The 66,596-nt window shown below is 38.7% G+C and overlaps 3 protein-coding genes across 3 annotated transcripts in view; all 3 read left to right on the plus strand.

The window, feature by feature from the left end:
- Nucleotides 1-8,219, plus strand: part of ZFAND1 (zinc finger AN1-type containing 1) — a 19,178-nt gene extending 10,959 nt beyond the window's left edge. Inside the window, exons 7-8 of the mRNA XM_004090747.3 lie at nucleotides 6,754-6,909; nucleotides 7,007-8,219. Coding sequence (XP_004090795.2) covers nucleotides 6,754-6,909; nucleotides 7,007-7,177 — 327 coding nt within the window. The 3' untranslated portion in view covers nucleotides 7,178-8,219. The remainder of the gene's footprint in view (nucleotides 1-6,753; nucleotides 6,910-7,006) is intronic.
- Nucleotides 8,220-14,842: 6,623 nt separating this feature from the next.
- Nucleotides 14,843-16,282, plus strand: LOC100590538 (sodium/bile acid cotransporter 5). The gene has a single exon (XM_003269500.4). The coding sequence runs from the start codon at nucleotides 14,923-14,925 to the stop codon at nucleotides 16,237-16,239; it is 1,317 nt and encodes a 438-aa protein (XP_003269548.2). The 5' UTR covers nucleotides 14,843-14,922; the 3' UTR covers nucleotides 16,240-16,282.
- Nucleotides 16,283-23,742: 7,460 nt separating this feature from the next.
- LOC100588080 (inositol monophosphatase 1) lies at nucleotides 23,743-51,320 on the plus strand. The gene is made up of 9 exons (XM_003269492.4): nucleotides 23,743-23,845; nucleotides 27,958-28,044; nucleotides 28,750-28,883; nucleotides 30,296-30,400; nucleotides 33,259-33,304; nucleotides 35,585-35,693; nucleotides 38,462-38,570; nucleotides 48,596-48,747; nucleotides 49,804-51,320. Exons 2-9 carry the CDS (start codon nucleotides 27,982-27,984, stop codon nucleotides 49,917-49,919), a joined length of 834 nt encoding a protein of 277 aa, XP_003269540.2. The 5' UTR covers nucleotides 23,743-23,845; nucleotides 27,958-27,981; the 3' UTR covers nucleotides 49,920-51,320.
- Nucleotides 51,321-66,596: the final 15,276 nt, after the last annotated feature.

The following is a 66,596-nucleotide window of genomic DNA, read 5'->3' on the forward strand; positions in this document are numbered from 1 at the left end:
TATTAACTCTTACCCAAAAAGAGTAACATTCTATTAACATAGCTAGTAAGTGGAGAACTACGAATTGAAACTAGGCAGTCTGGTTTCACAAACCATCTCCTTCACACACTTAACAATATATCATAAAGCATTCTATAAGTTTGTAGATAAAAGTTTTTCTCTTTATTATTAATGTTTGTGTGTGTATATAGATATACTAGAGATATATGTGGGTGTCTGTGTTTATATATGCTTACATGTATAATATATACATGTGTATTGTATCCATGTATATACATATATGTGTAAGTGTATTATATGCGTGTGTATATCATTTTACATAAATGAAAATGTATTCTACTTGTGTATGTGTGCAAAGGCATAAAGAGTATTTTTCTGTCATTATTTTATAAAAATGGTATCATTCATTTAGTCGACACGCTTAAAAAAAAATACTTTCTATATACCAAGCCCTGAAAATACAATAGTGAATAAAACAGAATCCCTTCTGCCCTTATGAACCCAGAGTTCCTGGAGTTTATATGCCACTTGGCTGAGACAGATAATAAATATATAATAGTTTGTGTAGTGATTAGTGCTATAAATAAAACTAAAGCAGGTTTGGGGTAGATTATGTATCCTTCTCTCATTAATGCCTAGTAGAAATTCCCTCAAGTGAGTTGGTGTGGCCCTAAATCATTTTCTTTGCAAACTGCATTCTCTTCTGTGGTGTGGGTGTACTGTGGCTTATTTTGTCATTTTTCAATTAATGAGCATTCACTTTGTTTCCAGTTTGGCTGCTGTGCTAAGTAGCCTGTGTGGTACTTTTCTTTCTGTGAGATAAATTCCGAAGAGTGTGTTTGCTGTGTCAAATGGTACACGTATTTTAAATTTTAATAAAAATTGTCAAACAACTTTACAAAGAAATTACAATTCACATTTCTAATCAAACTTCATTGACGGATTGCATATACTAAGCATGGTTTTGTGGCTCTCGTTTTTTAATCACCTTTAGTACTTACAACTCTTCTGAGATATATTTTTATCCTAATTTCACAGATGAGTAATCCGGAGTTAAGTATTTTTAAGAGCACTAACTTGGTAAGAGCCTGCCCTTCTAACCAGTTCCGTATACTGCTTCTTGTGGCCAAACATGAGAGTACCCTTTTTCTCCATGGTGTCCAGTAGCTATTAGCATTCTTTTTAATATTTTACAGTCTGGTGGCTATAAAAAGATATTTCATGATTGCTTTAATTTGTATTTTCCTGACTACTATTCAGTTTGGACAACTTTCAATATGTTTTTTAGGCATTTGGATTTGCCCTTCTCTGAATTGTTAGTGAGTATCCTTTGATCATTTTTCTTTTGGGATATTTTTCTTTTTATTTTGTTTAGTCACCTTATAGGAGCTCTTAGACTATAAAAGATGTTAATCCTTTGTCTATAATCATTATTTGTAAATTGTTTTTCTAATCTATCAGTGTATTGATATTACTTATATTTCTAATTGACATAGCAATATTTTACATTTACATTTTCCAAGTTCTGTCTTTTCTTTCATTCCTGTTGTGGTTTTCCTTTGGGTTTTGTGGGTATGTTTGTTCTGTTTTGCATTAGCCTCCTTTTTTTTTTTTTTTTTTTTTTTTTTTTTTTTTTGACGGAGCTTTGCTGTTGTTGCCCAGTCTGGAGCGCAATGATGCAGTCTCAGCCCACTGCAATCTCTGCCTCCCAAGTTCAAGCAATTCTCCTGCCTCAGCCTCCTGAGTAGCTGGGATTACAGGCATGTGCCCATGTGCCACCATGCCCGGCTAATTTTTGTATTTTTAGTAAAGACAGGGTTTCACCATTTTGGTCAGGCTGGTCTCGAACTCCTGACTTCAGGTGATCCACCTGCCTCAGCCTCCCAAGGTGCTGGGATTATAGGCGTGAGCCACTGTGCCCGGCTTGTTTTGGATTAATCTTTAATCCACCTGTTTTTTTTGTTAGCATATGATGTGAGCTAAGGGCTTAATTTTATTTTCTTCCAGTTGTTTAGGTAGTTTTGCCACCACTGATTATTTAATAAGTTATCTATGTTTTATTGGATTGAAATACCAAAATACCACCTTCATGAAAAGTTGAACATTTTATTTCTGTATATGGATTTATTTCTTAATTTTCTATTGCAGTCTCATTTATTTTTTACTCATAAGTTAATACCAAATTGATTTGGTGCAATAGCTTTATAGAATGTTCTATATCTGATCATGCAAGTCCCATCCATATTTTTCCATTTTTTTCTTAGTATTTTTATTAGCATTTATTTATCCATCTGAATGTTACGATTATTATATCCAGATTTTTAAAAATACCACTCTTAGGATTTATAGGTTATCATAATGGGGCAAGGTTGTGAATAACAGACTTCAACATAGCCTGTTAAAGAAGCTAGACTCTTTAAAAGCAAAATGTGGAAACTGAGAGTATGATTATAAAAAGCAACAGATAGCACAGCATAGTCTTAGACAGAAATGTGGCTTCCTACATCCCCTCATGTTTCCCACAAGGATGTGATGAGTGAATATTGCCTGGAGGAAGTGAGGATTTGACCATTTATTTGAAGGCCCCTTTGCCATTCTCCTGGAGGCTTTATACCATCTTGCCCTCCTTTTTTATGTCCTGAGGATTCCAGCCCCTTTCCTGCTCCTAAGCTTCCAGTAATTCATGCAAAACATCTTTAATGAATACCTGAGTGGGTTCTATGAAGTTAGGTGAAGTACAGTTCGAATTCGCAGCAGTATCTACTAGCAAGTCTAGGCTTTTGGCCTGACTCAGAACCATTCCTGAAGGATTCACATTGGATTTGCTTTATATGCTATACATTAATTTTGGAAGAAATGACATTTTTATGACATTGTCTTTCTGTAAGGACCTTATATGTCTTTATTTATTCAGATGTTTTATTCCCTTCTGTAACATTTCATATTTTTCTTCTTTTATGTTGTATTCCTTATTTTCATTGCTATTTTATGGTTTTTGTTTAGGTTGAGAACAGAATATTTTCCCCACTTCTATTGCCAAGTACTTATTGCTAATAAAGAGAAAAAAAATCTTCGGTTCTGTATACTCATATTATTCAGCTACATCACCAAAATCTTTTATTATTTTTAGAAGTTTTTTCTACTAGTGTTTTTTAATTTTCTAGTTAAAAATTATACCTCATTAACAAATAAGAATAGCTTTAATTTTTTTCAATAATTATACTCATTATTTCGTTTTTCATACTACATTATCTATAATCTCCAATATAATTTCCTAAAATGATAATGGTGATAACAGCTATGTGCTTACATTCTTAATATATATAATTAAATATCAACTTTTTTCTCAAAGCCTGAAGTTAGTTGGTATTATATCCTCCTGAATACGAGCTTGAAATGCTTTATCCAGTTGACTATCTCCTATCCCATCATCTTTTTTTAACATAAAAATTAATTTTAAGTTAATAGCTATTAAAATTTACCAACACTTCTTTTTTGTTTGTTTGTTTCTCCTTCCTTAGGGCTCACTTTTATTTTTGCTAAAGTACATTCTTTAGCAGTTCATTTAATAAAGGTCTCTGGTAATAAACTCTATCAGTCTTTTTTTGTTTGAACATGCCCTTATTTTGCCCTTACTTTTAGCTGGATTGTCTATTAAACTTTCTCAACACTTTTAATATACTTTGTCATCTATTATTGGAGGAACATCTGTGTCAGTCTTACTCTATGAGTAATCTATCTTTTTTGGTAGCTTTTAAGATTTCTTGTGATATTTTCCAATTTCTGTGGAATGTTTCTACATGTGGATTTATTTTAATTATTCAGTTTGACACATTGTAAGTTTTGACTTTTTGGAAAATTGTACTCATTGTCTCTCTAAATAGTGCTACTTCACCATTTCTTCTTTTCTGAATCTCTTGTCGACATATTTTGGGGATCTATAATTGTTTTTGTTTTTGTTTTGAGACAGAGTCTCACTCTGTCACCCAGGCTGGAGTGCAGTGGCACAGTCTTGGCTCACTGCAGCCTCTGCTTCCCCGGTTCAAGCAATTCTCGTGCCTCAGCCTCCTGAGTAGCTGGGACTACAGGTGCATGCCCCCACACCTGGCTAATTTTTGTATTTTTAAGAGATGAGGTTTTGCCATGTTGGCGAGGCTGGCCTCGAACTCCTGACCTCAAGTGATCTGCCCACCTCAGCCTCCCAAAGTGCTGGGATTACAAGTGTAAGCCACCATGCCCAGCCTATAATTGTTTCTATCTTGTGTCTCTTTATGCGGTATTCTGGATGAATTCCTCGTATCCATCTTATAATAAATTAGGCCTTTTTATTGAGGATTCTAGAAACTTATCTATAATAAATTTTGAGTGTTTTACTCCAGAAACTATTTTTTAATTTTCATTTTTTGACTTGGATCTTCATGTCTTTTATGTTTTATTTGTGCCTATTTTGGTTTCATAACTTCTTGTTTCCTTCTTTATCTAATTGTGCATCCTAGCTACCTTTTTTTAATGTCTTTTTAAAGTTCAGCTGTCTTCATTTGCCCATAATTAGTTAATCTTCAGTTTGTTTTGAAATTTCAGTTACTGAATTTAACATGTTCATGTTGAATAGGAGGTTCTTCCCATATCTCTCCTTCTCTCACTCACAGATCCCTGTCTAGCAATTTTATACTTAAGTCAGCATTCAGCAGTAACTTTAGCTGCCCTTCCTAGAGCAGAGGTCCCACACACTCCTCTGCTTCCGAGCAGGGAGCCTGACCCAGGAGCTTTATAGTTATCTGCCTGTGGTGCTGTTATTTCCCACTTACCTATAAGCTGACCTCCTCCTCTTCTGGATCCCTGAAAGCCTGTGGCTTAGCCAGCCTCTCACTTTTCATTTCTGTTTCATTTTTGATCCTCATACATAATTTATCTTTTTTTTTTAAAAAAAAGATAAAGCTATATCTTACTAACTTTCTCTTTCTATATTTATCTTCTTGCTACTTTCTTTTTGGAGCAAGTAATATTTGATTATAGAGGTGGCTCACAGTTTGAATTTCCAGTGATTTCTTGTTTTTTCTTTTAATACTTGTTACCTTTAATAACACACCCCACTGGTCTTCAACAAATCTAAATTCCTTAGTGCTGAGATGGGAATTGTGTTGAATTTATTATTTCTCAGAATAATTGTGGTCTTTCCCCCACAAGTTACAGATGCTCCAGTTATGCCAAAATTTTTGTTTTAGCAAGAATTGACCTGTAAAGCCAGCACTTTTAAAAAGCAGTTTTTAGGAATCAGTGAAGATCAAAGGCCAAGCCTTTTGCTCCTACTCATTCTTTCCTGCTTTTTTTTTTTTTTTTTTTTGAAATAGGGTCTTACTCTGTTGCCCTGGCTGGAGTACAGTGGCATGTTCACCACTCATTGCAGCCTTGACCTTCTTGGGCTCAAGTAATCCTCCCACCTCAGCCTCCAAAGTAGCTGGGACTACCAGCACACACCACTATACCCAGCTATTTTCTGTGCTTATTGTAGAGATGGAGTTTTACCATGTTGCCCAGGCTGGTCTTGAACTCTTGGGCTGAAGCAATTTGCCTGCCTCGACCTCCCAAAGTGCTGGGATTATAGGCATGAGCCATCATGCTCAGCCATCCATTTGTTAATTAGGCAAGAAAATACAATATAAGGAGAGGACAGATAAGATATAAAATACTAGAGAAATCCTTTCCACGTCCTTTCTTTTGTTGATAAGGTACTTGGGGTTTGGAGGTGTTTTTCTATCTTTTTTTTTTTTTTTAATGTTTCCTTGTTCCAAAAAGTCCTTCTGTCTAAATACATAGTGAGGTCTTTCACACAGAAAGAAATGTTATATGTGTCAGAAATCTTTGAATTGCAAGTGACAGAAACTTGATTCCAACTAGGAAAATCAAAACAAACTTTTTTCCTCATATAATGGGGAATAATGAATTGATCTGGTCTTAGGGGATGAATTCAGGAACTCAGATTATGTTGAAAGAGCTCATCTGTTTTCTTATTATTTCTCTTTCTACATTGACCTCATTTTTTCCCATTTGAGGAAACTTTTTCCATATTGGTTCAGGAATAGCTGTTAGGTGATTGGGTTCGCTGTAGGCAACTCCAGGTTTAATTTGATAAAACTTAAGAAAAAATAAGGAGAGGCCGGGTGTGGTGGCTCACTCCTGTAATCCCAGCACTCTGAGAGGCCGAGGCGGGTGGATCACCTGAGGTCAGGAGTTCAAGACCAGCTAGAACAACATGGTGAAACCCCATCTCTAGTAAAAGTACAAAAATTAGCCGGGCATGGTGGCACGTGCCTGTAATTCCAGCTACTCAGAGGCTGAGGCATGAGAATCACTTGAACCCTGGAGGCGGAGGTTGCAGTGAGCCAAGATCGCGCCATTGCACTCTAGCCTTGGCAACAAGAGCGAAACTCCCTCTCATAAATAAATAAATAAATAAGGAGAGTGCTCTTTGTCTCCTAAGCTGTTGAACGTAAAATCCCAGGAACAGACCGTGACTGGCCTAACTTAGGCCACATGCCTGTCTTTGCACAGATCACCCTGGCCAGGGTCTTGGTCCTATGCCCATGCATTTATGTGTATTTTTAGCTACTGTGATTGGTATTCCAAATAGCAGATACCTTGTTAGAAGGTAATTCTGCTCTGACCAGAAGAAGAGAGGAAGGATTGGCACCAGACAAAAACTGATGTCTATTTTGTCTATGTAATGGTTGTTTTAACTTTTTCTTTTTACAGACAGAAAGAATTTACCTTCAGGTTTTCTTACCTAAAGGGAGCAAAGAGAAGAGGAAAGCAATGTTCTTTTGCCACCGATGGAGCATTGGAAAGGCCATAGACTTTGCCGCTTCTCTAGCCAGGCTTAAAAATGACAATAACAAATTAACAGCTAAGGTAACATCTCATTATAATAATATTTCTATAAAGGTTTTATGATGCTCCTTTCAAGCATGCTTATTTATTACAGTATGACTTACTTCTCCCTTCACAGAAATTAAGGCTGTGTCACATTACTTCAGGAGAAGCCTTACCCTTGGATCATACTTTGGAAACCTGGATTGCTAAGGAGGATTGTCCTTTATATAATGGTGGAAATATAATCTTGGAATATCTTAATGATGAAGAACAATTCTGTAAAAATGTTGAATCTTACTTGGAATAGTCATTCAAAGATTCAAGTCAGAAATCACAGGGAAAATTCTATTACATGTTTAAGTCCATTTCTTTTACTACAAATACTATTTTTGTAATTTTTAAAAGTTGCTTTTTAACTTATTTCCCCTTATGTCACATTTTAAATTATGAGTTTTCTATTAGAGTTTTTTTATTTTAAGTTTAACTGTGTACGGATCCTCAATTATTAGCAAATTCTTATATTTAATTAGCTTTCATTAGTTTATGCTGTAGTGACAACAACAAAGATGTATTTTCTGGTGGGGGATGTCAGCTGTTGATTGGCTGTGACACTGCTTTGTGTCATCTTCTCACCATGATCAAAGGCGAGGGAAGGGATCTCTTTTGGGACATTGTCATTGTTTTAGCAGAGACAGAAAGAGATGAAATACACCTCAGTTTTCTCTTAAAAGATGCATGTATCATACTTGCTTTAAGCAAGTCATGTGGCCAAGCCTGGCATCATGGAGCCAGAAAGTATAGCCTTGCTGTCTGTCTACATCATGATGTATTAATTGATATATCTATATGAATTATAGAAACTTAGAGGTCATCTTTATTCAGTCTTATAATTTTTACATGAAGAATCTTAGGCCTAGGAGGAGAAAATGATTTTCTTTCTATTACCTAACTAGATTGGGGCATATTTCTGATAAAGACCCACCTCTAGTGAGATTCATCTTTTTTGTTTCTGTGACTGTATTCCACATGAGAAGAAAGATGGGATAGCTCAACTTCATTATATACCAAGGCAAAACACATGCCAAATGATGACTACATTTTACCAACAAATTTAGACGAGTATTCTCGACTAGTGTTTACTATCTGTATCCCCAAAACTACTACTATATAGACAGAATAGAAAGTATTTCTGTTTGTCCTTTTTTTGTTTTCTGTTCTAATTGTCAGGGACATAGGTAGTGGCTATAGGTTTACTTAAAAGGAATAAACTTGGAATGCTCATTTGGTTTATTTCCTTTCTAATTCTTCATATTATTTTTATGTGAGGAATGGAGATAATTTCCGACTTTTATTATGTTCTCATACTTTCATTCATTAGCATAGTTATTTGAGTTCCCACTAAATGTAGGGATTTGTCTCTAATTGCCATGATTAATACAATGATGATGTGTATACATACAGGTACACCTTGTAAATATTGTGGGTTCAGTTTCAGACTACCACACAAAGCAAATATTGGAGTATATTGAGCCAGACAAATTTTTTTTGTTTCCCAGGGCATATAAAAATTATGTTTACACTATACTATAGTCTATTTAATGTGCAATAGCATTATGTCTAAAAAATGTACATAGCTTAAATAAAAAATGCTTTATTGCTAAAAAATGCTAATAATCATCTGAGCCTTCAACAACTCGTAATGTTTTTGCTGATGGAGGGTCTTGCCTAATTTCAATAGCTGCTGACTGATTGGGGCGGTAGTTACAGAAGGTTGGGGTGGCTGTGACAACTTCTTAAAATAAGACCACAATGAAGTTTGCCACATTGATTGACTCTTCTTTTCATGAAAGATTTCTGTGTAGCATGCAATGCTTTTGATAGCATTTTTTCCTGAGTAGAACTTCTTTCAAAATTGAAGTCAATCCTCTTAAACCCTAGCTTTATCAACTAAGGTTATGGAATATCTAAACTTTTTGTTATCATTTCAACAATGTTCATAGCATCTTCACTAGGAGGAGATTCCCTCTTATTTTATTTAGTTATTTATTTTTTTTTTCTGAGATGGAGTTTCACTCTTGTTGCCCAGGTTGGAGTGCAATGGCATGATCTTGGCTCACTGCAACCTCCGCTTCCCAGGTTCAAGTGATTCTCCTGCCTCAGCCTCCTGAGTAGCTGGATTACAGGCATGCGCCACCATGCCTGGCTAATTTTGAATTTTTAGTAGAGACGGAGTTTCTCCACGTTGGTCAGGCTGGTCTCAAACTCCCGACGCCAGGTGATCTGCCCACCTCAGCCTCCCAAAGTGCTGGGATTACAGGCGTGAGCCACCATGTCCGGCCAAGATTCCCTCTTAAGAAACCACTCTTTGCTCATCCGTAAGAAGCAACACCTCATCCATTCAGCTTTTGTTAAGAGATTGCAGCAGTTCAATCACATCATCAAACTCTACTTCTACTTCTTGTTTTCTTGCCATTTCCACCACATCTACAAGTATAAGATCACTAATTGCAGATCACAATAACAGATGTAATAATAACGAAAAAGTTTGAAATATTGAGAGAATCACCAGACTGTGACACAGATACACAAAGTAAATGCATGCTATTAGAAAAATGGCTCTGGTAGGTCGGGTGTGGTGGCTCACACCTATAATCCCAGCACTTTGGGAGGCCAAGGCGGGTGGATCGCTTCAGGTCAGGAGTTCAAGACCAGCCTGGCCAACATAGTGAAACCCCATCTCTACTAAAAATACAAAAATTAGCTGGGTGTGGTGGTGGGTGCCTGTAATCGCAGCTACTGGGGAGGATGAGGCAGGAGAATCACTTGAACCTGGGAGGCAGAGGTTGCAGTGAGCCGAGATCGTGCCACTGCACTCCAGCCTGGTGACAAAGCAAAAAAGACTGCATTTGATTTAATCTGATGCAACATAAAATGGAGCGCCATAACGTGCTATGTTTGCACTTACATACAAAGTAGTGTAGCGGATGCTAATTTAGTAGATAATCAGTATGGCTATGTTCCAATAACTCTTTTATCAGAAAGTATAACACTTAAATATATCCTCAGATACCAATAAGTTTTAGTGACAACTAATACTGTAATGTTTAGCACAATTACCTGCACATACGAGAAGATCAACACATGGTCATGCAGTCGACTAAAACTATGCCAGAAAAATAATAACAAGGTTGAGAAGTGGGGAAGTAACGCTGACAGGAATTGAGTTAAACCTAAGGAGAATGAAGGTGTCCTATCAATGATTAGATAGAAAAGAGACAAGGCAGTCTGGATGGAAGGACTTATATTATTAATATTAGCAGGCTTACTGGTGGTAAATTAGGTGTGGCCCCAGATAGTGGAGCAAACTAGTCTGGTGGAGACAGGAGCTAGCATCCTTAGTACTGGGGACTGGTGGCTGCAGCAGGAGCTGTCTCCTAAAGAGAACAAGGTGTGGGAGAAAGAGAAAAGACTCAGTTTCCAGCTCTCTATTTCTAAATTACTCAGAAAGCAGACAACTCTCTCAGGCTTTCTATTAGGGTTTTCAGTTGAGTATGCTTAGAAAAATTTTAAAGATTCACTCTCCCCACTCCACTCTAGCATCTTTCCACCTGCTTGCGGACAAATTTTAAGTAGGAAATCCACAAAGAGAATAAAAATGTTTTAAATTTACATAAGTAGTGGAAATAACAATATAATAAAAATGAGATCTAGTTTAAAAAATCAGGCAGCAAATGCTAGGGAACTTCAAAAAGTTCATGGAAAAACAAAGATAAAATAGGCCAGGGCTGGGCACAGTGGCTCAAGCCTGTAATCCCAGCACTTTGGGAGACTGAGGTGGGTGGATCACTTGAGGTCAGGAGTTCAAGACCAGCCTGGCCAACATGGTGAAACACCATCTCTACTAAAAATACAAAAAACTAGCCAGGCATGGTGGTGCATGCCTGTTATTCCAGCTACCTGGGAGGCTGAGACAGGAAAATCACATGAACCCAGGAGGGGGAGGTTGCAGTGAGCCAAGATTATACCATTGCACCCCAGCCTGGGTGACAGAGCAAGACTTCGTCTCAAGAAAAAAAAAAAAAAAGGCCAGGTGTGGTGGCTCACACCTGTAATCCTGATACTTTGGGAGGCCGAGGCAGGATTACTGGAGCCCAGGAGGTTGAGGCTGCAGTGAGCCATGATCTTGCCACTATACTCCAGTCTGGGCAACAAAGCGAGACCCTTTCTCAAAAAAGAAAACAGATAAAAATATAAAACATAAACTTTATTTTTCAACATAAGCTCTATCAAGTTTAAGACACTTTTGTAAGCAATGACACCAGCCACTTAGTCATCCCAAAATAAATGATGGTCCTGGATATTTAATCATGTTAATGCAGTCTGTTTATTAACTAAAGAAAAATGGGTGCCCTTTAAAGTTATTTTTTTTAAAGATTAGGAAACAAGAAGTCAGAAGGAGCCAAATTAGAACTCTAAGGTGGATGCCTAATGATTTACCATCAAAATTCAAAATTGTCCTTGTTTGATGAGAGGAATGAGCAGGAGCATTGTCCTAGTTGAGAAGCAATCTCTGGTGAAGCTTACCTGGGCATTTTTCTGCTAAAACTTTGGCTGTCTCTAAACACTCTCATATTTTTTTTTTCTTTTTGTAGAGATAGGTCTTGCTATGTTGCCCAGACTGGTCTTGAACTCTTGGCCTCAATAGATCCTCCTGCCTTGCCCTCCAAAAGTGCTGAGACTACAGGCATAAGCCACTGTACCCAGCCTCAAAACGCCTTTATAATAAGCAGACGTTATTGTTCTTTGGCTCACCAGAAAGTCAACAAGAAAAATGCTTTGGACATCCCAAAAAATAGTTGCCATGACCTTTGCTTTTGACTAGTCCACTTTTATTTTGACTGGACCACTTCCACCTCTTGGTAGCTATTGCTCTGTTTGTGCTTTGTCTTCAGGATTATTCTGGTAAAGCCATGTTTCATCTCCTGTTACAATTCTTGGAAGAAATGCTTCAGGATCTTGATCCCACTTGTTTAAAATTTTTATTGAAAGACAACTGAAATTTTAAGTAGAAAACCTACCGAGAGAAGAAAAGTGCTCTTGTCTGTAGCTGATCTGGGTGCAATAGTTTCGGTACCCATCAAGTGGAAAGTTTGCTCAAGTTTAATTTTTCTGTCAGCATTGTGTAAGCTGAACCAACTGAGACATCTATGATGTTGGATATTGTATTAGTCCATTCTCGCACTGCTATAAAGAACTACATGAGGTCGGGCGAGGTAACACCTGTAATCCCAGCACTTTGGGAGGCCAAGGCAGGTGGATCACCTGAGATCAGGAGTTCGAGACAAACCTGGCCAACATGGTGAAACCCCGTATCTACTAAAAATACAAAAATTTGCTGGGCATGGTAGCAAATGCCTGTAATCCCAGCTACTCATGAGGCTGAGGCAGGAGAATCACTGGAACCTGGGAGGCAGAGCTTGCAGTGAACTGAGGTAGCACCACTGCACTCCAGTCTGCGTGACAAGAGTGGAACTCTGTCCTCCCCAAAAAAGAATTACCTGAGAGTGGGTATTGTATAAAGAAAAGAAGCTTGACTCACAGTTCCACAGGCTGTACAGGAAGCATGGCTGGGAGCCTCAGGAAACTTGAAATCATGGCAGAAGGGGAAGAAAGCACATATTCACATGGCCATCAGGAAACAGCAAGCAAAGAGGGAGGTGCTACACGCTTTCAAACAACCAGATCTCGTGAGAACTCTATCATGGGACAGCACCAGGGCAATGGTGCTAAACCATCAGAAACCATGCACATGATCCAATCACCTCCCTCCATGTCCCTCCTCCAACACTTCCTCTCATTACACTTCTGCATGAGATTTGGGTGGGGACACAGAGCCAAACCATATCAGATATTGTCTGTGCTATAATCGCTGGTTCTCTTCAATGAAGGCACAAACAAGATTTTTTCTTCACAAATTGCTGTGAATGGTCTGCTGCTGCGGGCTTCATCTTCAACATTGTCTCATCTCTTAAAATGAGTTATCCATTTGTAAACTGCAGATCTCCTTGGGCTATTGTCCCCATAACCTTTATGTGAAGCATCAATGATTTCACCATTCTTCCACCCAAACCTCACCATAAATTTGATGTGTGTTCTTGCTTCAATTTTAGCAGAATTTATGTTTCTCTGATAAAAGAGCTCTTTTCTAAATGTCTTATCTTAGTTAGTGTCCCTCACTAGATCCTGTTCAGACATGTTATAAAAAGTTAGTTTATTCTGGTGCAAAAAAAATTTGAAATTCGTACACACTTTTTTATAATACATATTTTCCATGAAAATTTAGAAGAACCCTTATATAGATGAATGATAGATTATCAGAGTTTTCCTGGATTTGTCAGGCTTTATTCTTCACAGTTTTCAAATGAAAGGGCCTGGAGAAACTGAAGAATTAAAAGGGTTGCAGAAAGAGTCCTGAGGGGAAAGAAAAATTGATACACTCACATCTTCGACCTGGGCAACAAAAGTTAGGAGTCAAGATATTTGGTCACATAACTAAAGATAACTTAGGTTTTATGACATTTTTGTTTTTTGTTTTGTTTTTGTCATTTAAAATAGGGAATTTTTAACTGAAATATCAATGAACAGTCCCATTCCCTATCCTCACCATTGGTACAGTGGATCTTGTTTTTCTTAATGTGGTACATATTGATAAAATTTATGAGACCTAAGGTCTATTGCATTTGAAAGATTAACCAACATAAATGGTATACTTTTAAAAAACTCGTTAAAATAAAAATGGTTTCACATTTTTGAGGAACAAATGATCTAAAATACTTAATACAAATTGGCATTACCTTGAGCACATTGCGTCATGATTACGTGAAAGAGCTGCTGAAATGGTCATGTGTTTAGAGACTACTACATCTGTAGGCTTAATAGTAAACGTTTTGTTGGTTGGTTGGTTAGTTGGTTTGCTGCTTAGCATCAGGACACCCACCCCTTGTGTGGAAAATATACAATTGTGTGAGTCTATGGGTTGAAACCCAAAAAGCCTGATGCTTTTTCTCATTCCTGGCAACCGAGGGATATAACCAAATTGGGTCAATTGAATGCCCTTGCCCCTAACTGTGAACAGAGAGTAGTGTTACAAATAAGGAATAAGAGATTAGAATCAGTGCCAGTGTGTTTCCATTGCCCCATTGTGTCAGGGTCCGAGTGTCCAGTAGCTGTGGTCCCTTAATCAGCCTATACCTTTGGCTGTGGCACCAGCTACCTACTTTCCTATGTTCCCAAGTTATCTGGTAACCATTCAGGAAATTATTTTCCTACTTAGGTATACAAAAAACAGTGTCAGTTTTTGCTTGACAGATTCAATCATCCTTCAGAGACGTAGGAAAACTATTAGTAGCCAAGGGATGCTGCCAAGGCTGGTGTCTGGGCTCTGCAGTTTTCTAACTTGTGATATTGGGTCACCACACTAAGCTCCAGGAGGGCAGTGACTGCATCTGGCTTAATCATTATGGGATGGCCAGCTCCCAACTCCATGCCCTAGGCAAAGAGACATTCAGTGAATATTTATTTGACTTTGACTCGATTGAACAAAATAGTAACACTGAACTCTAGGTTTCCTCAGTATCTGTTACAGATATCTTGATCCTGACTGCTTTTAATTTTTTTTTTTTTAGCAAGAAAGAACTAACGAATGATGACACTAAACTTTAAATTCAAGTAAATAGGAGGCTGTTTTTTTTGTTTTTGCATAAGCAGAAATGAGGAAATTAAGAGGAAGAGATTAGATTTCTGTTGTGATAAATCGAATCTGCTAAATGCCATGACTTTTTAATTGTCTTAATCACAAGTTAAACCGGTTGTGTTGCTGCCTAGATGGCTATATATTTGTTTAAAAGTACAGCAGTCCCTCCTACTGGACTTTGATCCTACAAAAACAACTGTTAAACTCACCCTCAGACTGTCACTGGAACACCTGCATGAAGAATGTTCTTTCATTTTTTAAAAACGATTTTGCATATATGATTTATTTCAGCTTTCAAAATGATTAGAAAACTTTTTATTGTTCTACTTTTGTTGCTTGTGACTATAGATGAAGCAAGGATGTCATCGCTCAGTTTTCTGAATATAGAGAAGACTGAAATACTATTTTTCACAAAGACTGAAGAAACCATCATTGTAAGTTCAAGCTACGAAAATAAACGGTCTAATTCCAGCCACCTCTTTGTGAAAATAGAAGATCCTAAAATACTACAAATGGTGAATGTGGCCAAGAAGATCTCATCAGATGCTACAAACTTTACCATAAATCTGGTGACTGATGAAGAAGGAGAAACAAATGTGACTATTCAACTCTGGGATTCTGAAGGTAGGCAAGAAAGACTCATTGAAGAAATCAAGAATGTGAAAGTCAAAGTACTCAAACAAAAAGACAGTCTTCTCCAGGCACCAATGCATATTGATAGAAATATCCTAATGCTTATTTTACCACTAATACTATTGAATAAGTGTGCATTTGGTTGCAAGATTGAATTACAGGTGTTTCAAACAGTATGGAAGAGACCTCTGCCAGTAATTCTTGGGGCAGTTACACAGTTTTTTCTGATGCCATTTTGTGGATTTCTTTTGTCTCAGATTGTGGCATTGCCTGAGGCTCAAGCTTTTGGAGTTGTAATGACCTGCACGTGCCCAGGAGGGGGTGGGGGCTATCTCTTTGCTCTGCTTCTAGACGGAGATTTCACATTGGCCATTTTGATGACTTGCACATCAACATTATTGGCTCTGATCATGATGCCTGTCAATTCTTATATATACAGTAGGATATTAGGGTTGTCAGGTACATTCCATATTCCTGTTTCTAAAATTGTGTCAACACTCCTTTTCATACTTGTACCAGTATCAATTGGAATAATCATCAAGCGTAGAATACCCGAAAAAGCAAGCTTCTTAGAGAGAATAATTAGACCTCTGAGTTTTATTTTAATGTTCGTAGGAATTTATTTGACTTTCACAGTGGGATTAATATTCTTAAAAACAGATAACCTAGAGGTGATTCTGTTGGGTCTCTTAGTTCCTGCTTTGGGTTTGCTGTTTGGGTACTCCTTTGCTAAAGTTTGTATGCTGCCTCTTCCTGTTTGTAAAACTGTTGCTATTGAAAGTGGGATGTTAAATAGTTTCTTAGCCCTTGCCATTATTCAGCTGTCTTTTCCACAGTCCAAGGCCAATTTAGCTTCTGTGGCTCCTTTTACAGTAGCCATGTGTTCTGGATGTGAAATGTTACTGATTATTCTAGTTTACAAGGCTAAGAAAAGATGTATCTTTTTCTTACAAGATAAAAGGAAAAGAAATTCCCTAATCTAACAATTAAAGCATTACTGAATTCCTACTCTGGGTAGGGCATTGTGGGAGAGTAAAGAATAACTATAATGATACCTGCTCTTAAGCCACTTACAATCTAATTAAAAATCTGACATTGGGGGCTAGAGAATACATATATATATACATACACACACACATATTCATACATGCTAAGTACTCAATGAGTGGTGGAGATGATAATACAGAAGTTCAGAGGAAGGAGACAACTTTGCAACTGTGTTGGTTTGAGAATGTTTTATAGGCTATGATGTCAATATGATACTTTCAGTGGTCTCCTAAATGAGACCACTTATTAGTGATTATGCAATAGAAAACTTATTTAGTGATTATGGTATATCCTAAGTATTAAAAGAAGGAACACCCATATAGCAGACATTTGATAAATTCTCACTCAGTGAATGAATCTGTAAATTTCATTAGCACATCAAAATAAGTATGTTTTAAAGTAAATGTGGCATCTCTGCCCTCAGAGCTAAGCTTTCTCCTGTCCTCCGTGTTAACCCACCAAAGGCATTACTGTTTACCCCGCAACACGGGGTCAGCTCTTCGACCTCATCTCTCTTCTGTCTTCTTTCTTTCTTTATAGTGAATGTATTTCCTACAGAAACAGCCTATAATTCAATTGCCAGTGCTCTTCTCAATTCTCAGTGCTATCACTTTTTTTCTGCACTATATTGCTTCTTCCCTAAACCTTTCTAAATTGGCTTCTGGCCTGTCTCTCCACCCTCTACTCACTGTCAGATTAATTTTCCTAAAATCTAACATTGACCATATAATTTCCCAGCAATGAAGACTTTTTGCTTTTTAAATGAATTTGTATTTCTTAATGAGGCATTTATTATACTCTGCTGTCTGATCTTAACCTAGCTTCCCAGTTTTATTTATTATTATTATTATTATTTTTTTTTTTTTGAGAAGGAGTCTCACTTTGTCACACAGTCTGGAGTGCAGTGGTGCGATCTCGGCTCACTGCAACCTCCGCCTCCCAGGTTCAAGTGATTCTCCTGCCTCAGCCTCACCAGTAGCTGGGATTACAGGCACCTGCCACCACGCCCAGCTAATTTTTGTATTTTTAGTAGAAACGGGGTTTCACCGTCTTGGCCAGGTTGGTCTTGAACTCCTGACCTTGTGATCCATGTGCCTCAGCCTCCCAGAGTGCTAGGATTACAGGCTTGAGCCACCACGCCCAGCCAGTTTCCCAGTTTCATTATATCTCCTCTCTCACCTCGTTACACATAGTCTTTTACCCAAACAGAATGACTTACTATGTTATGAGTATTGTTCATTCCATCTAACCTGGCTTGTTTTATGACTATTTGTGTCCTGTTTTAATCTTCCTATTTTGCTGTAAGTCTTTGAGCATAATAACTATGTTCATTCATTTTGATATTCCCTATCACATCTAACACAGTGTCTTCTGTGTGCTTATTCAAATAATGTGTTGAAGCACAGACTGGGGCCCAAATAAATAGTGTGCTTTTCAAAAACCTCCTTTTAATCTTCAGTGAAAATTTTTATTATCTAGGGCAAGTCTACACTCTTATGCAAGAAAGTGTGGGATCGAGAATAGGAAATATCACTCTAAATAATCCTGCTTTCCCTATTTCCTAGCCTTATGGCAAATTCTTTAATCTTCTCATAGTCCAGTTTTCTCATTTAACAAATGAAGCTAATGATGTCAACTCCATAGATTGTCCTAGGAATTAAGTGAGAGTATACATGTAATGTGCTTGGAAGAGTGCCTGGGACATAGTAAGTGCTATTATTTTATCAGTTTTAACTTTCAACCCTGGTAGATCTGCTGCTAGTTTGAAATAGCAATCATATAGCTATGTATGGAGCCTAAAACTTTCAACATTTTCTATCAGTACTATTCACTATCTTGATCATAGAATTAGAGAATTTTTGTTTACTTTGCCAGTTGATAAGATAACCACAGTTCTTTTTTCTTTAAATGCCACCAAATCCACTATGTGACTACCAAAATTTGTATAAAATCTGATATAAACCAAATAGACATGATAGATGTTTATTTGGTTTATAAAATGATAATTGCCTATGTAGAATATTTTACTCCTTTAAACTGAAATATCCACTATGGGTTTAAAATAGAATTACATTTATACAAATTTAACTTACATAATGTTTTGGTTTCTTTGTTTGTTTGTTTTGTTTTGTTTTTCTGAGACAGAGTTTCACTTTTGTTGCCCAGGCTGGCGTGCAATGGCGCGATCTCGGCTCACCACAACCTCCACCTCCCAGGTCCAAGCGATTCCTGCCTCAGTCTCCCGAGTAGCTGGGACTACAGGCACGCGCCACCACACCCGGCTAACTTTGTATTTTTAGTAGAGATGGGGTTTCTCCATGTTGGTCAGGCTAGTTTCAAACTCCCAACCTCAGGTGATCTGCCTGCCTTGGCCTCCCAAAGTGCTGGGATTACAGGCCTGAGCCACCATGCCTGGCCGACTTGTTTTTTTTTTTTTTTGGAGAGGGAGGCTCACTCAGTCACCCAGGCTGGAGTACAGTGGTGCAATCTCTACTCACTGCAACCTCTGCCTTCCAGGTTCAAGCAATTCTCCTGCCTCAGCCTCCTGAGTAGGGATTACAGGCACCTGCCACAATGCCCAGCTAATTTTTGTATTTTTGGTAGAGACCTGGTTTCGCCATGTTGGCCAGGCTGGTCTTGAACTCCTGACCTCTTGGGCTGCACTTCTAGCTCCATCATCTTACCAGCTGGGGAATATTTTGGTCAAGTTACTTGATTTCTGTATGCCTAAATTCATGTTGAAAATGGCGATAATGGTAGTACCTACCTCGTGGTATTATTGTGAGGATTAAGTGAATTAATATGAGCAAAGTCCTCATAAGAATGCCTGACACATGGTAAGCCCTATTATTATTTTTGTTACATTATGCATATTTAAATGATCTTATAAAGCAGTTGCAAGGGCATGGATCGAATTTGGAGTATATTTTATTTCTTTAATAGATGTATGAAGGAGGATAGATTTTACATAGTAAAACTTGTCCAAAAATATGGGTAGGGATGGGGTGACCCAAATTATTCCTTTTTAAAAAAATAAGAATGAGAGGCATAAAGCAGACTGACTAATCAGTTGAGTTCATACCAACTATTTTCCACAGCCATGATTAGATAGAATAACGATCCAGAGATAGAATGGTTATGCCAATTTTTCAAAAAGTTTCTTTCCAGCTCTTAAGAGATGATTCTATGATACACTCTTCCAAGAATAACAATTTTATGATATATATTTTTATCTCTTGGAAAGCTGTTGGCCTTATAAGGGTATGTCAAAGTCTTAACCAATATATGCAACTCCAATCTGTTATATCAAAACATGAGATCTTATTAGATATCCTTGGACACTCCACCCCTGAACAGCTGCCATTGTGTATTTATATTTGATCATTTAAATCAAAGTCCACTTAAATAATTATTATAACCAAGAACGTCTTCACATGTGGAACCTGAATTATTTTTTAGTGAAGAGAGTGGTTATTTAAAAAGAAGTCATCTCCAAAGACTAAGTGTAGTTGGCAAGATGCCCACAATTTCTGGGGAAGGAATTCCTGTGGCCCCTCTTTATTATACAAATACAGAACAAGGAGGCACCTATTGCCCACTGGGAAGGATGACCAGACCACTTTGTGGCTTCACAAGGGCCACCCTTCCCTAGAACTCTCTTGTGTACACTCAGCTGTCTGGGGAGGTGTCAGGGGCATTGGATCTCACCTCTCTTTCATTCTGAGGTTCAGCATAATTACAACCTCTCTCATAAGATGGGAGTCAGCTGACAGGAAAGGATACCAAAGGCCTCCAAGAGGGAACTCCCCTTAGGGAAGGTTGGAAGAGTGAGGAGCTGGACATCATGCCAGGAAGCAGAGTTTGTGCTGCTGTCCTCTGCCCCCCACAACCACCTGGGCACAGCAGATATTCTTAGGTTTGGAAACAATGGCTGCATATGGGACTGTAGTTTTAAAAATTGCCCCTTTGGGAACTTAAGGGCCATGCATCCTGTACTGAGGTCTCTACAGGCATGTGAACTACCTTCACAGCATCAGAGAAAAGATCCTTTGGATTTGTGAGACCAGTTTCCAGCCCCGCTATAATCGAGCCTGAACACTAAGATTTCCCTGTGCACCGGCAGATTTTCACTTCACTTTCAGTAAGGCATTTGGAAGCAGAACGGCCTGTTTGGACTGAAAAATACTGAGTTACCTGAGAACCAATGTGAAGTAGCCATTGAGGTGAGGCCTCTTGGAAAAACTGGACTTCCTGCTCACCTGACATAGGAAGCTTGAAAGGTTTTCATTTGAAGGGATAAGATATTTGATATTTAGTTTATTTTACTTCAAATTATTTATGCTGATTTTAGCAGTTTTTTCAAGTCACTGAAACCATATTCATTTACATAAACTTAGATGACTAATGACTTTTCTGTCAAAACTTGGGAAATATTAGTTGGTTACGAATGAGCACTTGTCAGCATGCGGTTGGCAATATTTTTATTTTAAGAAGATTGGCAATGAAGAACCGAAAAACCAGCCTTGGAAGCCTTTTTTTTTTTTTTTTTTTTTTTAAGAAAATAAAGTATCATTTGATAGGCATCCAGACCAGATACCTAAGGCATCACTCTTTTTGGATTAAAGACGTTTATCGGTCCTTGTGAGTTGCGAGAACTGAGTCCAGTCCAAAGCACTCATCTCTAAGACATTTCATTTGAAACATATTGGTGACATTTTGTCTTTTGATTAAACAAAGAGAAACAGTAACTTCCTAAGCAAAGAGCCAAATAACTAACTTACTTTCTCGGTCCAGTTGTAGATAGGACATCTTATATCTGTGCAATGCTTTTTGCACTATGATGATATATGTACAATGATGTCACTCTTTCTTTCTTTTTTGAGATGGAGTTTCACTTTTGTTACCCAGGCTGGAGTGCAATGGCCCTATCTCAGCTCACTTCAACCTCCACCTCCTGGGTTCAAGCAATTCTCCTGCCTCAGCCTCCCGCGTAGCTGGGATTATAGGCGCCCACCACCATGCCTGGCTAATTTTTGTATTTTTAGTAGAGACAGAGTTTCACCATGTTGACCAGGCTGGTCTTGAACTTCTGACCTCAGGTAATCTGCCTGCCTCGGCCTCCCAAAGTGATGGGATTACAGGCATGAGCCACTGCACCTCGCCAACTCTTTCAAGAAGAAGAAACATTTTAAGACCATAACTAGTCCTTGTACCTCATATAATGTGATCTCATTGTGCCATATATTCTCAGTGTGTAAACTTTTGTAGGGCCAAAGAAAAAACTTCCCTTTTGTCCTCTGAAGGTTTGGTGAAAATCAACTGACAAAAGGCAGATAAATAGAAGAAAAGGATTTTATTTGATCATAGTTTTATGTGACTTGGGAGCCTTCAGAATGAAGACCCAAAGGTATAAGGGGACAGTCCATTTTATGCTTAGTTTCAACAATGTATGGATAGCTGTGTAGAATATGGTTGGACAAGGAGGGTATAACCTAATGCTATTAGACTGGGGAAATCCAGTAAGACCTGTCTGCTTAGATTCTTCTTGGCCTCTCTCCATAGGACCCTCTTTGGAATGGGGGTCTTATGACCTAAACTCAGACAGGGTGAGTCATATAATTTCTTTGTGGTCAGATTTTACATAGAAACACAGGGAGAATGCTCTCTCTATATATATTTTGAGACGGAGTCTGCCTCTGTCACCCAGGCTGGAGTGCAGTGGCGCGATCTCGGCTCACTGCAAGCTCCACCTCCCGGGTTCATGCCATTCTCCTGCCTCAGCCTCCCGAGTAGCTGGAACTACAGGTGCCCGCCACCACGCCCGGCTAATTTTTTTGTGTTTTTAATAGAGATGGGGTTTCACTGTGATAGCCAGGATGGTCTCGATCTCCTGACCTCGTAGTCTGCCCGCCTTGGCCTCCCAAAGTGCTGGGATTACAGGCGTGAGCCACCTTGCCCGGCCTAGAGTAGTATTTTTATGTTTTATGGCTGGCTTTATAAAAAAAGGGGTCCTGATTTCTGGGACCTGATTTGCAAAAGAGGAATTCTAGTTTCTATGACTAGTCTGGGGAAGCATGTGGGACCAGAGACAGGAGAGCAAAAGGAGTCAGAGGAAAATTTTTGCTTCTAAGGCTTCTTCTGAGGCCTTCATTGTGGGGTATCATTTTCTGAACCCCAAAACTTTGAACTCAGTGTGTTTCACTCTCTGCTCTTGCTGTGTGGCCTGAGGACAAATCACTTAACTACTCTGAGACTCAGTTTCCTCATCTGTCTGATAAAGCTAATCATACCTTTTTCAAGAAACTGTTAAAACTTTAAGGAAAATAATGCATATAAAAACACAATTCGGGCCGGGCGCGGTGGCTCACGCTTGTAATCCCAGCACTTTGGGAGGCCGAGGTGGGCGGATCACGAGGTCAGGAGATCCAGACCACGGTGAAACCCCGTCTCTACTAAAAATACAAAAAAAAAACATCAGCCGGGCGTGGTGGTGGGCGCCTGTAGTCCCAGCTACTCGGGAGGCTGAGGCAGGAGAATGGCGTGAACCCGGGAGGCGGAGCTTGCAGTGAGCCGAGATTGCGCCACTGCACTCCAGCCTGGGTGACAGAGCGAGACTCCGTCTCAAACAAAACAAAACAAAACAAAACAAAACAAAAAAACAAAAAAACCCCACACAATTCGGCCAGGCGTGGTGGCTCACGCCTGTAATCTTTGGGAGGCCGAGGTAGGCGGATCACTTGAGTCCAGGAGTTAGAGACCAGCCTGAGCAACATGGTGAAACCCCGTCTCTACAAGATACAAAAATTAGCCGGGCGTTGTGGTAGGCGTCTGTAATCCCAGCTACTCAGGAGGCTGAGGCATAAGAATCGCTTGAATCCGCGAGGCAGACGTTGCAGTGAGCCGAGATCGCGCCATTGAACTCCAACCCCGGGCGACAAAAGTGAAATTCCGTCTCAAAAAAACAAAAAAAACCCCACACAATTGCTTGAAGCATTGTAAGTCCTCAATAAATAGTATGTAAGTAAATTATCAAGAATTGGGCAGTTGGTTCTGGTTATCAGTTTATTTTTTTTAATCTAGTATAGGTTTACCAGCTTTAGGTTAGCACCTAAAAGCTGCACAATCGGAATCATATCTGCAATCTGGGTTTTGTCAAAATAGTACTATAGAATAAATGGGAGAAAGAAGAAAGAAAGCTAAATGGGAAACCGTGAATGAATGGAGGACGAAAGAAGAAAAAGGCAAAATAAAGAGAGAAGTAATTTTTTAAAATTGAGAGATGAAAAGACAAGCAGGAGAAAAGAACCAGAAGCGAGAAGGAAGAGGCAGCATCCGATGCTCCAGCGCGGGTCAGGACCCGGCCCGGCCTGGCAGAGGCTCGCAGGGCGCAGCTCGGGGCTGGGCCCAGCAAAGCAACCACGCCCCCTCAGGAACGGAGTTTTTAAGGGCGGAACTTCCTGTTGCGACTAGCCCCTCTACCTCCGGAAGAGACGAGCGCGGTAACACGATTCACAGAGCTAGGCGGACGTCCTCCGACTCAAGGTGAGACCGTTATTTTCCTCACCGCAACCTCCGGGTTCAGCGGGCGCTGTGGGTTTCCAGGGCGGCCCCTTCCCTCCGCATGGGTGGGGGCGAGCGCGGTGCGCCGTCGGCGCCTAGGGCGGAGGCCGCCTCTGGGTGACCCCTGCCTGCCGGGTTATCCGGAGCTGCCCTGGGCGACCAGGAACAGTTCCGGCATTGGAGTAGCGGTTCGCCACGCGACCTCACTTAACCTCTGTGGCGGCTTCTGTAGAATAATTGCCCCTTTTCATGTCCCCAACTCCGAAAAGCTCCGAGAAACTTGGTGCGTCCCCAGGCCCAGGTAGTCACTCTAAGTGATGGGGCAGCGCCCAGGTCCTGTGCTGTCCGCAGTCGCGGTGCTGGGACAGGTGGCAAAAAGGAAGGTGGCCTGGCTCCTACTCTGGAAGGCTGTGACCAGGACAGAAACAGCAGGAAACAGTTCAGGTGTTTGTGGCTTTGGGAAAATGAAAGTGAGTAAACTACAGACCCTGCCCATCAATAAATGTACTGTGATTTTTATATATATATAACTATTCATATATATAACTGTATATAAAATATATATAAAATGTACTTATATACTTTATGTATAGTACATAAATATACTTATATATAGTATATATACTTATATATAGTACATAAACGTACTTATGTATAGTATATATACTTATATATAGTACATGAATATACTTATGTATAGTATATATACTTATATATAGTACATGAATATACTTATGTATAGTATGTATACTTATATATAATACATGAATATACTTATGTATAGTATGTATACTTATATATAGTATATGAATATACTTATGTATAGTATGTATACTTATGTATGGTATGTATACTTATATATAGTATATAAATATACTTATGTATAGTATGTATACTTAGTATATAAATATACTTATATATAGTATGTATACTTATATATAGTATATAAATATACTTATGCATAGTATGTATACTTAGTATATAAATATACTTATGTATAGTATGTATACTTAGTATATAAATATACTTATGTATAGTATGTATACTTAGTATATAAATATACTTATGTATAGTATGTATATTTAGTATATAAATATACTTATGTATGGTATGTATACTTAGTATATAAATATACTTATGTATGGTATGTATACTTATATATAGTATATAAATATACTTATGTATAATATGTATACTTATATATAGTATATAAATATGTATAGTATATATACTTATATATAGTGTATAAATATGTATAGTATATATACTTATATATAGTATATAAATATACTTATGTATCGTATATATACTTATATATAGTATATAAATGTACTTATGTATAGTATATATACTATATATAGTATATAAATGTACTTATGTATAGTATATATACTATATATAGTATATAAATGTATACTGTATATACTTATATATAGTATATAAATGTATACTGTATATACTTATATATAGTGTATAAATATATAGTATATAAAGTATATTTACTATATTATATGTGTATGTGTGTGTGTATATGTGTGTATGTGTGTGTGTGTGTGTGTGTGTGTGTGTGTGTATGGTTTGCATCCACCATTCCTGGCTCATAACTCCCATAGCCCTTGACAGGAATCTTGGCCCACCTTTCTGTCTTAGAACTAACCATGAAGAAATTGTCTGACCTACCTTGTCTGCTTGTAGATCGTAAGACCTGCATTTCACAAGGGGTCTTCCCCTATATATAGGAGAAAGGAATGCTGGACAGAGAGGCCAAGATGAATCTGAACAGACAGTCCTTGCCGGGTTTCCACAGTCAGTCTGTTCCATTTGGATCATACTGATTTTGTGGGATCACATTTCTACACAGTTGTCAATCATGCCTATCCAGTGATGTCCAGACTCAGGACCTCAGTTGCTGTCTACTCAAGTAACTTACATGTTTCTACATGCAGGCCATACCTCTCCTGTGAGCTCAGGATCCATGATTCAGCTGCATAACTGACATCTTTTGATTTTACAGAGGCCTCTCATCTTCCGCTAATTAAACTCCTGATCTCTCAAACTCCTACCTATATCCCAGACTTGACTCTTTTTTTGTTACTCCCTGTTTCAGTAGACTGTGGCCATTATCCATACAGTTGCCAGAGTGGGAAGTCTGGACATCCAGATTTAGAGGAAATCTGAACTCTTCCTGTCCCTGGTACTCTGTAGCCAATCTGTTACTGATTCCTTCAAAACAGGTATCTCTGACTCTCTTAACTTCTCTACTAGCAAAACTTCCCTCCCAGGTTTCAGCCAATCATCAGGTATCCTCCCACTACTGCATCCTGAAGGTGAATCTGCTGACCCTCTACCCACACCCACTTTCTACCCTTCTGTTCAGTAGCCACAATGAGGTGATACCTGAAGCCTCTTCCATCAATGTCTTATCCCTAAGGCCCCCCTGTAGGGGATGATCCCCACTACCTCCCCAGCTTTCTCTCTCCTGTTTCCCTTAATCTGAGCTGTCACACTTAGGCTGTTCAGTTAGTCTTCATGTACCAGGCATCCTGCAGTTGAGTGAGTTCATGCCTGTTCACTTGTTCTTCTCATCTTGGTTTAATCTTGTCTTCAGGGAAACCTGATCTGATGCCTAAGTCCAGGTGAAAGCTCCCCTGTTAGATGTTTCTTATTGCACTTCTCCTCCTTAACTTTTATTATTCCAGTTGTTATTTTGCATGTAGTCTTTAGTTTTTGATTGATGTTGAGTCCCCTCCTAGAAAGTGTGAACAGGACCTGATTTTTCTCCCCATGGTGCAGTGTATAGCATATAATAGATATTCAGTAAACATCTATCGAAGGGTGAAGGACATAGTGACTTCTGGGTGGAGAATCCCTAGAAGTAGCTTTTGAAATGGGTCCTGAAGAATTTGTAGAGTTACATTAGTGTTGTTAGAGGCGGGGGTGTGAGTGGCTTGAGCTGTTTCTGGCAGGAGAGCAGGTACAGCTTGAGAACATCTAGTTCTGTTAAGACTAGTGGAGCAGAATGGGAGTAAGAGTGAAAAAAAAAGTTTGGAAACAATTCTTGAAGAGCTTGAAGGAGTTGCTTATATGACTCACAGAGTGGCTTCCTTTAAAACAAAATTTTAAAAAATGCTTTTATCAGGAAGAAAAAGCATCAGGCAGAAATTCACCACGTGGGTCTTTTGCCCTCCTTTCCACTCCTGTCCTCTTTCCTATAATGTGGGCCCCAAGATAGGAGTTTCTGAATAGTCTTCAAGATGTAACTCTTTGTCTATTATTTTCTATTGGAAAGGAGACAAAATTAGGGTTGTTTTATAAATGGTGCCACAGTTTTTAGTCTGACAGCTTAAAAAGCTTTACTGTGCTAGGTACAGACTTCAGAGTGTGATCAAGCCAGTGGTGAGTTATTTTAGTCTTCAGAAGTCAGTGGAAAGCTGGACAGTTTGGAACACAAATATATGTTGGTTTTTTTTTTTCCCTCTCTGAAACTCAGGGAAATAAATTTGCTTTTTTCTTACTTTTTTTGGTCCTGGAGTTTTCTTTTCTCAGAATGTTATAATAGAAAGAACAATGGACTTTAAAATCAGAATTGAATTCAAGTTCTGTGTCATTTGTCTGTAATTTTGGGCAAATTATTTCTCATCTCTGAACCTTAAGTTCTTCATCTTTGCACGTAATTTTTTCAAGTACCTTTTGCTGCTTCCCTTCAAGCGTCTTTTATTTCAGTATTCCCAGTGTTCTTTCTCTTGTTTTCACTGTATTCTCCTCCAAAATATTATCCTAACTTTTAAAGTATTTCTTGTGTTGTTTCTTATCTATTCTCCAAACCAATGTTTTGGTTTTTTTAAGAAATGTAATATGGTACAGACACACTGGGAAGCAATTTCATAGAATAGCCTTTATGGAAATAATTTGATATAGAAATTAGGTAATTTAGGTGAGAAATGTTTTTTAGTGGGTATAGGCATGAATCTTGGGAAAAACTCTAGGGCATGGGGTGAATCCTGAAATGACAGTCTGTTTCTAATTAAGACGTTTTTGTGAACTAACTATTCTATAATTAAGACTTCTAAGACAGTTGTAACTACTTTGTACAGATATTTGTCAAATATTTTCAGAAGATGGCTGATCCTTGGCAGGAATGCATGGATTATGCAGTAACTCTAGCAAGACAAGCTGGAGAGGTATGAGCAAAGATTTTGTCAATTATAATGTGATTGGTGGGTACACTGTGTTGTTGCCTTGTTTTGTTTGTTTCGTTTTGGTTTCTTTTTTTGAAACGGTCTTGCTTGTCACCCAAGCTGGAATGTAGTGGCAGGATCATGGCTCACTCCAGCCTCAACTTCCCAGGCCCGGGCTCAAGCAATCCTCCTACTTCAGCCTCCTGAGTAGCTGGGACTACAGCAGGCATGAGCCACCATGTCCAGCTACTTTTCATTTTTTAAATTTTTGTGTGGAGATGAGGGTCTCGCTGTGTTGTCCAGGCTGGTCTTGAATTCCTGGATCACCTTGGCTTCCCAAAGTGCTGGGATTACATGCGTGAACCACCATACCCAGCTGACCTTGTTAAATCAAATATACACTTTGATCAATCTACATTTATTTTCATTTTACTGAATACTTTAGAGTGTATACCCTAATTTTATATGATCAAATTTTCTGTGATGACAGTTGTGAATCTAAAATAAGATGTAAGATTATACAATTTTTGTTTTTAGAAAGATATAACTATTAAAGGCTTATTTTATAGATATATTAGTAAGACATTTTAAAGAATGTATTTAAATAATATTATTTAAGACAGATTGAATGTCTTAAAACATTTATGTATTTTATCTTTTTGTTTAAAATTATGCCTTTTCTATTTGCTTGCCAAAACCTCTTTTTAGGTAGTTTGTGAAGCTATAAAAAATGAAATGAATGTTATGCTGAAAAGTTCTCCAGTTGATTTGGTAACTGCTACGGACCAAAAAGTTGAAAAAATGCTTATCTCTTCCATAAAGGAAAAGTATCCATTTCACAGGTATTTTTATTTACTCTGTACAAGAAATGTTTATTATCTCACCATTTCTTGGGGTTCTGCATATGAGAGTAGCTTGACTACACGGTTCTTGCCAAGGTCTTCCATGACGTTACAGTCAAAGTGTTGGTCAAGGCTGCAGTCAACTGAAGCTTGGACTGGAACTGAAGGATCCATTCACTTACGTGATTGTTGGCAGATGTCAGTTCCTAGGGGAGTTGTCTGCTGCTAGCTTCTCTCGGTTCCTTACCATGTAACCTCTTCACAGAGTAGCTCACGACATGGAAGCTGACATCTCCTAGTGTGGAGCAGGTGGCACAGGAAGGGAGAAACAGAGTGAACCAGATGCAAATTAGAGGGGCATTTTGTGAACTAGTCTCCAAAGTTTTGTATACTGTCACTTACACTTTATTGGTTAGAAACAAGTATCTGTGCATAGCTCACACTCAAGGAAGGGATATTAGGCTCCACCTCTTGAAGGGAGGGGAGTATTAGAGAGTGACCTTTTTTTTTTTTTAGATGGAGACACGCTCTGTCAGGCAGGCTGGAGTGCAGTGGCGTGATCTTGCCTCACTGTAACCTCCGCCTCCCAGGTTCAAGTGATTCTCCTGCCTCAGCCTCCTGAGTAGCTGGCATTACAGGCGCGTGCCACCACGCCTGGCTTATTTTTGTATTTTTAATAGAGACAGGGTTTCACCATGTTGGTCAGGCTGGTCTTGAACTCCTGACCTCATGGTCTGCCCGCCTCGGCCTCCCAAAGTGTTGGGATTACAGACCTGAGCCACCACACCTGGCCCCTATTTTTAAAATCATTATATTTCCTTAATGATTTCTCATCTGCCGCAAATGTGTGTGTGCACGCACCTTACCCTAGTATAACATCTTAGAATTTGAATTTTGAAATTTTTCACATTGCTTTGTTCTGGGGGAAATAAATTAAAGCTTCCTTACATTTATCAGTCTTTATCTGAAGGAAGAAGAAGCAACAATAGAAAAGTGTAGGTTACAGACTTTTGCTATTTTTTTTTTTTCCCCCTGAGACAGAGTCTCTCAGTTACCCAGGCTGGAGTGCAGTGGCGCGATCTTGGCTCACTGCAACCTCCGCCTCCCAGGCTAAAGCCGTTCTCCTGCCTCAGCCTTCCAAGTTGCTGGGATTACAGGTGCCTGCCACCATGCCCGGCTGATTTTTGTATTTTTAATAGAGATGGGGTTTCACCACATTGGCCAGGCTGGTCTTGAACTCCTGACTCAGGTGATCCGCCCTCCCCGGCCTCCCAAAGTGCTGGGATTACAGGCGTGAACCTCCACACCCGGCCTGCTTTGTTTTATAGTACTCTGTGTAGCTAAGGAAATGTTCTGATTTGGAATTGTTGCAATCAATGTAAAGATTAAAAGTTTGTCCTACTTGCTTTTAGTTTCATTGGTGAGGAATCTGTGGCAGCTGGGGAAAAAAGTATCTTAACCGACAACCCCACATGGATCATTGACCCTGTTGATGGAACAACTAACTTTGTACATAGGTATGTTTTAAAATTTCTAATATAATTACTCTTGGCATTTTAACTGGATTGACCTATAGATACTCTGTTTAGGAACATGTGCACTTTAGAAAATTGTATATTTTGTTTATGCTTCTTTATTCTAATAAAGTATATATAAAATGTAATAGTGGAGCAAAATGTATTATGCAGACTTATCAGATATGGAGGAGGTAAAGAAATATTAATGTGATCTTGTCCTGTGGTGCCAAGTGCCCCATTCACCATTCTTTTTCCCACCGTTGGCGCTATCTAAAAAGGGAAGCAAACAACAGTGCTGCTTTGAGAGTGGGAAGGGCACTTTGCACTGCATGCCATTTTCTATTCTTTGAGTGGCACATACTGTAGATCTGTATGGATCTACTAATATGCATCTATTAGTAGTAACTATGTAAAAATATGTTTTGTTTTTTTTTGAGACGGAGTTTCCCTCTTGTTGGCCAGGCTGGGATGCAGTGGCGCAGTCTTGGCTCACTGCAACTGCCACCTCCCGGGTTCAAGCGATTCTTCTGCCTCAGCCTCCCAAGTAGGTGGGATTACAGGCACCTGTCACCACGCTCGACTAATTTTTGTATTTTTAGTAGAGGCGGGGTTTCACCATGTTGGCCAGTCTGGTCTTGAACTCCTGACCTCAGGTGATGGCCTGCCTCAGCCTTCCAAAGTGCTGGGATTACAGGTGTGAACAACTGCACCTGGCCAAAGATATGTTTTCAAAAAATAAAAATAAATTAAAAAATTATAAACTGACTATGTTGAAAAGATTGTATTTTAGTAAAACTAATGAAGTCACTCTTGGGGAGTGCTGTCAATATAGAATGAATTCAGTCCAGGAGAAAAAACAGGGTTAAAAAGTGCAGAGGAGGCCCCTCCCCTCAGCCCTTAGGGTGATGGGGATGGGGATGGGACTGGGGCTGGGGCTGGCAAAAAAAAAAAAATTGCATGGGTGTTAGAATCAATAGACTTGCATTCTGGTGCTTTTTTACTGGATTTTTCATCTTAGGCAAGTTAGTTAACTTTTCTAGGCCACAATATTAAAAAACATTTATAAAAAGGCCATATTAATCATATTAATAGCACTCGCCTCATAGAATTGTAACTCAACTCTATGAGTAGTACATTCACATAAGAACTTAGTATAGTGCTGACACAGAGTAAGTATATGATATTACTAGAAGAAAGCCTGATGGAATTGCCCATGAGAGTTAAAATTAGTAGCCGCTTCCGGTGGGATTACATATAGATGTCATATTTGAAGTTCCCATGTAGTTGTACACATCTGTACTATATATACAATCCTTGAAATCTACAAAGCTAAGGTTTAGAATCTATATGTGATAGAATGTTATATCTTTTAAATGTGGAAAGATGCTAATATATTTTCACAGAAGAGAAGACTGTACAATACAGTGTGTATAGTATCTTATTTTTGTTAAAATAAAAACTTTAAACATATTTAAAAGTTTTTATTTTCAACAGCTTTAGCTTCAATAGTTGAACGTTGATCTTGTCTATTTCCTTGATCTTAATTCTCTTGTGAGTCAGCAGTTACAGGCTGTGTTCAGACTGTCATGCAGCTATGGAAAAATTTTGGCTCAAAGTCTACTTTTCAGAGGCCAAACCTAAAGTTTGCTGTTGGAGTAGAGACAAGTAACAGCCATTTATTTTGTCCAGTGCAGTATTTGTGTTTATCACGGTCTAGGACATAGGAAAAAAAAATCACCAGCTGGGTGCGGTGGCTCATGCTTGTAATCCCAGCACTTTGGGAGGCCAAGGTGGGTGGATCACCTGAGGTCGGGAGTTCGAGACCAGCCTGACCAACATGGAGAAACCCCGTCTCTACTAAAAATACAAAATTAGCCGGGTGTGGTGGCACATGCTTATAATCCCAGCTACTTGGGAGGCTGAGGCAGGAGAATCACTTGAACCCAGGAGGTGGAGGTTGCAGTGAGCTGAGATTGTGCCATTGCACTCCAGCCTGGGCAACAAGAGCTAAACTTCATCTCCAAAAAAAAAAAAAAGAAAAAATCACTAAAATATATGCTTTTTAACCAAAATCGATTTAAAAGTTTTTACAGTTTTCTTTTTTAACCAAATTGATTTAAAAATTTTTACATTTTGGCTTTTTTTTAAAGGGGGACAGTGTCTCTGTCACCCAGGCTGGCGTGCAGTGGCATGATTACGGCTCACTGCAGCCTTGACCTTCTGGGCTCAAGGGATCCTTCTGCCTCAGCCTACCGGGGAAGCTTGGATTATAGGCATGCACCACCACACTCAGATAATTTTGTGATTTTTTTTTGTAGAAACAGGATCTTGCCATGTTGCCCAGCCAGGCTGGTCTCGAACTCCTGGGCTTAAGTGATCCTCCTGCTTTGGCCTCCTAAATTAGTGCTGGGAGGAGTGAGCCGCTGTGCATGGCCATGAAAAAATATTTTTACATAGCTACTATATTCATAGAATTTGACCTTCAAAAGATAGAAAACGCAATGCAAAATGCCCTTCACACTTCCATTTCTGGTTTCCCAGATCCATCTCTGGAGATGACCATTGTTACGAGTTTCTTGTGAATCTTTTCAGAGATGTTTCATGCCTATAGAAGCATCCTGTGTGAACGTGTGTGTGTTGGGGGGGAGGGTGTGTGTGTATAATACCTCCACTTTATCCTATTTACAAAGGGTTGTATACTATACAAACTGTTTTGCATCTTAGATTTTGTGGGGAGTGGAGATGAGACTTTTTATAGGAAAAATTTTAAGAACACTTATATTATGAAAAGATTAATTTTATTAACAAAAGTTCTATGTTGGTTAATTTGTGTTTTGTCCTTTTTTTTAAAAAAAAAGATTTCCTTTTGTAGCTGTTTCAATTGGCTTTGCTGTAAATAAAAAGGTATGATTTTTTAAACGTATAGTTGATTATATGCCTTGCTCTCATTTTCTGAGAAAAAGTAAATGTGTTTTCATAATAAATTCAGGTTTGTCTGTATATTTGATTATATAACTGCATTATTTTGAATATAAGCTACAGGACTGTTAAAATTTTCATGATACATTTCCATTGAATAAAATTTAATGAATTCTGAGAAGCAGGAGTTATAAGAAGAAAATATACACAAGTAACTGAAATACAACTCAGTATTTAGTAAACATTATATGTGTGATAGAGTCAAATGGGATAGAAGTTGATATGTGATCTAAAATGCTTCGTGGAAGAGGTGAGATTTGAGCTGGGAATGCTTTAGTAGGTGTTAGTGAAGAAATACATTTAGAAACCAGCAAGTAGCAGGGGCCAAAGCATGATTGGAAAATACAGACTCTCTTTAGGAACCTACACATAGTTCAGGTTGTCTTATGTCTAAATACTTATATGTAAAGCCTAGCAGAATAAAACACATAGCTATAGCATTTCCTTGCTGTTTGGCTGCTTAGTTGGTCAAACAGTAAAGGGTGGTTACTAACATTTTACCTACCTATCTTTGAGGAACTTTTGATATGTAAGATCAACATGTATAAAAGCAGTTATAACATTTCTGAATATAAAACACGTATTGGACAAATGAGAGCTTAGCCCCAGGGTTGTATTAATGAGAATGTCGAGAAGAAGCTACATGAGCATTCAGTATATAATCAGCTCTGGGCTGTGTGCTGGCCCTGCCATTGAACTCAACAGCTCAGCACAAAGTTAGATGTGTGAACAGGTAAAGATGATATGTGGTGGAAGGATGAAAAAAAATACTATGGGAACACAGGATGTCACCAATTCTGCTGAGAGTGGGTTGGGAAAATCTTCGTAACAGCAGGGGTCTTAGAAGTTGGTCATGTGTTGGCCCTTAGAAAACTAGGGATTTCCAGATTGGCGGGGGTGGCGGGGGATGGTGGGAAGAGGAAAGTGTTTTAATCAGAACAGCTTGGAGAAATTGAAGACCACGATATGTGTGGGGAATGGTGAGATGTTCATGGAGAGGGAAGCACTGCAAGTGGCCAGGACAGAAGTTAGTTTGGCCTTACTGTGAGGCACTGTGGCCAGTCAATGCAAGAAAATTCAGTTTGTGTTTCTAGGTAGTTGGGAACCAGTAGAGATTTTGAAGTGGAAAGTGACAGATAATTCTAGCAATGTAGAGATTATACTGGGGTGTGGGTGATTCTGAACTAAGTAGAGGCAGTGAGAATAGCCAAGGAAATGCCAAAATTGGAAAGTGTTTTTGAGAATAAATTTGAAGGAGATTTATAGGGAAGGAATGGGAGGTGATCAGGCAATGAGTGATTTTGTCTTTGAAATTCTGCAAGATTAGGTTTGGAACCGTAGGTTCTTCCCCGATTATGAGATTGATGAGAGCCAAAATGAATTTGTGGACTGTAAAAAACCAACCTGTGTGAATATGGAGAGCTAAAAGGGAAATGGAAGCAATGGAAGAAGGAAGAAAAAAGCCTGAGGTGCCTAACTTTTCAGGGTGAGGCAGAAAAGAATATTCTAAAATCATAACTGAGACGAATTAGTAGGTGAGGTAGAACTAAAAGAATAATGCTGGGAGCATGGAGGTAGTGAATTAAGTATTGAATAAGTGTTGAGCCAGCAGACTCCAGTTCTTCAGACAAGGCATTTGAGGCAACAAACCAAGTTTGTTGATATTCTCTTTGTGGGACTTTCAGAAGAATGAGTGATGAGGGCAGAAGCCACATTGTAATATATTAAGAGGAGAATAGGAGATGCAAAGTTACTCATTGGCAGTGAAGGGAAAAGGATAGAATAACATTTCAAAGGTTTTGTAAGGAGGAAAGAAACTTAATGAGAAGGTATAAGAAGAAAAATCCAAGAGATGAGGGAATCAGCTGATGGAGCAGTTTTTCAGAGAATGTATGTGAGGGTAGGAGTCCTAACACCGGAGAAGCGTTCACTTAGAAAATAGGAAAGCCCTGTCTTCCGAGGCAGGAGGCAGAGAGGTAAGGTGGGTGTTCTTAGATCTGGACTTGGATGGGAGGAGAGTCAAGGATATCAGTTCTGGTGACCTCTTTCTCTTGATTAGTCTGGAAATTAACATTTTAAGTATCCCACAGTTTAGCCATTTCAGTCCGTTGTTACTAGTCAGTATACCAGATTGTCTTATTTTCTTAGAAAAAAGTGTATGAAACATACTTAGGTTTGGTAAAGGAAACTTGTTTTCCTCTGCAGATAGAATTTGGAGTTGTGTACAGTTGTGTGGAAGACAAGATGTACACTGCCAGAAAAGGAAAAGGTGCCTTTTGTAATGGTCAAAAACTACAAGTTTCACAACAAGAAGGTAGGATTATTCATATTGTGTACTCAATATTTTATTGTTTTTTAATATTCACCTATGGAATTCTCCAAGTGTTAACTGATTCATAAATTGTGTTTATTATCTCTTTATTCTTTTTGACTTCAGTTTTGAATGTGAAGTGGAAGTAGGGAAAGAAATGTAATTGAGCAAACACTTCAGGCTCAGCATTATATTTTGTGATAGAGATAGGAAGATGATGAAGAGTGGCTTCCTATTGTGAATCCAAAATATCTGAGACAGGTCTCAATCAGTTTAGAAGTTTATTTTGCCGAAGTTAAGGATGCACTCGTGACACAGCCTCAGGAGGCCCTGACGACATGTGCCCAAAGTGGTTGGGGTACAGCTTGCTTTTATACATTTTAGGGAGTCATGAAACATCAATATGTGTAAGATGGACATAAAGGCAGGACAACTAGAAGTGGGGTAGGGGGCGGTGTTCAGGTTATAGGTAGATAAAAGACAAATGATTATATTCTTTTAAGTCCGTAATCAGCCTTTAAATACACAATTGAGTCTGGCTCAGTGAATCTGCATTTTTACATAAACAATAGAGCAGACGAAGCAATCAGATATGAATTTGTCTCAGGTGAGCAGAGGGATGACTTTCTCTCCCACACCTGTGAAGATAAGCCATCAGTCTACGTTGCCAGGGCAAAATTCAGCTAGAATTTTAGGGTAAAGATCTTGAGGTCCACAAGGTCCTTGTGGGCAAATTGTAAGGGGGGTATGTAGCTCTTTTGTCTTTGTAGGTGTCTTACTTAGGAATTAAATGGGAGGCAGGTTTGCCTGACATAGTTCCCAGCTTGACTTTTCCCTTGGCTTAGTGTTTTTTGGGTCCTCGGATTTATTTTCCTTTCACACTGTCCTTGTGGAGTTCATGGTTTATGTTTTATCTACTGCATCTAAAATTCTTTATAGAATTCCTCTTATCTGATGCCCCAGGACCAATTACTACAAAGTAAATGGGGGAAAAAAAAAATCCCATTAAAGCTGGGAATCACTGAAAATGAGACACATATATAAGCCGAATGGCAATTTAAGTTCTTCCTTCTCTATTACATCTGTTGGCCTAAAAAAGAAGCGCAGGCAAAATTAACGTAGAGAGTTTATTTGGGCCAAAGTTGAGGACTGCAGCCCAGGACACACTTCTAGATTGCCTTGGAGAGTGCTCCAGAGAACTTAGCAGAGGCTCAGGTTTTTAAAGAAAAAGGGACACACTGGGAGAGGGGATGATTAGAAAAGGTGTACTTCAGGAATTCTCATTTGTTTACAGAAATAACATTGCTTAGTGATTGGCTATCCACTGTTGAATTATAGGGTGTATGGCATTTTATGGCTGCTTGGCATCAGTGAGTCTAGAGCCCCCTGTAGCAAGCGGCTTCAAGTGGTAATTATTTAACTCCAGGGGAGTGAGACTGTCTGCTGGTATATTTTAAATGCCTCTTTGGGCTTGATAATTTAAAGGTACTGGCATTCTGCAGATTAAAACTTTTCTTTTTCTTTCTCACAGCTTATTAAAGTTTTGAGTTACTATTCTTCCATAAACCACAGCAAACATTTTCCACAGTTTGCACATTGAAATTCTTTTCAGTGCAGCAAGAACTTAGAGGTACTTGCAAAACAATTTCAGTTTAGAATCTTTCTAGACTTTTATACTTTTTCCCCTCGAACACTTAATTTAAGAGCAGATTTTTAGGCTATTTCCTTTTCATTAAAATCTAAGACCCCATGAAATGGAGGATGCATTCTTATTTTTCTACATGTCATCATGTGAGAAAATACAAATCTTAGACCGAAGGAATATGGTAGCTTTCATAGAAACAACTCTTTTCCTTTGCATAGTCATTCTTCACTTTACAAAGTATTAAATTATGTAACTTTTTTTCTTCCCTCTGAGACAGTCTTGCTCTGTTGCCCAGGCTGGAGTGCAGTGGCGTGATCTCGGATCACTGCAACCTCCGCCTCCCGGGTTTAGCTATTCTCCTGCCTCAGCCTCCGGAGTAGCTGGGATTACAGCTGCGTGCCACCATGCCCAACTAATTTTTTGTATTTTTAGTAGAGACGGGGTTTCACCATGTTGGCCAGGCTGGTCTCAAATTCCTGACCTCATGATCTGCCTGCCTCCACCTCCCAAAGTGCTGGGATTACAGGTGTGAGCCACCATGCCCAGCCCTAAATTATGTAACTATTAAATGTAGTACAACAGTTACAGAAATGCTCAGCTCAAACACAGCTGGTGAACATACATCTCAATTGGTGGGAGGAGGTGAGATCTGGGGTGTTGGGTGTGTCCTGAGCTTCAAATGGAAAACCTTGGATAACCTGTCAGCCTTGTAAATGGATGTCAGAGAATTTTACTTTTGTTGTAAAAGTAAAATTTTTACTTTTACTGTAATTTTACTGTAATTTTCTTTCAAGTCTATACGTAAATCCCTTATTGAATTTAGTCTCTCCTTTTTCCTTTTTAAATATTTAAGACATTTGCTGTTTCCCACTAAGTATTATGTATGCAGGCAAATTGGTTACATTATATACTTTATCAGGCAGGGCCTAAGCAGCTGGACTATGATGCTTATAAAAAGGATCACTTAGGGATAATTAATTTATCAGTATTTTATTATTTAAATGCTTATAAAGAAACATGATAAAACAAGGAAGAGGGATACAAATACAAGGAAGAGGGATACAAATTACAAGTGTCAGATATTTTCTAGAATTCTAAATATTGAAACCTACCACTTTCTTTTTAGATATTACCAAATCTCTCTTGGTGACTGAGTTGGGCTCTTCCAGAACACCAGAGACTGTGAGAATTGTTCTTTCTAATATGGAAAAGCTTTTTTGCATTCCTGTTCATGGGTAAGCTCTTTACCATTATTCTCTCTCTCTCTCTCTTTGTATACGTGTGTGTGCATACACACACCTTTATTTTCCTGTACCATTTTAGAGTAAATTATATACATCATGATTTCTAAAGAATAGGGAGATTCTGTTCCATAACCATGAAACCATTGATTTCATAAATACACTTTTTATCTAATTTGTCATCCATATTCAGTTTTGTCAGTTAATCTGCTAATATCCTTTATAGCATTTGCCTTCCAATAAAGTAGGATTCAGTCTAGAGTCAGCATTATTTTTAGGTGTCATGTCTCCTTAGCCTTCTTTGATCTGGAACATTTCCACAGCCTATGAAATTACTTCCTTTAAGTTTTCAAATCATTTGCATAGAAGTCTGTAAGATAGACTCTTATAATTAATTTCTGGCTTCTCTGTATCAGTGGTTATTTCCCCCTTGTCACTTATTTTGTCTATTTGTGCTTTTTTTCTTGTTCTTTTTTCTCAAAGAACCAGGATTTTAATTTTAGCTGGTTTATTCTTTTCTGCACTATTATTTTCATCTTCATGCTTTCTTTTGGTTTACTTTGTTTCCTTTTTTTTTTCTTTTTGATTAGAAAATTTATTGTAATTCCTTTATGTTTATTGATGTAGATATTTAGGCTATGAATTTCATCTGATCATTGTTTTCATTGTATCCCATAAATACTGATACTTACTGTTTTCATTATAATTTTTTTCATAAATTCTGTAATTTGCTTGTATTTCCTCTTTTACTGAAGAGTTATATTCTTAAATTTTCACAAGGAGAGTCTGTCTTAGTCCGTTTTCTGTTGCTCATAATACCTGAAACTGGGTAATGTACATGTATAAAGAAAAGGAATTTATTTCTTTCAGTTATAGAGGCTCAGAAGTCCAAGGTCGAGGGGCTGCATCTGATGAGGGCCTTCTTGCTGATGGGGATTCTTTGTAGAGTCCTGAGGCAGCACAGAATGTGACATGGTGGGGCTGAGCATGCTAGCTCAGGTCTCTATTCTTCTCCTTATAAAGCCACCAGTCCTAGTCCTATGATGAGACTCATTAATCTATTAACCCATGAGTGGATTAATCCATTCATGAGGGCATAGCCCTCTTAGAGACCCCACCTTTTGATACTGCTAGATTGGAGATTAAGTTTCAACATGAGTTTTGGAGGGAACAAACATTCAAACCACAGCATTCCACCCCTGACACTCCCCAGATTTGTCTTTTTCCGTACAAATACACTCATTCCATCCCCAGGGTCCCAAAGTCTTCACTTGTTCTATCACGAACTTAAAAGTTCAAAGTCCACAGTCTCATTTGAGAGCCTTTGAAATCAAAACAAGCTATCTGCTTCAAAGACACAGTAGTGACACAAGCATAAGACAGGCATTCCCATTCGAAAAGGAAAAATTAGGCAAAGAAAGAACAGGCCCTAGGCAAGTCCAGAATTCCAGCAGGGCAGACATGAAATCTTAAAGCTGAAAAATAATCACTTTTGACTGCATGTACCACCTCACGGAGACACTGGGGTCGAGGGCTGGGTAAAGGCCTCTGGCAGCCCTGCCCCTGTGGCTTTGCAGGGTACAGCCCATATGGCTACTGGCACGGGTTGGAGTCCAGTGCCTGAAGCTTTCCAAGGTGTACCTTGCATGCTGCTGGTGACTCCACAGTTCTGAGGCCCAGGTGGTGGTCCTGCTTTCATGGCTCCACTAGTTAGGCATTACCCTAGTGGGGACTCTCTGTGGTGGCCTTACTTCCTGGGCTCTACTAGGCTTTACTTTGGTGGAGATTCTCAGCTACCACTAACCCCACAGTTCCACTGTGGCTCTGCCCTTGAGACAAGTCTGTTCCTGGGCTCCCAGGCTTCTGAGGACAGTCTTTGAGGCCAAGTGGAGGCTGGAAAGCCTCCACAGCTCTTCCTTTATGCAAGCTTGCAGAATTAGTTTCATACTGCTAACATTTACAACTTATACCTTGTAGAGATGTGGTATAAGCCACACCTAGGGTCACTTGACCTTGGCTGGGATGTAGGGAGCACAGTCTAGGGTGGCCCTGGGCAGTCAGCATTGGAGAGTATCCCAGGCCTTTTCCATGAAACCATTCTACCCTCCTTTGGGCCTGTAAAGGGAGGGGCAGCCTTGAAGATCTCTTAAATGCTTTCAGGTTCTTTCTTTCATTGTCTTTAGAAATAACACCTGGCTGCCTTGTAGCTGTGCTAATCTGTTTAGCAAATGGTTCCTGGCTAACCCTTGGTTTCCTTCTTTGAACACACCTTTTCACTCTTTAATTGGCCAGGCTGAGAGTTTTCCAAATTTTTGCTGTGCTTCCTTTCTTTTTGGTTGTTTGTTCGTTTGTTTTGTTTTTTGGAGATGGGTTCTCACTCTGTTGCCCAGGCTGGATTGCAGTGGTGCAGTTATAGCTCACTGCAGCCTCAACCTCCTGGGCTCAAGCAGTCCTCCCACTCCTGGGCTCAAGCAGCCTCCCAAGTAGCTGGGACCACAGGTTTGCATCACCATATCCAGTTAATTTTTATATTTTTGGTATTTTGTGTAGAAATGGGTTTCGCCATGCTGCCCAGGCTGATCTCCAACTCCTGGGCTCAAGCGATCTGCCCAAGTTGGCTTCCCAAAATGCTGGCATTATAAGTGTGAGCCACTGCATCTGGCCACTCTGCTTCCCCTTTAATTATAAATTTGTCTTTAAATTACTTCTTTGCTTGCAAATCTCAGCATAAATGGTCAAAAGTAACCATGCAGCTACTTCTATAATTTGTTTAGAAATTTTTTCTGCCAGATACCCTAATTCATTACTCTCAAGTTTAGGCTTTCAAGAAACCCTGTCAGTCGGCTGGCCGCGGTGGCTCATGCCTGTAATCCCAGCACTTCGGGAGGCTGAGGCGAGTGAATCACGAGGTCAGGAGATCGAGACCATCCTGGCTAACACGGTGAAACCCTGTCTCTACTGAAAATACAAAAAATTAGCCAGGCGTGGTGGCGGGCGCCTGTAGTCCCAGCTACTCCAGAGGCTGAGGCAGGAGAATGGCGTGAAAGTGGGAGGTGGAGCTTGCAGTGAGCCGAGATCGTGTCACTGCACTCCAGCCTGGGTGACAGAGCGAGACTCTGTCTCAAAAACAAAAAAAAAGAAACCCTCAGTCATGGAAACAGTTCAGACAAGTTCTTTGCCAGTTTATAACCAGGATGGCCTTTCCTCCAGGATCCGATACCTTGTTGCTCAGTTGTATCTGAGACCACATCAGAATACTGTTCCTATTTCTATCAGCATTCTGGTCAGAGCTACTTAACTCAGTCTCTAAGGCATTCCAAACTTTCCCTGGCCTTGTCTTCTAAGCCCTCACCAAAATCTCCCATAACGCTTCATTCACAGAAATGCAGGCATTTTCTAGCCTGCTCCTCTGAATTCTTCTGTCTTCTACCTGTTACCCATTTCAAAGCCACTTCTATTTGTTATCAGCATCACCCCGCCCTTAACCTATAAGCCATGAACCTAGAAGGCAAGGCCCTCATGACCTAATACCTCTTAAAAGGCCCCCACACCAATACTGCCACACTGGGGATTAAGTTTCAACATGCGTTTTGGAGGGGACAAACATTCAACCATAGGAGACACCTTTTTGGATTTTTAAAAATTTCATCTTTAATCTCCAGTTTTATTACATTTTAACAATTCTGCTTTCTGAAACCTCCTGATGGTTTCTTTGTGCCCTATTCTGTGATCAATTTTTGTAAGTTTCATATGCACTGAAAAATAGTATAATTCTCTATTTCCAGGGTATGACATTCAGTATGTAGCCAAAAGATTTACCTAATTAATTTTTTCCGTCTATTTGCCCTGTCTTATACTGAGAGTCTCTGATGTATCAGTCTTTTATTATTAGTGTGTTTCTCTGTATTTCTTCTTGCAACTCTTATTTTATGTAGGTGGAAGCTGTGTTATTTGATGTTTATTCATAATAGTTACATACATAGTTTATTGTGTAATTTTTACATATTCTTTGTCTTGTTTCATGTTTTTGTGCTTGAAATTTACTTTGACATCAGAATTGCAATTCTTGCTTGCTTGCTTGCTTGCTTGCTTTTTTTTTTTTTTTTTGAGACAGAGTCTCCCTCTGTCACCCAGGCTGGAGTGCAGTGGCACAATCTCGGTTCACTGCAACCTGTGCCTCCCAGGTTCAAGCAGTTCTCCTGTCTCAGCCTCCTGAGTAGCTGGGATTATAGGTACGCACCACCATGCCCAGCTTTTGTATTTTTAGTAGAGACAGGTTTTCGCCATGTTGGCCAGGCTGGTCTGGAACTCCTGACCTCAAGTGATCCACCCACCTCTGCCTCCCAAAATTCTGGGATTACAGGCGTGAGCCACTGCGCCCAGCCCCTGCTTTCTTATTTTTCCTGTTTGCCTGATAAATCTTTGTCCACCCTTTTATTTTTAGTCCTTTGAACCGCTGCATTTGAAGTGTGCCTGTCGTATACAGTATCGCATGGAATTTCACTTTATAAGTCAATTTGAAAATCTTTTTCTTTTAACAGATAGGTTAGGCCTATTGATTTATTGATATGACTGCTTTTGTCTCAATTCTGTTATATTATTGTGTGTTATAATTACTGTCTGTATGACATTATAGTTACTGTGTTCATTTGATGTGCCTTCTCTGCCTCTTTTAAAATTTCTTTTTGTATTTATAAAGATTACGTTTTATTCCAGCAGGTTTCTTTTGTAATAAAACTTTTATAGTACCTTTAATATTCTTTTCTTACTTAACTATTTACTATCTAGAATGTTTTGGCTTCACCTATTGCCTATGTAACAGTCTCCCATTCCCCTTTTCTCTCTCTTTATCCCATTTTTAAAGTTGCATTCTGTCTACTTTGCCAGAACATATTATATTTACATATTCTTCAACCCATGACCCTGCTTTTTGATCCTAGTTCTTCATTTGACATTATAAAATGCTCACAGTCCTTTCGTGAAGTGTTCCAGGCATGTTTTTAATTGGATGAAATTCGTCCTCTAGTAGATTCCTTGGGGGAGGGCACATGTGCACAGTTTTCCCTGAGTTTGGGTATTTTCCAAAATGCTTTTCTGTGGCCTTGAGACTTGAAGGACAGCTTGGCTGGATATAGTATCCTTAATGAAAGTATAACTTTCTTGAAAATGTTCTTTCACTGTTGCCTTGCTTTGTATATTGTTTTTGAGAAATCTGATGCAAATCTAATTTTTCTTGGCTTTTACATTATTTTATCTTTTAACTGGAGGCTGTTTTTTTCCCCTTAATTTTTGGCTAACAGTTTTTAAAGGATATATCTTAGAATTGCTCATTCTGGGTCAGTTATCTGTTTCAGTATATAGGTTCATGTCTTTTTAATTTCTGGGAAGTTTCCTTAAGATATAGTTTAAGTACTAGTGCACTTCTGTTATTTTTTTCTTTAAAGACACCAGTAGGAATGCTCCATCTCCTTTGTGTCTTCATTTCAGCCATTTTATCCCTGTCTCTTTTTACTACTTTCTTTTATTGCTTTTCCTAATTTATCTTTATTAAGTTTTCTTTTCATCTGTTCTTTTATTGGCACCTTGTAATTTATTCTTCATTCCTGACATAATTTTGTCTTTTATTTCCCCCCCATTTCTTTCCTGAGTTCAGTCATCTTGTTTTATATATGTATTTTGGTCCATTTCTGCTCTTAGTTTCTATATCGCTGATGTAACATTTTTTTCAGTATTCACAAGTTTTTGTTTGAAAATATTTAATTCGGATTGGATTGATATTCATTTTCTTCCCCTTCATTGTTGGTTTTGGGAGAGAGACTTTCCAGCAAAAAGAAAAAAAAAACATTTTATTAACAGCATCTGATGTTTTGCAGTAGTTTTGTGTGAATGTGGTCTACTTTCTTCTATTTTCACTTCGTTTTCTGATCAGGGTTCCTGCTTTCCGAATTTCTTATTTTGCCAGTTGTGCCTTTCTGTGCGATTCATTTCTGCAGGATCCTTAAGTTTTCACTCTTAGTTCCTACTTTTCCTTCACTCGTTTCCAAGGAGTACCATCTCTGCTATCTTATCTGATTCTCCTTCAGAATCACAGCTTCTCTGAGGCTGCCTGGTCAGGTTCTGAGTGTTTTCTAGCCCCTTATCTGTAGCCAGGACTATGAATTACCAAGTGCTGATCTGTGCTCAGTGTTTTTGTTTTTGTGTTTATTGTCTCACTGACTCTTTTCTGAGGGTGGTTTTGTCTTTGTTCCCTGTGGGTCCTCTGCTCCTCCTAGTTCTTTCTCACAAAGTCTTTTCTGCCTTCTCTGCCCTACTCTGTGTATCTACGGGCTTCCGGTGCTCTGTTAGAATTTATCTGTTTGTTTTTCTTCTACTTAGAGGTAGTTCGAGAGTTTGTGTTTCCTGATTTCTAGCTGAAGGAATGGGTCCTATGGGTTTTATTTGTCCTCCTGGTTGATTTCATTTTATTATTTTCCAGGAGGATATACAGGGAGTTTCAAAATTGGCATGCCATTATTATTCTCCAAATCTCAGAGTCCCTCTGTAATGACAGTTTAATAAATGAAGAAATTAAAAGGAAATATTTATCCTTACTTTTATCCTTAAATCTTCAAGAAAAGCTAAAGGTTTGAGGTCCTTAACTTTAATATAGTTGATGCTATATATTATTTTTTATTTTTTATTTTTTTTCTGAGACGGAGTCTAACTCTCTCTCCAGGCTGGAGTGCAATGGTGCAGTCTTGGCTCACTGCGACCTCCGCCTCCGGGGTTCAAGTGATTGTCCTGCCTTTGTCTCCGGAGTAGCTGGGACTACAGGTGCCCACCACCACGCCCGGCTAATTTTTTGTATTTTTAGTAGAGATGGGGTTTCACCATGTTAGCCAGGATGGTCTCGATCTCTTGACCTCGTGATTCACCCGCCTTGGCCTCCCAAAGTGCTGGGATTACAGGCGTGAGCCACCGTCCCCGGCCATTAAATAGTATTTCTTTGACCATAGTTGTTTATATGAAAAATCATAATAAAAATCCTTTATTGAACAAAATCTGGTGAATGTAAATAACAACAGATAATATTTTCACCACCTACTATTTCTATCCTTTTCTTTGTGAAAATATTATAAGAGTCTTAGAACTGATCAAAGATCATCTAATAATCCAGCCTTATTTTGTAGATGAGTTGACTGAGGTTCAAGTAGGTGATGTGGCTGCTTGAGATTGCACAGCTGGATAGAAATAGGGCTAGAGTCCTGGCTCCCAGATCATTTCTCTTTCTTCAGTATTGGACTTCTCTTAGAAGTCAGACCCTTCAAAATATAGGTTGACCATGTACAAACTAATTATGTACTATGCATATGTGGTCTATATAGTAATGAGTAAAGTAAAAGAGAGCCTCTGTCAAATAGCTACAGAACCTCCCAGAATGATGCCCTTGAGAGAAGGGCAATAAACTTGCTGCTACAGGGTGCTGAGTTGAAGCAAGGACTTTAACCATGGGCTATAAAATGGTTATGTTACTCATAAAAGAGTTGCAAGAGGTTTACAACTTTAAGCTTTAATTTTGCTGTTGGCTGAAATAAAAACTAATTTTTACTTCAGATTTTTTTCAAAAGTATAACCAGGAAAATATTACTAAGAAGTGCTGACTTACTGATTGCTTTTATGATCTTTTGCAGTCAGCTGATTCTTCAGTTTTGTAATGAGATTTCAGAATCACTTATACAAAACAATGAAACTAAAGAGAGTTATAACCTGAATGAATGCTTTAAATAAGCAGAAACAGTCTAATAGTTTCCTAAGAACCAACATTTATGAGGCAAAGTACGTTATTCTGTATCTATTTCCTTTGTTTAATTTTCAGGAATTCATGTAGGTGAAATGCACTATGTATGGTATATGATATTTTCTGACATCATGGTTTAGAGAACAATTTTATCATAAAAATAGCTATTTTTATTATGGACATTTTATATGCTAGGCACTCTGCTAGGTGCTTTACAAATATTAGCTGTAGTCATTACTACATTTGTCTAAAGTAAATTGGAATCCTTATTTGATGACATGACATGGGAGCAAACTCAAATCTTTGTGACATCAAACATAATCCTTTTTACAATATACCATGTTAGCTGCATAGGCGGACCACATAAGAGAGGATTCAGAACACATAGTGCAGAATCTACACCATAGTCTTAATTACCTGGTAGTTAAGTCATCTGTTTGGTAATCCTTTCGTAGTATTTTCCATAAAAGAATATTCTCTTGCTGATTGTAAGACCATTTGCTTGAGATTCCATGGTGCCCATTAGAATTGACGGAAGCACCGCTAATAGATATCACTGTTGTTCGGCTAGCCTAGGATTCTATATCTGAATAGAATACCAGAGAATTAATTATGAAAGACCTTGGTATTTGTATTCTATGATATGAGATATCAAATATCACATATCTCATGGGAGAAGTGGGGAAATGCACTTTCCTTTGTAACTAAAAAACTGCCACTAAAGTTAATTTGATTTTATTTGTCTGGGAAACAAACATCTGTGGAAATTTGGTGTGTTTACTACTACTTTCTCAAATTTAATGTACTTCAAAAACATATGATGGAAAACATGCCAAATCAATGACATCATGTTATTCTAATCCTTTTTAAAATTTCTTTGGCATAAAGGATGTACTTAGGTGCAATTATTTTTATTTTTGAGATATAAAACAAATGCCACATTAGTCATCAGTTTTCCATGTTTTTAAATAAATAAACTGTGAAAGATCTCATTGAACAGAACTCACTCCCTTATTACCATCACTTTAAACAGTTGCAGAAGGAATTTGTGTAAAAACCACTTGAAAGTAACTTGTAGACATGATGACGTTTGTCTTCTAAATACGCATTTCAGCGTGTATGTCTTTAATAAAAGGGACATGGTCTAACATAGCCACAGTACAATGACAAAAGTAAGGGAATTAACATGGATACATAATCTAATATAAAGACTTTATTCAAATTTTGAAAATTTTAATCCAACGTCCAATCTAGAGTCATGTATTGCATTTAGTTGTCATTTCTCCTCAATTTCCTTTAATTTAGAACTTGCTTAGTCTTTGTCTTTTATGACCTTGACATTTTTCAGAAGTATAGGCCAATTATTTTGTAGTCTGTCTCTTGAATTTGAATTTGTCTAGTTTCCTCATGATTATGTTTGGATCATGGATTTTTGGCAGGAATGCCACAAAAGTAATGTTCTGTCCTTCTCAGTGCATTTTATCAGGCACATTTCTTTTTGTCCCATTATGAGTGATATTAACTTGGGTCACTTGGTAATGGTAGACCATTGTAAAGATGCTATTTTTCCATTGTACTTATTATGTATCTTGTGGAGAGACACTTTGACACTCTGTAAATATCAGACTTTCACCCATTAATTTTAACATTGATTCTTTACCGAATAAATTATTACTATAATTGCTATCAAGTGTATTCATATTCAACTTAACTAGTATTCAAGGAAGAGATGCTATGAGAGGGCAAGCCTGCAGTAATTTTCCAAGGCAGGCTTAGGTCTGTGCAGAGCCTGGCATGCTGTTGTTGCTTTAGGCACGTGTATGACGCACACCCAGTTGAAAATGACCCATACCATGATATTTTACACCTCCTGGAGACTATTCGCATTGTGGGTATGTGTATATGTGTGTAAAATAATATAAGCTTTAGTAGCTGGATTTAGACAAATATTAATATACTTGCATTTCATTATTGTAGAATTAAGCATTGTCTTTATTTTTTATGAAAAATTATTGTTTTAATGTTTATCATTGCTTTGGGAGGGTTTTGTGATTTATATAATATACGATGATAATTAGATTTATACATATTTTTACTTTACAATTAGATATCACCTCTTAAAATCTTTATCCTCTAGATTGTTCCAAGTTTCTTCAGTCGACACTTAAAGTGAAGTTAAGGAGGAATATTTTACTTGAAAGGATTATTTTTTCCAGTTTTATTTCTAAATTCTATTTGTTAGGATCCGGAGTGTTGGAACAGCAGCTGTTAATATGTGCCTTGTGGCAACTGGCGGAGCAGATGCATATTATGAAATGGGAATTCACTGCTGGGATGTTGCAGGAGCTGGCATTATTGTTACTGAAGCTGGTGGTGTGCTAATGGATGTTACAGGTAAAATTATGGAGAGTGAAGCAGATCTCTACACATCTGTTGGACTTTTGTCCATATGTAGAATTTAAAAAACTTTTTGATATATGTTATACTGCAGCTTTTGAAGCAGAAACAAGCTATGTAATTATGTGCAAAATCAAAATAAGCTTCAGGAGATGGAGGTAAGAATAAGAGGTAATGGTAATGTGAGACTTACAATGATAAATGGCTAATCCTTTTCTAGTGTGAGTTTCAGGTACTCCTGAAAGGCTGTAGAAAAAGCCTAGACCCAAGTTTGTCCAACCTGCAGTCCATGGGCCACATGTGGCTCAGGATGGCTTTGAATGTGGCCCAACACAACTTTGTAAACTTTCTTAAAACATAATGAGTTTTTTGTGATTAAAAAAATTTTTTTTTAGCTCACCAGCCATCATTAGTGCTAGTGTATTTTATGTGTGGCCCAAGACAATTCTTATTCTTCCAGTGTGGCCCAGGGAAGCCAAAATATTGGACACCCTTGGCCTAGACAGTCACTGAGTCTGAGGCTTATACCCAGAGCTCTTTGAATGGTGACAATGGTGATAGTTGATGATGGACTTCCTCCACCATCACTTTCTGTGTTGAGACTAGAGAAGTTAAATAATTGCTTTCAACTGATGGTGAAGATTTTAAACCGAAGGGTGAATCTGGTTGAAAGAATTCACCAGTGATCTGGGAGAACGGCAACAAAGAAATAAGGAAATGGGAAGGACAGTGGTATGAAAATGCATTGGATTCACATTTTCTGTCCATAGATTCTTAATAAAGAGGTAATAAGAATGCACAAAAATAGAAATAGAGAAAATATGACATTTTCTAACTGGTATGACTTCATTATTTACTCAAAAATTATGCTTAGAAACTTAATTATATATTATCTAAGCTTACACGTTGTAGAAGTGTAACAGAGTAGATTTTTGTTTAAGAAAACTGAAAGTATTAAAATGTTATGTGACCATAGTACATATTGCTATACTTGTTTTATATGAATTATTTTTGTACCAGATAAAATTATTTTTCATACTTGTTTGCTTTTAGGTGGACCATTTGATTTGATGTCACGAAGAGTAATTGCTGCAAATAATAGAATATTAGCAGAAAGGATAGCCAAAGAAATTCAGGTTATACCTTTGCAACGAGACGATGACGATTAATTACAGCAGCCTCATAGTCAATCCCAGTTGCTTTTCCCCAGGTTTGGTGACTCATCAATGGATATGTGTTTTGGATGTATGATATGCTTGGTTTAAATTCTCTTTGTCCAGGTCAAAAATTTGGAACTTGTTTCTTATTTTACTATGTCTAGGTTTGCAAGAATTGACATAATGTTTGTTTCACTGATTTATAAGATTTTGCATGTAAGGATGTACTTTAGGAAACATACCCAGGAAGTACAGTTGATAAATATAACATCAACTGAAAAAGTCAATTAACAATTTTGTGTTTCTAAATATCTATGGTCCCCTGAAATTTTGACTTACTATATAGGTGCAGAGACACCCACTTAGAAATCTGTTAACTGTTTGGAAAAACATTTCTCTTTAGTTTCAAAAACCATATATAGTTAAATATGTAAGGATATACTGAGTACCTTAGGCCAACGTTTTTTTCTTTGCAGAGAACCTTTTTTGTTTTATTCTTTGGTGTTCATATAGCACCTGGCCCATTACATATCTAGGCAACTAAAAGCAAACATTGTAAGAATGAATATTTTTAAGGTAGTAATTCCTAGTTACAATAGATACATAAAGTAATGAACTCAGAATTCTGTACTTTTGCTTCAGGTTTGAAGTAAAAATTATCTAGTTAAATTTTTTATATTTCACGTTACCATGCCATTTCACATCAGCATACCATCAGATAGCATTGCTTATCGTGGGCATTTCTGCAGTGAATACATTTTCCAAAACAGTTAAATTGTCTGTTTGGATTTGCTTTAAAGTCCTGTGTAAGAGAGAAGAAACTATTTCTATAATAAAAAGCACTCTCATCAGATATCTGCATAATTAGATACAATAAAACATTTTACTAAGTTCAGTATTCATGTTTTAAAGGTGTTTATACTGATTTGATTGTGCTGGCAAATATACTGTATTGTTAATATTGAACTATTTATTTTTCTCTTAGTCTTATTTAATTAACTTCATTGCCGCTGGATTCTGTTCAGCCTTTAAAAATATTTCTTAGTGGTCATTGCTCTGCAGAACTCAAAAAGAAAATTGTACTGGTTCATAGACATTTTTAAAGGGTTAATTTATTGTTGAGCCTTATCCCTTGGCATGTAAACAGACTACTAGACTTATTGTAGGTTCGTTTGAGCTTTGTGTTGTAAAATTAAAAGTGCTTCTATAAAGTTTTCAAGGTAGGGAGTGATTTTATTGTCGTGTATATCTAATATATTAAGTATGTGTGATACTAAGGTTTGAGTGCTAGAATTATTTGTACTGTTGATCACATGTACTTAAAACATCTGATACTGTGTTCTAAGACAGGTTGTTTTTGCAATTAAATTTATTTTAATAAGACAATCATGAATAAAACTTTAAATTAATTGATATTTTTATTATTACCATTATCATTATTTTTAGATTCAGGGTCTCGCTCTGTTGCCCAGGGTCTCACTCTGACTGTGCTGTGGTGCAGTCATAGCTCACTGTATCCTTAAATTCCTGGGCTTAAGTGATCCTCCTCTTTCAGTCTCCTGAGTAGCTGGGACTATAAGTTCATGCCACCATGCCCTACTAATGTTTTATTTTTGTAAAGATGGGGTCTTCCTGTGTTTTCCAGGCTCCTTGGCCTCCCAAAGTGCTGGGATTACAGATGTGAGCCACCGAGCCAGGCCGTGATATTTACATTATTAAAGTTAATAGTTCAAACTACTTTTAGAGGCTTTGTTTTGTTTTTGTTTCTGGGCTCAAGCAGTCCTCCCACCTCAGCCTCCCTAGTAACTGGAACCACAGGCACATGCCACCATGCCTGGCTAATTTTTTAGTTTTTGTAGAGACAGAATCTTCCTATGTTGCTTAGGCTGGTCTCGTTGGGCTCAAGTGATCCTCCTGCCTCAGCCTTCCAAAGTGCTGGGATTACGGATGTGAGCCATTGCTCCCAACATACTTTTAGAGGTTTTTGTGTTGAGTTACAAATATTTGAAACTTGCAAATGTAATTTAATATGCGTTCTTATTTTTTGCCTGTAATCTTTCCAACTTTTCTAAAAACATATTTTTTCTATAATAGCTTTTACATCTATTTATTCTAAATGCAATTGCATATTTTGTGTCTGAAATTTCTTTAGATGCTGAAAAAGGATGATTGACAAGTGAATTATCTAATAATATTTGAAAATATTTCTTTGAGTAACAGGACTTCTTAGACTTAACATGTATATGTTGTATCAGGGTATATTACCTTTCTGCATGTGTATACATACACAGATACATACGTAAATATACATATATGTACTTGAACACATAAAATGTATGTACTTGCCTGTTAACGAAATTGTGTTCATTCTATCCTATACTTACTTGTGAAGCATTATTTGGCTTCGTTATGAATTACCAGCCATTCTTAGAATTGGTTTACAATGCTAAGTCAGAAGTTTTCCTGGGATATGTATTATTCTGACTAATTTGTCCTTAATTTTAAGATCTAGTCTAGAGCCTAAAATACCATGTTTGAAGAAAACAAAAATAATTATTTTAAACTGTTTCCTTTTACCTCAGTTCCCGATGTTTACCCTGCCTCATTTAGAAAAAATACGTACTTTTTATTACTGTCTAGTCACACACATAGTTTAAAATTTCAAATACTGCTACACAGTTCAGAATGAAAACCAGCATTTTCCTGTTCCATTCTATCCCACCCTAGTTTATCTCCTCAAACTCTTTTAGCAGTTGTTGCTGGTATTTACCTCCATCTTTGAAAAGGGTAGATACGTTCTACTAAATCTTTATTTATTGGCTTCACTCCATCTCAGTTAACTTGGTATTATGGAAGCAGACTCCATGAGTTGCTTTTCTGTCCTCTTTTCCATCCTTCTACAATAGTGATATATAAAATTTTTTGTTAAAATTATGTCCATTGTTTAGCTTACGACTTTTATGAATTGGTTAGCTAACAAGTTAGATTGCAGTTTCTTTCCTGTGCAACTTTTCATACTTTCTGAAATTAACAGATTTCTCCCAGGGTTGTAAAACTACTTTATTTTCCATTGGTTCACCATACTCAAGTATTCTGTTGTGCGAGAACTATTTTCTTTTCTCTCTGGAGATAGCCCTTTTGGGGCCCTTTTCCTTTTCTTCTGTTTGAATTGGTTTCTGGCCGGGTATGCTGCACTATCCTTCAGGGCTTGCCTCTGCTTCAATGCTGAATTTTCCATATCCTGGGTCTTTCTTAGCTCATTTTGATGAGCCCATCTTCCAAGTGCTTCTTGTGAAAGGTACTTGGGAGGTAAAATTTTGTGATCTCTGGTATCAGCAGATGTCTGTTCCTGCTTGCTGCATTCATAGTTTGCCTAGGTCTAGAACTCTAGGTTGCAGCAATGTTTCCCTCAGAATTTTTAAAGCATTGCTTCACTCTCAGAGCTTTCAGCGTTGCCGGTCACTCCATCGGTGTGTACTCTTTTCTGTTGAAGATTTTAGGATTTTATCTAGAGTTTTCTGATTTCCCTGTGATGATCATTGACTTACGTCTTTTTCATTCTTTGTGTTAATTTTTTGTGTCTTTTTGTGCTGGAAATTCCTCCAGTCTTTAGTGTTTTGTTTCTTTGGTAACTTCCCTGCTTCCTTAGTCTCTTTCTTCCCTTTCTAGAATTTCTGTTGTTCATTTGTTGAACCCTCTACATTTATCAGCATATTTCCTCTGTTTAACATCTTTTTGCGGCTGGGCACAGTGGCTCACCTCTGTAATACCAGCAGTTTGGGAGGCCGAGGCAGGTGGATCACCTGAGGTCAGGAGTTCAAGACCAGCCTGGCTAACATGGCGAAACCTCATCTCTACTAAAAATATAAAAATTAGCTGGGCGTGGTGGCGGGCACCTGTAATCCCAGCTACTCGGGAGGCTGAGGCAGGAGAATCACTTGAACTTGGGAGGTGGAGGTTGCAGTGAGCCAAGGTCGAGCCACTGTACTCCAGCCTGGTCAATAAGAGTGAAACTCCATCTCAAAAAAAAAAAAAAAAAAAAAATCTCTTTGCTTTAGCTTCTAGGAGATTTCCATAACTTTATCTTCCAACCTATTAACTTTTAAAAAATCACTCTGTTCTTATTTCATTGACTAAATATGTTATCTTTCTCATGATATTCTTTTATGTATTTTAAAACATATTCTAGGTCCTGCATTGTCCCTTTCAAGTTCCTCAATTTTTAGTTGCTTTTTGTTCTTTGGTTGTATTTTTTATTTGTTCTCTTTCATTTTTTAGCATCCTCAACTATCTAATGGTCCTTTGTTTTATAAATGTACTAAAATGTATGAGATACTGGTAAAAGTACTGCTCATAGGGAAATCTATAACCTTAGCTGGAAATTAGGGAAATAGAGGGATTGACTGTTAGAAATAAAAATATTTCATAGTCTATGTGATTGTCCACTTAGAAAATCCAAAAGAATCTGCAGACAAACCATTAGAATTAGTGTCTTTAGCGATGTCACTAGAGATAATAAGGTCATTGTACAAAAATCAACTGCATTTGTATAAGCTAGCAATACTTAAGATAGAATTGGTGAAGATAGCATTTACAGTAATGTTTTTTAAAGCCATCAGATACCTAGAAATTGTTCTGACAAAATGTAAAAGCTCCACACAGGAAAAACTACAAAACCAAAATATTGCTGTGAAAAATATAAAAGATCATAGTAAATGGCATAATATACTATGTTTATGGTTTGGAACACTCAATATTGCCCAGATGGCAATCCTTCCCAAATTTATCTGCAGATTCAAGAAAATCTCAATAATGCTTGGGGGAGGGAGTAAAGAGGGAGGACTGAAATGTGTATGAAATATAGAGAGCCCAAAATAGCTAAAACCATTTTAAAGCAGAAGAGCAATGTTAGAAGACTAGACCACTAGATACCAAGACTTGTAGAGCTCTGTAATTAAAACAGTGATATTAGCACAAGGCAGACAAATAGACCAGTGGGACAGAGCGTCCAGAAATAAACCCAAACGTATAGAACTATCTAGTTGATGAAAATGATGTCATTGCAATGTAGTAAGGAAATGCTCGTCTTTTCAATAAGTGGTATGGAAGCAGTTGGATATCCATATTAAAGGAGAGTATAGAATATTGGTCCCATCATGCCATGCACACAAATCAATTCCAGATGATCCTAGACCTAAAAATAAAAGGTGAAAGAAAGCTTCTAGAAGATAGCATATCTTCCTGTCCTTGGTAGGCAAAGACAGGGTACAAAAAACAGGATACAGAAAAGCACTAACCCTAAAGAAAGACTGACAAATTGGGCTGCATTAATAGGTCTATCATCAAAATACACCTTTAAGAGAGAAGGGCAACCCACAGAGTTTGCAATACATCTATCTGAGAAATTATATTGAGGCTATAAATAACTCCTATGTAGCAAAAAAAAGATGATCCAATTATAAAATAGGCAAATAATTTTACTACATACTCCACAAAATGATATATTCAAACAATAAAAAAAGTAAAAGTGTTCAATGCTATTAGTCATCCCCAAAATGCAAATTAAAACAACCTTATACCACTACATACATCAGAATGGCTAAAGTAAATAATAAATCCAGTGAACACAAAAATTTAATTACCCCAACATCATATGCTATTGCCAGGGGTGTACATTGGTATAACCACTTTAGGAAACTCTGGTGGTATCTACTAAAGCTAATCATCTGTTTGTCATAGAATCCAGCAGCTTCATTCCTCTGCACCTACTCAGCATATATGCACACATATATCACCAAAAGGCACATACAACTATATTCTTAGTAGCATTCTGTTATATTAGCCCTAAACGGTAAACAATGTAAAAGTCTACCAGTAACAGATGGATTTTCTTTTTATTTTTCTTTTTTTTTTGAGATGGAGTCTCACCCTGTTGCCCAGGCTAGAGTGCAGTGGCTTGATCATGGCTCACTGCAACCTTGAATTCCTGGGTTCCAGCAGTCCTCCCACCTCAGCCTCCTGAGTAGCTGGACCTGCAGGCAGGTGCCACCATGCTCGGCTAATTTAAACAAATTTTTTTTTTTTTTTTTAGACATGGGGTGTTGCTGTGTTGCCCAGGCTGAATCTCAAATTCCTGGGCTCAAGGATCCTCCCCCCTTGGCCTCTCAAGTGCTGGATTACAAGCCTGTGCTACCGGGCTGGGCTGGTGGTTTCTCTTCGATCAAGTCACTCTAGGGAAACTCATGCATGCCCCATGACTTCGATCATCGTATCCATTCTACTGACTCCCAAATCTTGACCTACAGCCCATATTTTCTTTCTGAATTTCACCCCTTCCCTGCCACCACCTCCGCCCTGCCCTGCTCCTTCCTGGATGCCCTCTTCTGACCATCCTCTACTTGATTTCAATATGTCTCAAATAAAACAAATGAATTTTTGCTCAGAATTTTCTGCTACTCAACCGTTTTCATTTTTCTCTGCCCTTTCAAGTTTATCGTTTGGTATATTTGATGTTTCTCTTTCCCTAGTCTTCACATCCAATTTTTCATAGCCAAGTTTTTTTTTTATCATTTGACCCCACCTAACATTCCTACTGAATACTCCTGCCAGACTGGACCACTAGCTCTTCACTGGCCTCCTCTGAACCTTTTCAGGTGATATTCCTTCTGCCCAGAACAGCTTACAGTAATAATAGGTTAATTTTTTTTATGATTGTGAAGATAAAGTCACAGTGATTCTCCTTTCTCTGGGAATTGCTCCCAACAAATGGCTGTGCTTACTGTCACCATATCTGTAGTTGGTGTGACTCTGTTCTCTGTTTACTTCAGAAGAGGATATCTGACTCAAGAAGACAAGTAAAATTTGCTAGGGTATTGGAAATTTTGAACCCAAAGACAGATTGGAAATAATTGGAAATCACTTTAGGTCAGCACTGGATAAGAAGTAACATGCGTCTCAGGAGGCACCCTTCAGATTGAGCTGGGTATCAGCATTCAGTCCCACAAGGCTACCTGTTTAAGAAGAATGGAAATATTTCATAGGTAATATGTTCTAATTTCTAATATGTCATATGTAATATGTTCATTTCTTAGTTTCTTCCTCTAAATAGCTCTTAAAATATTTTCCTTGATAATAAATGTTATGATATTTAGCATTTGTTGAGTGCACTGTACCATGTGTTGTGTTAAGCACTAAATATTCATGATAATTAAACCTCACAATAACACCAGGAGAAGTTATTTTCATTGTACCAAAGCACATATTTAATTAGCCCAATTTCCCTGCTAAGGTGACACAGGTAAGTGGTGACACTCCTGCAGTGACACAGCTAGGGTGTGCAATCTTAACCCCCCTGCCCAGGGATCCTTCCCCTCCAGCTGCACATGGGAACCACCTGGGGAGTGTACAGATCGTCCACTGCTGGGGTCCCTCCTGAGTGGATCTGACTGACCAGGTTTGGAGGGTCGCCTGGCCATCTGTATATTTTTTTAAGTTTTCAGGTAACAATATCAGACAGCCAGGATTGAGAATTATTTTGTTTTCCAAGAGTAACTGATTTCTTAGAAGTAGCCAACTCACCTACTCACCCACCTCAACAAACCTCAGAGGGTCTTAGGGTATGACTTGATACCGTTACAAGGAAATGTTGCTGTGAGCCATGCCTTTGCCACCTGATGAGCCTGCTTGGAAATTATTGTACCTGCCTTTTTTATTTCCACAAATTAACACTAGATGGCAAACTACACACAGGGAATCATATTAAGCCTTTCCATTTCTGAAACACTTTATTTTTTCTTCAAATAACCTCATTAGCCAATATTTGAGTTTAGTAATATAGTATTAAAACCAAGAGAATTCTTCATAAATTGAATTACTCCAGGTCGTGGGTTAACTAGCATTCCCTTCAGCAGGGCCATAGGCGCCCTGTATACACTATGGCTTGGATTTTAGTTGCCTTAAAGGTTCAGCTGTTAAAAGATGTTTATTAATCATAAACATAGAAAACAAAATACTTCCTTATCACACCTGAGAACACCTTTCCACCAATATATGTTAATATCCCTATTAAATAATTGACTCACTAATAAAAACGTTTACAAATACCTGCTTACCTTTCGGGGAGCTTGTCATATCTCTAGGGATACAAGGCAAGGGGTGCTTTGATACTACTATATGCCCACTTTCCTGTTCTTTTTCCTCAGAAACTGTTTGCTTGGATGATGAAGTAATGGAGGTGGGGTATGTGAGAAACAGTATGAGAGAAGTATACATTACTTATGTTGAGGAACAGTGTAATAATATTGTCATTTATTTAGTCTCTCATAACTGGTAAAATACCTTCATATCCCTGACCTCAAAGTGGCAGTACTCTTCCAGCTACCTCAGAGTTGACAACATCACTCATCTGACCTTACACATAAAGGTGAGGTGTGGGGGATTTGTTTTATTTTTTTTAATACTTTATGTATGTGTGTATGAATGAATGAATGAATGACAGTGTCTTGCTCTGTTGTTCAGACTAGAATGCAGTGGTGCCATCATAGCTCACTGTAACCTCGAATTCATAGACTCATTTGACCTATTGACCTTCCCCGCTCAGTCTCCCAAATAGCTGGGACTACAGGCATGTGCCACGACACCTGGCTAATTTTTAAATTTTTTGTAGAGACTGGGTCTTGCTGTGTTCCCCAGGCTGATCTCAAACTCCTAGTCTCAAACAATCCTCCTGCCTCAGCCTGAAATGTCCTGGGGTTACAGGCATGAGCCACCGTGCCTGGCCAGGTGGGAGGGATGTAGAGGTTCAAGTAATCTTTCTAAATGCAAATACATGATCACCAGCCTAATGGTTTCTCAGTTTTCTTGGGATAAATTCCTTAATTTGGATTAGAAGGCCATTCACGATCTGGTCCCCTCTCCTTGCCTCTCAGCCTTTTCACCTCCAGCCTCACATACATAGAGGTCGGATTGGAGTTTTTTCAGCTTCTGCAGCATGCCTTCTAGCTTATGAACCTTCACAACAAGCTGGCTCGTTTCACTTTGTTTGGTTTTTAGTAATACTCTCTCTTACCTTCCCCTTTGAACCTCATCTTAACTCAGGCTTAACCTACCTTTACATGTTTAATATCTATTTACATATTACCCACATATTTGCTTTTAGCTTTCTTTTACCTTCCTCCAAGAATCCATTGACCACCGAAGTGTGGATATATTTCTTCTCCTGAGTGCTCTGCATTTCTTCAGACAGCTTACCTGCTTTGTTATAACTGCCTCTTGTAGGTAAAGATGGCCCTGTGAACACCATGGAGGATGGAGGCGGTCCTTTGCTCATTCTTGTATTCTCAACATCCGGTGCAGTGCTTGGTTAATAACAAGCCCTCTATAAATATTTGTTGAATACTTGAGGTGTCAATACCTAACGACACCTCTCTTATGCCATCTTGTACCCAGGTTTGAGAGCCATAATATATGCATGCCTGCAAATAATAGATTGCCTAGAACCACCCCAATTGTCCCTTTGCCAGAAAAGCTAAAGACCAGCCCATCTAGTACTTGATTTGTTTTTTTTAAAAGCCAAGCTATGAAGAACCCCAAAGTCTCTCAGATTCACTTCAGATTCAAAGGGACAGATGTGAGATATGAAAAATATAATAAAATTTCTGTCCGTTCTGCTACAAAATCAAAATGAATGTAACTTTACATGACCATGCAGAATTCAGGTATACTGAGAACTTCACCATATTGAGAACTTATCAAGGGTGTCCAATCTTTGGGCTTCCCTGGGCCACATTGGAAGAAGAATTGTCTTGGGCTACACATAACATGCACTAACACTAACACTAATGATAGCTGATGAACTTCAACAAAAAAAGCAAAAAAGTCTTAATGTTTTAAGAAAGTTTACAAATTTGTGTTGGTCCACATTCAAAGCTATCCTGGGCCACATGCAGCCTGTGGGCGGCAGGATAGACAAGCTTGCTTTAGATGATTTGGGCCCACTAAAAACAGACTTAGGTCTTCACAAAGAGCAATTGCCATAGTGGTGATGAACTCAGTCCCTTCCATTCCCGCTCTCTGTGCCTCCTCCCTCCATCAGGGAGGGAGGGAGAATAAACTTTAAAGATATGATTAACTAGATTACATTCTTCCAACACCACATTATAGTTTGTAGATAAACCTCAGTGATGCCAAGGCCCTGCAGTTTGTATGCCTTGCTATCATATTTACTAAGGGGTTCTTAAGTTTATGCTTGGTAGAAAGATATGAGACTGAATAAAGTCCTTTTTAGTTCCTACCTTGGGTCAAGACAAACTGGTTAAAAAAAAAAAAAAAAAAAACAGCTTCATGGAAAACATAACTTTTGTCTTGGTCCCACTTTCACCAAATCTCAACATAATCACTTCTAAATAGCTCTGTAAAAGTCTATCTTGAAGGTTATTGTTTATTGTAAGCAACAGCCCATGACCTCTGAAACTCATCTCCATGTTCATTCATTGTATCTTACAAGGTTCTCTTTGCCACTTCCTAGAAGAAAATCCTATATGATTTTAATATCAAAAATAACTGTTGTTGTCTTGAGTGATTCATTTGTTATTACCTGAGAGATTAGTGAGAACTTGATGAAATTATAAGTTCCAGCATCACATCCTAGATCTACAGAATTTAAAATTCTGTAAGTGGGGCCTCAATGATTCTAGTTTTATAAACTCTTCAGGTGATTCAGATGCACACAAAATTTGGGAATCCCTCTTATAGAGAGGAATTATGTAATTGACTAGGCTTCTCTTCAGATTTGGCCACTGGAAAGCTTAGAGGTAAATTTGTGGTTCACTGGTAGCAGATGTGTGGAGCATTATGATTTTTAGTTATTTCCCTATCTGCTGTGGGTTTACCTTTGGTTTGTTTTTATTTCTATTTTCATTTCACTTCTAATTTAAGTTCTTGTCATATGACATATCCACATAAGCCATCTTAAGCCTTTTTTGAAACATGGCAAGAAACAGGCAGGTAGATAGCCAGACAAATAGAAAAATAGTTATTACACACAGCTTCTGTAGAGAACAAGGTATTCTTGGTAACTGGTGCAGAGTAAGCACCCTTTGCAAACCTGGAGAAGGCCGTGTGTGTGTGTGTGTGTGTGTGTGTGTGTGTGTTGTGTGTACGTATGTGTTGTTTAAGTAGATGAGAGGAAGTCGTGCATGTGAATTAGAAAACTATTGTGTTTGTTGACCAGTGAATGACTTTTTACTTTTTCATCCAAAAGCAACTGTTGGCTGGGTTCAGTGGTTCCTGCCTGTAATGCCAGCCCTTTAGGAGGCTGAGGCAGAAAGGCCACTTGAAGCCAGGATTTTGAGACAAGCCTGGGCAACATAGCAAGACCCCATCTATATGAAATTTTAAAAATTAGATGAGTGTGGCAGCATGCACCTGTATTCCTAGCTAAGGAGTCTGAGGAATGAAGATGCTTGAGCCCAGGAGTTGGAGGTTACAGTGACTTATATGGCACCACTGCACTCCAGCCTGAGTGACAGAGTGAGACACTGTCTCAAAAACCCCGTCTCTAGTAAAAATACAAAAAAAAATTAGCCGGGCGTGGTGGCGGGCGCCTGTAGTCCCAGCCACTCGGGAGGCTGAGGCAGGAGAATGGCATGAACCCAGGAGGCGGAGCTTGCAGTGAGCCAAGATTGTGCCACTGCACTCCAGCCTGGGCAACAGAGTGAGACTCCGTCTCAAAAAAAAAAAAAAAAAAAGAAAAGAAAAACAACTGTACTTCCTTGTTGCTCTTCATTGAATTCATGGTACATGCACTTGCTAGAAAGCCCATGTGAAACAGTAATGTGGATGATAGGACAAATCCTTACCCTCTTTTGTGCCTTTTCTTGCTTGGCTACAAACCTTTCCACCTTAGTTGTCTTTATTACCTAGTAGCTAATCCCTACGAAGGCATTAATTTACAACAGCTTTAGAGAGTAATTCTGAGAATTCCTGGGAGTGAAGGCCTCCCCTAGATTGTTTTGATATGTTTCCATAAGAGGAAATTCACTTTCCATTTTTCTATCTGTACCACAACCACCCTACCTGTGAGAATCGCCATAAATGGGGTTGAGCCTAAGAATTACACTGTTAACTATAGAGGGTGTCCAGGTTCTTGGCATCTTGAACAAAGAATTGGACAAAATGCACAAAGCAAGGAAAGAATGGAGGGTTTTAGTAAAAAATGAAAGTACACTCCACCGTGTGGGAGCGGGCCTGAGCACAGGAGCTCAAAGGCCCTGTTACAGAATTTTTGGGAGTTTAAATACCCCCGAGAGAATGCCTTTGGTTACTTGCGGTACGCCCTATGTAAATGGAGAGGATGAAGTAAAGTTACAAAGTCATTTAGGCATATGCCCTATGGAGAGGATATTTCCTATTATAACTGAAGTGTGAATTGGCCTTACATTCCCTCCCTCCAGCCCCTATTTTCCTGCCTCAATACCACAGAAAGACTATTTGATTTATCTATCTGACAAGTGGTCATGTGTTACAGCCAGGCCAGGTAAACCAGATCATCTTATCTTGTATTACTCTCCCCAGTCATTACCATGAAGAAGATCCAGTGAGATCAAAATTTGAGACCTCTCAGCTAACCTGAGGGAGACAGGGGATGTAGCCCGATGCCACTTTCTGCCTTAGGAATTTAGGATTGAAAAGGTTGGGTGTCACTGCATTTGCTGGGTTTTCACTTTTTTGGATACTTGCTTGTAACATGGTTCCATGCGTTCTGAAACCCTGTCAGCTGGACTTCACCATACCAAGAGCAGCTTTATAATAATTGGGTAAGAATTTGGCTATTTTGGCCCAGCTGAAACCCTAGAGCCTGATTAATCTAATGGGGGATATCCTTTAGTGCTCCGTCAGTCAGGGCAGTGATTGTTAAACTGCTTCTAAATTCTGAGATAAGTATTAAGCAAAGGGACCCACTTAAAGACAAGGTCCTTCAGTTCAACCAAGCTTCGGAGCACCTGTTTTCTGAAGGTATGGGCAGGGCACTGCAGGGGTCTGGAGATGGGAAGGCTGAGTGCTCTCCCTTTGGATAATGATAGTTAATAAAAGCAGTATTTAGTGAGCACCTGGCAGTTAATATACATGATTTAATGTAATTAGCTACAATACTAGGAAGAAGAATATAAGGAAGGTTTGATGGAATAAGACCAATTATCTGCTATAAAGATTTGGAGGTGCCAGTGTGGTGGCTCATACCTGTAATCCCAGCACTTTGAGAGGCAGAGGTAGAAGGATTGATTGAGCCCAGGAGTTTGAGACTAGCCTGGGCAACATAGGGAGACACCTGTTTCTACAACTAGTTTTAAAAATTAGCCAGATGTGGTGGTATGTGCCTGTGGTCCCAGCTACTCAGGATGCTAAGCAGGAGAATTGCCTGAGTCTGCAAAGTGGAGGCTGCAGTGAGCTGTGATCTCACCACTGCAGTCCAGCCTGGGCAACAGAGTGAGACTGTCTCAAAACAAGACAAAACAAAAAAGATTTGTAAGGAAAACTCTCCGAAGGAATTGGAAATACTTCATGGAAAAGCTGGTTTTTGAATTTAAAGCCGTAAAGAATGGATGAAATCTGGAAAGCTGGAGGGGGGATTGGCATACCATGAAGGGGAAATGCCAGGAGAAAACCCTGGGAGACAGAGAAGGACTGGTTAGTTTAGGGAAGGGTGAGAACTCCGATTTAAGTAACATGCAGGGTAAGTCTAAAGAACCCTTGGGAGGGACCTGTTGTGCAGAGTCTTGGATGCCAGGCTGGGTTGAGGAGTTTCTCTCTAATTTGCCATGGGACTGTTCAAGGCTGTGGAGCAGTGGAGAGATTGATGGCAGCTAGCACACAGGATTTAGAGGTTGTTGAATAGCAGCATGCAGACAGGGGTATATTTGGAAATGACTGAAGCTGGTTAAAAGACTTACAGTAGTCCAAGAAAGAATGAGTGATGGAAACCTGACTGTAGGCAGCAGAAACTCACAGGATGGGGACAGATGCAGAACTCTTAGTGGAGATATCATCCATGGGATTTTGGCAAAGATTAGGGAGATGGTGACACAGGAGCAGATTTGGGGATGAGTTCTTTTGGGGGCATGTTGAGCTTCAAGCAACAGTAGGAAGTCCAAGTAGAGATGCCCAGGGGGCAGCTGGAATTGCCACCTGAGTTTGGGAAGGGAGAATTAGGAAGACAGATTTTTCTGCTGAGGCGATAGTTGACACTATGGGAAAAGAGGGGATTGCAGAAATGCAAAAGGATGAGATCAGAGGTAAAAGATCCTCCTTAGAGGATCTTAGTGTGGATCCATCCTCTTGAAGAAAGGCTTGTCAAGGAAGTTGTTATGTATAAAATAAAAATAGTGACTGAGGTTGGGCACAGTGGCTCATGCCTATAATACCAGCACTTTGGGAGGCCTAGGTGGACAGATCACTTGAGGTCAGGAGTTCGAGACCTGGCCAACATGGTGAAAACACATCTCTACTAAAAATACAAAATTTAGCTAACCATGGTGGCAGGTGCCTGTAATCCCAGCTACTCAGGAGGCTGAGGCAGGATAATTGCTTGAACTGGGAGGTGGAGCTTGCAGTGAGCCGAGATAGAGCCACTGCACTCCAGCCTCGGCAACAGAGACTCCATCACAGAAAAAAAAAAAAAAAAAAAGTGACTGAAAGCATTCAAACCCACCAGGAGCTGATACCTTAACCTAAGATGTTGGTTATCAATTAAGAGCACAATTTGACTATGGAGAAAACAATCAGGTGACACGAAGGAAGAACTGCAAGGAATCAATTGGCAAATTTATCTTTCAAAACTCATACAGAAAAGACTTAACAAGGAGAGGAGAACCACCCCTGTGCTTGTAATAAAGTTTGGATGACAGGCTAGGCCTCCCGATTTGTGATATTTGGGATCACCCTGTTTGGTTTTATTTTTATAACTACTGTCCTGAAATAACCTTTGTCCTGTTTCCTCCTTTTGGTTTGTTTTACTCTGTCCAGTGTAATAGGAGCAGGCATAGATAATTCCCCTTTAAAATATAAACCTAAATAATAGGTTAAGAGAGATCCACCATAAAACCCATTCCTGCACCTAGTAATTTATCCTGCTTGTTCCAGCACTGGAAGTTGATCCTGCGTTTTTACCTGGTGATTACCTGGGCAGGGCTACAAACTGAACAAACATTTATTCTAGCCAGAAAACACTTCAAATGGCAAGATGACTCTTTCAATATTTACTAATCTGCTATTAGCTTAAGCCAGTACACTCATAATGACTTTCAAACATACAAAGAAAGGTTAATAAATCTGAATGACAGCTATCGTACTCTTAAGTCACTAGGTTAGTGGCAAATAATGGCATAGAGCATATAATAATCAAGGAAATAACTACCATAAAATACATAACAAAATATTACCATGGAAATGAACCCATTTATACTGGCATGAGAGGCTACTCACAGCAGGTTTCTCAGCAAGTGAAGGGGAAGCTCAATTCTGTCCAGCTCCACTCTCCAGCCCAAGAGCATGAATGGCCCTTTAAGGGGAATACATTCCTTCATGGGTGAAGGCACTTTGGCTTCTCCCTGTTTTCTCTAGTGGTAAAATTCAGGAGAATTGGCAAATGAGATTCTGCTTAAAGATTTTTTTGGGTTTTTTTTGAGATGGAGTTTCGCTCTTGTTGCCCAGGCTGGAGTGCAATGGTGCGATCTCAGCTCACCGCAACCTCTGCCTCCTGGGCTCAAGCGATTCTCCTGCCTCAGCCTCCCAAGTAGCTGGGATTACAGGCATGCACCCCTACGCCCAGCTAATTTTGTATTTTTAGTAGAGATAGAGTTTCTCCATCTTGGTCAGGCTGGTCTCCAACTGCTGACCTCAGGTGATCCGCCCACCTCGGCCTCCCAAAGTGCTGGGATTATAGGCATGAGCTACCGTGCCTGGCCAAAGATTTTTAAATCTTCTAAAGAATCAGATCTTGCTCATTTTAGACTCATTTTCTTTGCCTACTCTTTAAAAAACTGGAACCGACATACAGCTCTGAAATAATTCAATTGAGCCATCCAGTAAGTGTCCAGGTTGCTTCCTGTTTTCTGGACACTCATGCAGGCAGTAGAGACATTGGTGAGAAGGGCTTTGGTGTCAATTAGTCCAGAGTTCAACTCTCTGCTCATTTATTTCATTATCCTTAAGTCATTTAACCAGATATTTCTGGAGAACCCAGTGGCAGGTTTCAGGTCCCAGGGTTATGGTGATGAACAAGTAGACACCGTCCCTGCCCTCATGGAGCATACATTTTAGCTTCAGGGGAAAATTTTAAAATACCATAATAAAAATCAAAGCAAGGCCACAAGGCTCAGATTTTCTGTGTGACCTTTGGCAAGTGTCTTAGCCCCTGAGTTGTTTTCTCCTTCTCCTTCTTCTCCTTCTTCTTCTTTTCTTCTTCTTCTTCTCCCTCTTCTTCTCTTCTTCTTTTCCTCTTCTTCTTCTTTTTTTTTTTTTTCCTGAGACAGAGTTTCACTTCTGTGGCCCAGGCTGGAGTGCAATGACACAATCTTGGCTCACTGCAACCTCTGTCTCCCGAGTTCAAGTGATTCTCCCACCTCAGCCTCCCTGGTAGCTGGGATTACAAGCACCCACCACCATGCCCGGCAAATTTTTGTATTTTTAGTA

The sequence above is a fragment of the Nomascus leucogenys genome, chromosome 16 (genome assembly GCF_006542625.1).
Source record: "Nomascus leucogenys isolate Asia chromosome 16, Asia_NLE_v1, whole genome shotgun sequence".
Classification (NCBI taxonomy): domain Eukaryota; kingdom Metazoa; phylum Chordata; class Mammalia; order Primates; family Hylobatidae; genus Nomascus; species Nomascus leucogenys.

Excerpts from the sequence above, each read along its gene's own strand:
- LOC100590538 (XM_003269500.4), top strand. The coding sequence starts at position 14,923 with ATGATTAGAAAACTTTTTATTGTTCTACTTTTGTTGCTTGTGACTATA.
- LOC100588080 (XM_003269492.4), top strand. The coding sequence starts at position 27,982 with ATGGCTGATCCTTGGCAGGAATGCATGGATTATGCAGTAACTCTAGCA. Across the intron at positions 28,884-30,295 it reads GAAAAGTATCCATTTCACAG|TTTCATTGGTGAGGAATCTG; the intron begins GTATTTTTATTT and ends ACTTGCTTTTAG. Across the intron at positions 38,571-48,595 it reads TTTTGCATTCCTGTTCATGG|GATCCGGAGTGTTGGAACAG; the intron begins GTAAGCTCTTTA and ends TCTATTTGTTAG.